The sequence below is a fragment of the Lagopus leucura genome, unplaced genomic scaffold (genome assembly GCF_019238085.1).
Source record: "Lagopus leucura isolate 7727_CA_CO unplaced genomic scaffold, USGS_WTPT01 Super-Scaffold_100045, whole genome shotgun sequence".
Classification (NCBI taxonomy): domain Eukaryota; kingdom Metazoa; phylum Chordata; class Aves; order Galliformes; family Phasianidae; genus Lagopus; species Lagopus leucura.
This window is the reverse complement of record NW_024962292.1, coordinates 600,357-663,736: the sequence shown is the minus strand read 5'-3', so window position 1 is coordinate 663,736 and position 63,380 is coordinate 600,357. Positions and strand designations below refer to the sequence as shown.

General features: G+C 48.1%; 2 protein-coding genes and 1 long non-coding RNA gene across 3 annotated transcripts in view; 1 reads left to right on the top strand and 2 right to left on the bottom strand.

The window, feature by feature from the left end:
• The first annotated feature begins 27,013 nt into the window (after window positions 1-27,013).
• On the top strand, window positions 27,014-28,012 carry NPBWR2 (neuropeptides B and W receptor 2). The gene has a single exon (XM_042884801.1). It carries the CDS (start codon window positions 27,014-27,016, stop codon window positions 28,010-28,012), a length of 999 nt encoding a protein of 332 aa, XP_042740735.1.
• Window positions 28,013-36,585: 8,573 nt separating this feature from the next.
• OPRL1 (opioid related nociceptin receptor 1) lies at window positions 36,586-49,015 on the bottom strand. Its single transcript, XM_042884731.1, has 4 exons — window positions 48,774-49,015; window positions 48,036-48,289; window positions 39,720-40,075; window positions 36,586-39,445 (listed from the first exon to the last, which is right to left on the bottom strand). The coding sequence occupies exons 2-4, from the start codon at window positions 48,260-48,262 to the stop codon at window positions 38,922-38,924; spliced, it is 1,107 nt and encodes a 368-aa protein (XP_042740665.1). The 5' UTR covers window positions 48,263-48,289; window positions 48,774-49,015; the 3' UTR covers window positions 36,586-38,921.
• Window positions 49,016-59,013: 9,998 nt separating this feature from the next.
• The window catches only part of LOC122187342, a 25,058-nt gene continuing 20,691 nt past the window's right edge, over window positions 59,014-63,380 (bottom strand). The window contains exons 5-6 of the long non-coding RNA XR_006181282.1: window positions 63,093-63,290; window positions 59,014-59,037 (exon numbers count right to left, since the gene is read on the bottom strand). This is a non-coding gene — a long non-coding RNA (uncharacterized LOC122187342). The remainder of the gene's footprint in view (window positions 59,038-63,092; window positions 63,291-63,380) is intronic.

Here is a 63,380-nt window from a genome sequence, read left to right as displayed (position 1 = left end):
TGACTTTAACCCCCAACTTCACGTTGTCATGCATACAGGGAGACTTTGATGCTCAATTTTCTTCTCAGCTTTAAGGAAACATATCAGCCCTGCAAGTCCCAGGAGGCATGTATTCATGGTATGAAAGAATGGACATGCAGGAAATGACAAAGCAAATGCCACGAGGTGATTTTTGGCACCTGTTTCTTCGCAGTAAAAATGTCCCCAGTAGCTATTTCATCACTAGGTACTTGTCATCAAAGTAATGGGCAATAAAGCAAGCAATGCAGTCGTGCTCAAACATGATAGGTGTCATTTTGATGGCTATAAGCAAGAGTTTTGTGGTTTTTGCACTGTTTTAGATCCTTCTTGCATCTCTAACTCTGAGCTCTACAAACAGATCAAACACCAGGCTCTGATTGTACAGACACTGAAGCAGCTCTTGGTTCTAAAATGGCATCATTTTGTCACCCAGCTGCAGACTCAGTGTTCTTTCCTATCAGGAGGAAAATACAGTGAAGAACAAGTGCCTCCTTTGGCAAATTACCTTTCCATCTCACCGGGAGCAAATTTTTTCTGAACTCTCTCGAAGCCATCCATCTCCTGCAAAGCGTCCAGCTTTCCTTCTTCACAGCTGGAAGAAAAAAGCAAGCTAAAAAGCACTGCCACAAGCTCCACTCTCCTGTTGTGGTCATTCTCGACGAGCATTATCTGGAATTCAAGGGCTGACAGCAAAGTCAACTCTGGTTTCATTTACAGCAAAACCAAATGAACTAAGAAGTACCTATGGTTCCTCATGCAGACAACCTCCTGAGCATCTCCTTCTAGGTGGAGGAAGCCCCACACACCGATGCTGGGAGCTCCTATTTGACCCACCAAGGGGTCAGGACTCCAGAGCACAAGGGATTCACTTGCTCTGCAGGATCAATATAGTCACACTGACTGCCATTATCTTCAGTGCTTTGGGTTTAAGTCTATATTAATGTCTACTCAGACAGCACTACTAGGGCATAAAGGACCAGAGTGGACAGACTACACTGCATGAAATTAATTTACATGGTATGAGACATTCAGGGTTCCCACCGCGCTTTCAGGTGTTACCTGTTCAGACAGATGTGTTGCTGGCATTGGGACAAGATGCCATCTGACTTCCTCTTCATTGCCAGGGCAACGTGATCTAAGAGGCAGGGATGGGGAACAAGCTGAACTAGCCTGCTGTTGACAAGGGCAGCACCTGGATCTCTTGTCTCCAGAACAAATTACCTAAACACTCAGCACAGCAACACGTTGTTCCCTTTGCAAAAACAGAACTATCCAGACCTGCTTTCCAGGATCAAACAACCTGGATTTTGTTTTTAGAGTGAGGAGGTATCTGAAGGGCTTCTTCTGTTTCCATTACAAAAGACACAGCAGGCAGAGCAGGAAGAGCCAATGTGCCTCTGGACACTGCTGTTAACCAGCAAGTAGATATTGCACTGAGGTATTTCTGTAACTACTTAATACATGCACTAGTGAATGGACAAGGGGGAACAGCTGGTACATGGTAGAGCAGACACTCTATGCTGCCACACATGCATGCATCTTTTAGACAGCCCTCCTGGGGGAGACCTCCTCGATAGAAAGGACCAGAAAATGGAATCCTATCCTCACAGACCTGGATCAAAGCAGGGATCTCCTGGCAACTGCACAGATTCCTAGCTCAGCCCACCCATCAGGAAACAGCCAGAAGTCAAAGTCCCAATTTACAGCTACAGTTACCTTTGGTAGCGGTGTCAGCTCTGTCCTCCTCACCCTGGGAAGTCCCTGGCACAGCCAGGCTGACGAAAGCAGCTGGGGGGGTGAAGGTGCTGGTAGGATGGGGTGGCCCCAGGGTACATCTTTCCTTGGTGATGGAGGGGCTGCCAGCACTGCAGGGCAGGCTGGGCTCAGCTGCCTGCAGCAGTGGCTTCCCAGAGTAAGTCCTGTCAGCGTGGTATTTCCTGCATGCATTCACCGGGGACCATTTTGGGAAGGTTTTCCTGGACTTTTTTGGCTGGGGTGGCATCACGCTGTGGACAGCTGGTTCATCTTCTGAAAGAAAGGCAGGCACTCAAGGCGTGTAATGGGGTATCAGTGCTGTGCATCTCCCCGCTCCCATCTGCTGCTGTTTACCTTGATATTAAGGTTGTGATGGAACACTCAGCAGCTTCCCACCCAGAAATCCCAATGAAGGCAGAAAGGTGCAATCTTCAATTCTTTTCTTAACAAAACCCCCATCCTACCATATGAAAGGGTCAAAAGCAAAGACATCACTCACTTAACTTCTCCAGGAGTTGTCTATCTTCCAGCAGCTTCTTCTCCAACGCATCTTTATGCTCTGTAGGAAGAGGACATTTCAGCATCAAAATTCTTCTCTTAGGGCTGCTCCCAGGCAGCCCCAAATTGTGAATTCCCAAACTGGAGGGGTGTCACTCACCACTTATGCCTTCCACAATGCCCCAGTAGAGCCCACTGAAGCCGGGGCAGCGTGCCAGCACCTGCTCACCTACAGCATAGAGATGGAAGGGCTTGCGGGGCTCCTTGATGTTCTCCATGCTGATGACACGGCTGCCATCAGGCCAGCTGATGAGCACGTAGAGCTTGGCCGACATCAGGGCTGCCCACCTGGAGCAGGAAAGCTCAGCAAATGGTTTTCTACCTGAGGCAGAAAGCCCTGGAGATACAAAGTTTGTGTCCGTGCATCTTTTCTACCAGTTATTTCTCCTTCCCTATTCATTGAATTGCAGACTGGCTTAGGTTGGAAAAGACCTGAACGATTATCTGCAGAATGAACCATCATAGCTCAATTGAGTTCAACTGGGCTATAGCAATTTGCTGCAGAAGAGGATCGTATCTATGTAATATCAGGGCAGTGCAGAGAAAATACTCTAGAAGACCCCAGTGTATTCCAGGAAATGATCGTTCCTTTGCCTGTACAGCTATTTCCTTCAGTAAATGTCAGAATGCTTTGATATGGAGGGCATCAAATTACCTCCATTTCACACATGGGGAAACTGAGGCACGGAGCAGAGAGGGAGTCATTTAAGGCAGCCAAGGAACGAAGCTGCAAGGAGCTGGTCCTCTGGATCCTGGCCCTTCGAGACGTGCTTAGAGCTGCAGCTCAACCCACTGAATAGCAGCAGCCAGGCTACTGGAGACTTCCAAAACCTCCTGAGCCACAGCACCAGCTCAGGGATGGTTTCTTTCCAGGTTTTTCAACCCACACATCACGGAGGGGCACTAAGCCAGGCAGAGACCAACTTCTGTAGCTCCTGAGGGCCCCGGCAGAGCCTCACCCCAGCCCATCCTGCTCTCCTCTGCAGCATGGTTTGGCACAACTGCTCTTGTGAGTGAGGCTGAGCCCTAATGCCAGGAATTACATGCAGGATGCTCACAAAGCCAATGGCAGGAAGCTGGAGCAAGGAAGGGAGAGGTGGAACAGGGACAAGCTGGCAGGACAGGCAGCTACAACCCCAGTTACTGCAATCTCTTATTCTGCTTCCATATCCCCATTAAAGCTGTGCCTGGCTGAGATTCCCTCACCTGGGAGGTTCAGTTCCCCCTGGAGAACTTTCTCCTTGCCCCCTCCAGCATTAATCAGCTGCAGCAAAGCTGCACGCAGGAGCTGTAGCACTCCCCAGTCTGCCCTGCTGGCACAGGTGCACACCTGGCTCACTCCGGTCCTGACCCAGACACACTGTGGGATTTATTTTTACAAGGAGGGAAGCACCATGCACCAGCGAATCCTATGGCAACTCGATCCCCACATCCCTCTCCCACAGGGCTGGATGCTCTGCAGCGGGCTGCTGCAGACTCAGGAAAGGCAAGGAGAGCCCAAGTAAACTGAGGTACATGCATAGCTGAGACCTTTTCCTCACAGCTGTCTCCGAACAGCAAACAACCCCAGCCCCCAAAAAAGCTCTCTAAAGCGCTTTTCCTTTCTTTAACATTTAAAGAAAAAAACCAACACCGATCCTCACAGCTGCTGCTGCTCCTTCCTGCCCCACTTAGCAGTTCCTTACTCGCCTTACCAAATGCAACAGAACTACACAAATGCACAAACAGAGAAAGGGAGAGAAGCAGAGAGAGAGAGAGATCAACATCTTCATACAACAGAGCCCCGTCCTTGCCTGATTAGCACTGCTCCAGGTGTTGAGTCTTGCAAAATGTCTCCTGTCTATGCAGATCTCGGCTGCCTGCTCCAGGGGAGGAGATGACCGGACATTCCTTTGCCTTGGGCTGGTCCCTTCACCACAGTTTCTTGTCAGGTCTCCTTTGTCTGGTTTAGAAAGCTCCCACCTGCTGTCCCCACTGCATTGGAAAAAAAATAAAAATAAAAATAAAAATCCCTTTCTTTTTTCCTGGTTGTTTTGTTTCAGCATTATTATTCCTTTTATTTTTCCCATACACATACATATATATATATATATATATATTCCTTAGCTTGTTTCAGGTCTGTTTCTTACGAGGAGAGAATGCAGAAGAAAAGAGAAAAAGCCTTGGGTTTTTTGGAGCATGAATAAACCTTGCATTTCCATGAGTTATTCATGAATAATTCATGAAAATGCATGATTAATTCAGGTTCATGAATTATTCAGGAATAATTCTCGAACATTCCTGGTTAATTCATGCTCACACAGCGAGTGAGTCAGGCTCTAGGGCTTGGCGAATTCCTTTCTCCCCGAGACAGGAGAAGAGAGGCTCAGAGACAGCTGCATTGTGCACTTCCCATTTGCTGAGCCTTAGAAGAAAACATTCTGAGGCCTTTTTTCTTTCTTTCTTTCTTTCTTATTTATTTATTTAATGAAATAAGGACTTGAAGAAAGGATCTGAAAATGCCTGCAGCCTCCTGGCCACAGAGGAATAGCATGGCACCAAAAAAGAAAGAGAGAAAAAGGAAGCGTGGAATTGCTCTCCAAAGGGAACCTGGCAGCAAGTTTTTCTCACTTTCAAAGCATCTTTCAGACTGGTTGAGCCCTTCCTTTCCTTCTCCCCTGCCTCCACAGCTCTCCCTGCTTAAGATGCACATTGGCTGCCTTGGCATCACGTTGCTGCAATACCAGTGAGCAAAGCAATGCCATAGGGACACTGTGCTCTGCAGGACAGCCAGCCCTGAGCTTCAGGGTGACACACGGGGGCTTCCTCACCTCCCCCAGACCCATTGTGACAGCAACTAAAGACCTCATACATCTGAAGACATCACCAAGTCCTTCCATCTCGGTGCCGAGCTTTGTAGGTCACACCTGTTTCTGTTAACATCCCCATGTCCTTAGAAGAAGGTGGCTGTGGCACAACTCTGTCCCTGGGAGGGATTTTCTGGTTGATCTGGCAGTAAAAAGGCCATAATCGGTGTTGGAAATCATCCTCAGTGCTTTGGGTCTGAGCAAGGCTCAGCGACACACCATCACCACGCTTCAAACAGGAGATGATCCTCAGCTTGTGGTGGTTCTTGGTCCTGTGGCCAGTCCTGCACATGAGAAGTTGGCTGTTAACAATCCAGTATTCTCAATCAACAAAACAGAACCACGGCAGCAACTCCAAATCCCGCTGATCAGCTCATCTAGTGGTTGAAACACACAGGTTTTCAATATTTCAGTCTTCCAGTTCTCAGAAATCAAAGTGCAAATTTGGTTAGATGACACCTCCAGCTAAAATACAAGGATTTCGCTTTGTCAGAGCCCACAAAGAAGAAAAGTTCCCACAGGCTGGGATGGCCACCTGCAAGCTGAGGTGCAGTGGGTTGGAGCCATTTCAGCTCAGTCCATGGAAGCTGCCTCCCCACCAGGACGTCCAACCCCAGGCCCTACGTGATGTGGGAATACAGCAGAGGACTGAATCTAAGCAGAGCTGTCTGTCTTGTCTGAAACCCAAACAGCTCTGGGGATCGTGGGGAGAAAGGGAGATTTCAGATGTTTAGTGAGATATCATCAAAGGACCTCATGGGGCAAGAAAATGTAAGGAAAGTCCATGAATTGCAGTATTTACAGCTCAAAGAATACAGCTGTCAGCCCAGGGAAACCAGACGTTAAAAAGAGATCCAAGGATATTGAAACGTATTGCAGCAGATGTAAGTATTAAAAAAAGAGATATCTGAATTCTGTGAAGTTTTGTACGATGTTGCTGAGAAAGAATTACATACAAAGTATTGGAAAAGCAATGATGAGTGGAGAAATAATAGAGACACATAACAATGACTGTGAGATTGGATTCTGCTTTTGTACAGGACCTGGTCCAAATGAAATCTGCTTGCAAATTGGCCTTGCTTTATTTGCTTTCCTTTGAAAAAACAGCAATGTACAAAGTAGAGTGAATGAATGGGGGCAGGGGCTTGGCTACAAACTGCAGGAGAAGAAAGGCTGCAGTGACCAGCAGAGGAAGACAAGTCGTGGTCCCAACAGACAGACAAACCAAGGATGTGCTGCTGATCAATGCAGTCTTACCATTGAATTATTCCAGCAAAATGCAAGTTTGAAGTAAATTCCAAGCATACAACTTCACCACTTCATCACCCCGCCATAACTGGATAACTGAGGGATGAGAGCCGTGCTGCTCACTACGTTTTATTGCCACGCTGCAATGACTGTGAGACACCACGCAGTGGGTCAAAGAGAGCAGGTCTGTACGTAGCCAGGGCACGAGCTGCAAGCTGGATATGGGGACCCAGGCATTTAGCAATGCCCTTTTGTCCACAATCCCATTTGGGATGGCAGGTAGGGCCAGAGTGGTCATCAGAACATGATTTTGTGGCCATCTGTGGTATAAGTCACTGCCTGTACCAGACAGCAGCCACCTGGAGGCATTTTGCAGCTTCAGTGACAATAAGTACAAGTCACATCTCTGCTTGCAGTATGAGAACACTGTAACACGATCCAGGCTAACGAGGCTAATAATTAAACACACTTTAATTAAGGTTTCGCCTCTTTCCTAGTAGGCTAGAAATAAGTTAGATGGCTCAGAAATGGGGAACAAAGCAGCTATCAGAGGTCAGCAGTCAGCAGGTCTGGTACAGGTAAGCCCTATCTACTGTGGTTTGTTAATTGCTTTTCTGGACTCAAACATTTCCATGTTATTCATCAAGTGGCAGAGCCCAACAAACAGGGAAAAAAGCAGAGACCACACGTGCAAGGCATGGCTGCAGAGGCTGCATGTGCTCTTGCAAGTGCACAGACCTGGCAGGACTTTGCATTTACCAAAAAGTCATATAGTCTTTCTTCTCTCTATAGCCTTGAATTCATCAGATTAATATTTTTTTCTCTATGTAGAAAAGAGTTTCCCCTTTGCCTCCCATTTCAGCTATTGAGCTTTTGCACTATATTGCAAAGCCTATTTCCTGAGCCATGTGTTTTTATTTGATCTTTGTGCTCTACATCTGTTCCCTTATCTGTTTGGCTGGTTGCTTGGCTGGCTGGTTCCTTGGGCTCCTTTTGTGAGCTCGTCGGGGAGATAGCATCCAGCTAGCAGAAAAAAAAAAGTAAAACAGAAAAAAGGTGGAAAAAATAGCAAAAAAAAAAAGGGGGGAGGGAAGAAACTTAAATAGATGAAGAGCAGAGCCATCAACATGAGAATTCATTCTAAATATCCCCAAACCTTTTTATGCCTTTTTTTCCAGCGTTCACCAGGGAATGATGGGGGCCAGAAGGAATAAGCCAAACTAAGGATGGAACAGAAAGCAAAGAACAGATGAATCTCATGAAACTCAAAAAAAAAAAAAAGTTATTTGATGTCATTAAGGCTTAGGAAACAAACATTAATGAAAATTATAGAGATGACCCTGATGCACAGGTCAGGATTCTCAACCTGCTGCTAATGAATAGAATGTACCAGGGAGCTGGTGGCTGCAGGAGGGACCAGCTGAGTGGCACGTGGGGACATGAGCACCCATGGGTGTAAGCAGAGCGCTGTCTCCAGCCACATCCATGGGATTCACGCACTCTTGGCCACAGCACTGCTCCTTCCATCTATTTTTTCCTCTTTCTGGACATGGTACCACACTGAATGCCATGGGGACCTCACAACCCAACATCCCCATGTTGAACACCAAAAACTCGTGAAATATTTTGCTCTCACTTTGCATAACCACGGCTGTCAGTTATTTCTCACAGGGTCTGTGATATTGCTGGATAATTCATTGTATTCCCCCCTCACATGTCACAGCTTCCAAAGAAGCAACACTGAGCCCTTCCAAACACAGTGGGTTGGCATTACATGAGTCCCAGCAGCGTCACTGTGTGGGGCTACAGGTGGTCCCACTGAGCCAGAGGGAAAGGACAACATCAAACTACTTTGCAGCAACACAGTATAAAAATCAGGAAAACAGGTAAATCATCCTCAGCCAAGCAATTCTCTAGGACCTGATTGTGCAGCTGGCAAATGGGCACTTGTGTGAATAGATCTGCCGGAACTGATGGCCCTACTTAGTGGTGAGAACAGTCCCCACCCAAGCCTTGTCCACTCAGTGACATTATTTTGGTACCTGTCTACTTGCCTTGGTGCACACTTTATGTAGAAGATGCAAACATGTTCTCTCTAATTTGCTAAATTGATGAATTTACTTATCTCAGGAGGCAACCTCGTCTCCACCCTTTTCAGCCTTGCACACTCAGTTCATAACACGAAAAGGTTTTTCCTTAATTTCTTCTCCAGGAAAGAAGGAATTGAGCTCTTATTTTTAAGGTGACAGCCATGGTTTAAATTGACACATTGACTGCAGAAATCCACAGCTCATCGCATCAAAAGCTGATGCAGTAGTGCCTGTTACTCCAGTAATTATGGTCTTAGGGACGAATGGATTAGTACAAATGGATGTGTGAGTGGGAGAGATGAGTGACAAGAATGAAACAGACAAGGTCTTCTTAATAGGGGTGTGCATCAGTACAAGGAGGTGAAGGAAAAGCAGAAGCTGGGAACCACAGAATCACTGAGGCTGGAAAAGACCACCAAGATCACAAAGCTTAATCGTCAACTCGTCCCCATCACGTCCCCAAAATTGTCTTCATCAGCGTCATTTCTCCGTGTTTCCTGATCATCTCCAAGGGCAGTGACCCCACCACCTCCCTTGGCAGTCTATGCCAATGCACAGTCAGTCTTTCAGGAGAAGTTGTTCCTAATAACCAGCACTGGGTTTGGGGAATTTCCACCACTGCTCAGGTCAATGGGACCCATCAGCCTGGAGAAGGGGCTCCTGGTTCCCCTCCAACCAAGAGCACACGAAAAGTCTACCAGGGCCATCCCAGAAAATCCTGTGCTGTGCCTTCTTTTAACATTCTTTCCTTATAATTCTGAATGCAAAAAGCAAGTTAGGAAGATCAGATTGTTCAGAAGCAGGATGTTTTCCACAGTCTTTTGTAAAGACTTTTTTGAAGGTTCAGGATGAAGGAGACATCTTCATGGAATGCACAATTATTCAGAATCCTGTTGATTTGAAGCTTCCATTTTTACCTCCTGCCAACTCTTACCTGCTCAGATCATCTCGTTTTGCTGACAGCTGTCATAGCTGTGTGCAATTTGTCATGCACCAAGCTGCACAAAGTCTCAGGCACTTGCTAAGTGAAAGCTCACTTGTTTTTTTGGGGACCAGGAAAGGTTTTATTTGCTCTACAGGGAAGCGAAACAGTTTGCTTCTCAAATCTACTCCACAAAGCATCATTGATACACTTTTAACTCAAAGAAATCTACTTGTTGTCTTTTCTTAAAAGGAGAGCTGCTCCTGTGGGTGACACCGTGTGTGGAAAATGCAAATAGCTGTTATTCAAACACATTTCTGAAGGGATTGTTCTCTGCTTTCAGATAAGATTAAGAGCTCAATTACGATACAGAAAAGGTCTTTCATTAAAAATGCTTTCATTAAATCACACATACAACATAATAAGGACAAATTATAAAGCTCTTCAGAAACACAACTGTGCCAGACTGCAAGGTATAGAGGCCTGCTGGAGGCAGCATCAGCTGCTCTTCCTAGCCTTCCTTCAAAGAAATGAATCCCACATACCTCATCTAACAACAGTTTTGAGGGAAACATAACACGGAACCTCTGGGCACTCAACTCAACTGTGTTTCTTTCAGAGAATCACTGTGAGCAAACATTCACACATTTTATATGTGCAATAGCATGTTCAACTTAAGAAAAGCCCAGAAACTCAATGATTTCAGTCCTCCGTAGGTAGCAGCAGATCAACTACGGATTTTTAAAGATTTAGGATTTTTTTTAGCATGTAAAGTATGACTCAACAATTTAAAAACCAGTCAACACAAATCACAACCAAGGGCAAGCCTGTTTCATCCTGGCAATCCTCATATGTTCTCCTGCCTGTAAAGCCTTCAACAAAACAACCTTCAGATGAGAAAGAAAGCTAGAAGAAGAACGCAAGCACATCTGGCAGAGGAGCGAGGCCAAAGGCTCACAGCCAGAGAGCTCTGTGTCCTAGCAGCCAGGCAAGCTAAATCTTCCAAAGAAAAGATACCACACGTGCAGGGTGTGTGCATCACATGGACTGAGCAAGATGAGGAGAGCATACCCAGGGCTCTTCAGACTCACAGCTGAGAGAAGATTAAATCCTGACTTACCCAGTTATTCAGGAAAGAAATCAAGCCATGGGAGAGGGCTCAGCAAGCGGGAGTGTTGACAACAAACCATTAGCAGGTACATGGAGGGAGGAAGAGCAACTTGGGCTGCATACATCCCAACATCCTGCAGCATGCAGTGAGTCACAGCACCTGGCTCAAAACGTGGGTGGCAGAGCTGAAAAGTCCGCTGCTAAAGCAATGGAAGTAATTAAAAGCATATAGAAGTGAGCGTGCTGATTAGAGCTGAAGAAAGAACCTAAAGAGGGTAGACGTCAGAGAGTAATTTGGGTAATGAAGACTGAATAGATGCTGCTGTTCATTACGCACCAAAAGACTGACGGACCATTGAAAGAAAGGAGAAAACAATTTGCTCACCACCAGTGGAAAGCTGTATCAAAAGCAATCCAGAATTCTAATTAAAACAGCAGCTTCCAGAGTGCCTTTGATCTAGAGATTTATCAGTATTCACACAAAGGGCGAGACATCCACATAGGTGCTGTGATCTCTGCTTCGAGCTGGGGAAGGAAAGGATGCAAACCTCCACCACCCAAACTGCAGAAAGCAGCAATTGGATCCGAGAGAGACAGTGGAGAGCACAGCCCACACAGTCTCTGTGCACAACTCTACTGGGTTTGGGACACTCACAGAGTCACCAGCCCTCAGCCCCTTTGTGCTGAACCCCAGATGAGAAAATCAGCAGTGGTCCAGAGTGCCCCTGTGTGCTGCCTGCAGGCCCTGCGTGCCTTAATTACCCCTGCACAGGTGGCTAATGGCTTCCTCCTCTCCTTGCTGATGAGCCAGAGAAGAATGGAACAAGTTGGCTCGTTAGCAGCGTGACCCTTCAGGCCTCTCTGTACAAAGAAAAAGAAGCTGTGAGAGCTCCAACAACATAATAAAAAAGATGGATGCTTTCCAAAAAACACCACTTTAGGGAGCAGCCATGGGAAGCAGCAGGCTGTGGGCTCTGCATCCACCTCCTGCTCACTGGTGTGTCACCCAGCCCTCCACTGTTTGCAATACCAACATGCTGTGTTTGGGGCAGGTTTCTGCCTCGATCAGAGTTGAACATTACAAAGTTAAATTTAAAAATCACACCCATCTTTCTATGCCTTGTTAGCAGACATCTCCCAGCTTGTATCCTGCAGAAACATTGACCTTGTGATGTGACCACTACGTGGGAGCATCTGTGTACACACATGCAAAACTTTTCCAACAAATATATGCGTTGTTGCTCCCCCAGAATAACACAGTTTTACCTGTGCATCAACCAGCACTTCAAGAAAACACTCAGTGTAGGATGGCCAGAAAAAAATTAAGTGCCTCTATGGAGCAGTGGGCTGGTTTTAGTTCTTCTCCTTAGGTCATTAACTGCTGGTTTCATTAGGCTGCCTGCAGACAAAACATAATTGCTTTGTGGCTACTGCCTGGTGAACGGCCATTTGGGTTTATTAACATCCTCACAGCTGTAAACCTGTCAGGGAAATTCTTTTAAATATGTCTTGCAAAGTTTGTTCCTTCTCAAAGAACTTGTCAGGTTGATGGACTGGAGCTTGGAAGGAAACACCCCATAAATGGTGTTTTAATGCGGTTTAGTGGCACCTTTCCCCTGAGCTTCTGTCTCCAAAATCCACAGGGACCTTTCTCAGGTAGGGGCTTTTAGATCTCTGTGAAGTTATAACTTCAGTGTTCATTTTACAGGAGTTTTACAGCCCAAGAACCAAGGCCATAAAACTCTGCATGGGTGATGAGCTGACAGTTGGACTTGATGATCCTTTCCAACCTTAACAATTCTATGAAGCTCTGTTTAGAGCCAGCTCTGCAAAGTCCTCTTTAGCAGAGCCCTGTTTTAAAGCCTGGCTCCCAACAAAGACAGACTCTGCTTAATTTAGTTGAATGTTCTCCTCAGAGTATCAGACATTATAATTGCTCTGACAGAACGCATTACATCCACTCTCAATTTACTCTTCTTACTTAGAGGAGAGCTAGTTGTATCAGCCCTACGCACATCCTTTCTCCTACAACACTCTGACGGCTCCTATTTAACTTATTACCATGCAGACATGTTGGATTAAAGTTTACCTGAATGAGAGCTTTATCCAGCTCCTGCAGGAGCTAATGGAGAAGGTATTTCAATATACACAATGTGGCTATTATCTCAGGGGAAAAAAAGAAGTCCTGCTTAAATTAGAATAAGAATTCTGCCAGAATCAGTCTGCTTTTGTTTCACCCAACTATTCACTAAAAGCCTGCACTCACTTAACAGCATTTTGTATCACTTCTAGCATTCACGACATAACCAATTATTTTCAGAGTCACGAACCAGTAATACAGTTAATTATGGTCTCTGGCACTTCTTCATTTTTATTTTTATTTTTTAATCTCCATATTTTTCTCAACAATAGTTAGTTGCCCTCATCCCTTTTATCTCCCATTTAATCCATTTGCCATCGCTTTTCCCAGCACAGCACACAACATTTCTATAGCATCCTCTGTGCACCAGATGCACTGGTCACTGTGCCACAATCCCCACACCATCCCCTGCATTCCCACCCCTCCAGCTCGCCCTGCATGGAGTAAAGCCAAGGTCAGCCAGATGCAAATGAGATATTTGAAGCTGAAGCATGACTGGGTGATGATTGCTTGATGAGTATAAGAGGAGAGAAAGGTCTTGGCCGTGCCTCGTTTATTTAATCACCCTCTGTTGTGTGGGGACAATTAAGGACAGAGCAGCTACCATCCTCTGACCGGCTTCCCAATGTCACTGTTACTGGCATTAAGACAAAGAGGGACAGGTTACACACATCCTCTTAGCCTGATGCCTGCTGCAATGAAAGCATTGCTAATAATAAATCAAAGATTTTCATTGCCTAGGTTGCAGCTTTCTGGTCCTCTTACAAAGGGGGAACATTTTGCTGGCAGAGGGTATGAGAAGGAGCCTCCAATTTGTCCTGGAAAAGCTGGATAATGGTATTCCTGTCCTTGCTTGGAGAGTTGCTGCTGTACACCTATAATGTGTGCACTAAGGCTTTGTCCCTCTGGAGTTGACCAAGAACATGGGCAGCATCACAGAAGGCGTTTAAATGAGATGAGCTCAACCCAAGAAAACCACAGAGGCCTTTGCTACGGGCAAAGGCAAGCAGCAGAAAATTAATTGGTACTCATGTAACCAACATGTAACAGCCACAAGGCAAGTGAGAAGTTGAGCCCAGAGAATGAGAGGAATACCAGAAAAAGCGCTAAGCAACATACAAGATGAGGAAAATACCTCACTCCAACAAGGCAGAAAATGGAGGTAAACAATTCAAAGAAGAGCAAATGTAGGCGGGGAAAAAGAAACAAACAGAGCCAAAAAAGCCCACAAACAGCAAAAACAGCAGCTAACTAATAGCAAGTATGATACTCAGAGCAGAAACAAGCCCAGAAATGATGGAAGAGCTAAACATGTACTCCAAATAACATAAGAAGTGAGAAGAGAAGCCCAAGGAACACCTCTGTGCCTCCTCCACATACCTAATCCATTCCATGCCCACTGGGTGGCTTTCTAATCCGTGTTTCCTTGCATCATGAAACAGAAATCTAAGAGCAAGAGAGCAAAGTTCAGCAGAAGTGTGGCTTATTAAGGATAATCCTGCACAGCACACAAAATAAAGCCTCCTGCATCAGCAGGGCCACACTTGGGAGGTACAGCAACTCAGAGGAGGAGACAGGAGAAGAAGAAAACAAGTGTCAGAAAACAGGTAAAGGCAAAACCTGGAGATGTGAGAGCTGGTGGCTGTCCTGGAGTTGACTTGCAGCCAGTGCTGCCCACAGCAGCAGGTCAGGGACACAGACATGCTGTGCTGTGGAGCTCCAGAGCCTTGCTTGCAAGTTGCAACCATGCAAATGATCCCAAGCAGAGCCTACATCATTAATTGCTCCTTGCCCTCTTCCCTGGAAAGCCCAATTACCACACAGGTCAGCTTTTCTCCCCATCCTTGCCAAGAGCAAGTGTTGCTGACATTCCTTAATGCTCATCACACCTGTGCTCAGAGGACAGGACCAACTTCATTTGTCGGTAATTATACTGATTAACTTCCCCAACTACAGAGCTCAAGAGTCCCGGAGTGCCTCAGGTCACAGAGCTTTGCAGAAGGAAAGAGCTGTGCTGAGTGATGCTGTGGATGCTGCAGACCCCCCGCTCTCCTTCCGTGCCCTGGGCACTCTGCTGCTCCATCTACGCTACAGAACAAGGTGGGATGTTTGCCATTCCCATGCAAGTGCAGCATCTCAGAAAAACAAAGCATTTGCCCTCCTTCCCAGATCTGAAATCACACCAAGCTTGCCAACAGCATCAAAAACATATTTCTATTACGTATCTCCATCTTTCAAGGAAAGAAATACGCTAAATATTTTTTCCTTTTTTTTTTTTTTTTCTCTCTTAAAAAATCAACCAGAACTCTTCAGAAAGAGCTTCCACCCCATTTTCTCGTTTTTCCCCATTTGACAGAATATTTTCTCTCTGTTGTTGTTTACACCACTGCATTTCTGTATCTGGCTGCTTAAAATAGCGTGATGAGATACCGGGGATGGAAATCTCTGCTCTTGTGCATCCAGCGTGTCTGTTGTTGGAAGCCTTAAATCCAGCTCTCCAGTGGGATGAAATAGATGCCACTAATCCAATTTCTAAAATATCAGGCATCAAACTGACACCGTTTTAAGACTGAAAAAGCCAATTTAATCAAACCTCTGCTGTTTTCTCTTTCTTCTCTTCCACGATTTATGATGGCAGAAAGAGAGAGAGAGACAGATTGCTTGGGGAACGATGTTTTCAAACCTCTGCAGATAACATAACACTGCTCTACCGCACTCTGGGCTGTTACAGCACCAAAATGCACTCCATCTCCTCCTGTTTGCCCAAAGCACTGCAGAATGAGGTTTGTCCTTCAGTGTTTGTTTGAGCATGGCACTCCATATAGCTGCAGGGACAGAAGGTAACTGGAAGCTGGATACAGGTGGGTACAAAGCAGGAAATTAATTGTGAGTAATGAATATTTACTAGGTTGTTATTTGCTGCTATCATTATTTCCACTGAGTTCATCACTGACCATGAGAAAATGCGTTGAGGCTCCTGGTGCAATAGCCAGGGATCTTTTCTCTTTTTGGATACAACATGGGTACCTCTGAAACTTGCAAGGAAGCAGTTCGCAGTCTGAAGGAGCTGAGACTTGCCACAATAAATGGAAGAGAATCCAATTAATTCTGACACATTGGCTAGGTGCAAATCCCTTGGGCAGCATTTCAGCCTGGGCTTTGTCTCTGAGATGGCAGAAGGGATTTTGGCAGGTTTACATCAGCTGCTTTGGTTGTCACCTCTCAGCACACCACCAGCAACAGCATGCAGAATAAAATACTTTGCATGGGTTGTCTGAGTTGTAGTTGGAGCCAAGCAGTTTGTAATGCACCAGGCTGCTCAACCCATCTCCACAAAGGAAGAGAAGCTTCAGGAGAGCTTTAGGCTTCTTCATCCACGATAAACATGCATTGCAAAGCTTTGCACTTGGATTATGCCTGACTTTTATCAGTAGGTCCAGAACTTTCATACTGTTCTTGGGTAAGTTGCAGAGATTATATTTCAGAGCAAGTTGAGATCAGCACAGCTCCTGTAACATGCAGCAAGAATCATCAGATCTGGTTGTTTTGGCCATGCAAACTGATGCATCTTCACCCCTTGTGCAAAGGTGATTATTAGTATGTCACTCACATGCCCCGTGCTCCCCAGAGAGCTGTCCCTTCTGCCTGGCCCTGGCAGGGCCTCAGTCCTTGCTTCTCAGCAGTTACTGACAGTGCCATGCAGTACTTCATCCCTGCTTTCCTCTGCCTTTTTCTCCCCAGCTGCCATCAGACAGAGTGTGTGGGCACTGCCTGACAAGCCGACAGCAGCAGCATTAAAGTGTCATCTTGTTGACGCCGAGATGCATGTCACAATGTCACATTGAGTCCCACACAGCCCCACGAGGCTGTGACAAAACCCAGAGGCAGGGACACAAGGGACGAGGTCGGACCTGGCCCCAGCATGGGGCAGCAGCTGTGCTCTGGGGGTCCCTGCCCCACAGCCACCTCCCATGCCACCATGTCCCCAGGAGATGCACGTGGACAGTGACTTGTGCTTCCAAGAAAGACCATTTTCCAGCAGCAGAACAAAAAGTGGTTTGGAGAACTACAGGAAGAGTTGAAGCCAATGAATAGACGAAGATAGGAACTATTCATGCTGCAAAGTTTTCTGTCAAAACCCCTCTAATGGTTCCAAGGCAACATTCTGTCCCACAGAACTGGCAGCAGCCCTGTGCTGTAATTCAGTTATTGACAGCAAAAGAAGATCACCTGGAGCTTGTTTGGTACACCACATTTAGTATATATTCTTTTGAAATCCTGAAAATGCAATTGCATCTATTCTTTGGGAAAAAAGAGAAAAAAACAACTGCTACCTACTGCTCTGAGTGGTTTGAAGCAAAGAGTTTCTTCCTATACCCACTTCAGTCTCCAAGATAAATATTTTCTCAGAAGACCTCTTCAAAAATCTGAAGTTATTTTTAACATAAATAACTTCATTATTTTGTTCCAAATGATAAGAGAAGTCAGCTTGACTCAGTCAGCTTTACAGAAAGTTTTTCTTCCTGCTACTTCAGAGAGGAGCAGTATGCTTTCTAGTAGGAAAATGGAGAGGGGATGAGGTTCCCTTCCCCCTGAACTGCATGACACCAAGAGGCAGCAAAGATCTTCCATTGTGCAAAGGGAAAACCTCTGAAGACACCATAGGCGAAGACGCAGTGGGAGAATCAGGAGTTCTGCAGGCAGGCTGGGGAAACAACACCCAAATCCAACGAAAGCAACGAACTCCAGACTAACTCCCCTCACAAAGAGAAACACATCAATGTGACCCAAGTAGATCCATGACAGCAGACAGTCCAAGTCTGGGGCACTCCTCCATTGAGCTGCTGGATGGATGGCACATCTCCATCCACCTCCTCTCCATGTCTGCACTTGCTGATGGGCACAAGTTTCCTCCTCATTTCCAGCCTAATTGCCCAGCTATTGCCATTCACTCTTCTGCAAACATTGGTTTTTGTATTTAATCTCTTTTCCTCTCCCTGGTATGCAAAGAGCCTTGTGTGGCTGTAAATTACGCCATTTCTCCATAATATTACCCTCCAAGATTATTGCACGGATTTGGTTCTGGCTCAGCAATTGCAGCCTTGACACCATGAATTCAATAGCAGTTTTTTGTATCAATTTCCAGAGGCTGAGCCCGTAGAGAAGAAATTACATCAACGATTCCAAACAGAGGCCCTAGGAAAGCTGATAAAATGCTTCATGCCTGTGTTTGCTGCAGGGAAGGATCAGCTTCCCTGTTTAGCACTGCTTATTAAGTCATTACAAACAATTAAAGCAGCAGAGGGGAGGAAGACGGAGTTGCTGTCTCCTGCTTCCAGCCTGCCTCTGCCCCAGGCATGAATTTCATGAGACACAAATCTCCCAGCGGGAACCTCTCAGCTATTGATTCCCTGCTCGTGAAATCCAGCAGGAAGATGCCCTGGCTTTCCTACCAAGAAAGGGAGATGAAAGGGGAAATGTGCCTCGCACAGCTGCAATGAGAAATCTGCCCAGCCATAGGCCATGAACAACTCATGGGACCCCATGGGACAGGTGCTCATCCAAGCACTGTCTTTGTGTTGTACTTCCCCAGCACAGGTTATTTCTGTGCAAGGGTTGGTTCAAGGTTGAATATTAGGAAACATTTCTTCTCTGAAAGAGAAGTGTTGTAGTGACACAGCTGCCCAGGGAGATGGGGAGGGTCACCACGCCTGGAGGGCTTCAAAAAACATGGAGATGTGGCGTTGAGGGATATGGGATGGAGGGAAAAAGAAAGAAAAGAAAAAAAGAAAAGAAAGAAGAAAAACAAACAAACAAAAGAAACAAATGTCAGTGGCCTCCAATTGCGCTGAGCCCAGCTGTTGACAAATGCCAGGTGCCTGCACTGCAGAGCCCATAGATCTGCTGGGTAGTGGGCACTGCCAGCATCTGATTGCAGAGCAAGTAGCTCATCGTATCCTCCTGGTAAATTAGGATGTGCTAAAGGACAGACGTGTAATTGATTGCTAAGTAACCTGCAGAGACACAAAACTGCTCGGCAGTTATCTAGTACTCACTAAGCAACACAAAAAGGTTATTGATGCACTTGGGGAGCGTTTCTGTACAGCATGTGCTCCTGTAACTCCTGACATTGGAGGCAGAGAAACACATCACTTAGCATTTACGAGAAGAAAGCAATTCTTATAACAAGAAATCAGCTTCCTGGCAAGGAGCCTCAGTGAGTGTTTGCAGCAGCCGGTGGAAATGGGCCGTCTACAAGGGAGTCATTTTCGGCCGCCTTCAAGTGAAATTGAGAAGCAAGAGGAGGCAGATCTCAGAGCCCACGTGTGCTCTCTGTCAATAAAATGACACTGGCATCACTGAGGATCTCTGGGATTACATGGAACGGCCAATCCTGTCCTAATGCAGCCCTCCAGGCTGAAATACCTCCTGCTCGGGTAGCTCTGGTCTGACATGGCAGACCTGGCAGGAGGCAGGGCCCAAGGAGCTCTGTGCTCTGGGATTTTTCTCTATGAAAAAGAGAGGTTTTGTTTTATAACCTTTGTATCTGTTCGTGCGCTGGTTTGTTTTCTGCTTAGAATCATAAAGGTTGGAAAAGACCTCCAAGATCTCCAAGTTCAACCCCAACCCAACCAACCATGTCCTCTGCCCACATCCTTCCATAGCTCCACAGCTCTGGAACACCTCCAGGGATGGTGACCCCACCACCTCCCTGGGCAGCTATGCCATTCCATCACTGCTCCTTCAGAGAAGAAATTGTTCCTAATATCCCACCTGAGCCTCCCCTGGCACAGCTTAAAGCTGTTACCTCCCAATTGCTTCTCTTTCACAAGAATTAGAAACACTTTTCCTATGGTGACTGTTCACATAAAATCACATCAGTAGGATGTGGAGGTGCTGTTTCCATGCATGAAGCTTTATTGCCCCAGGGAATTTCATTCTGGAGGATCTGCTGTGGGGCTGGCTGGGGTTTGGGATCCACAGATTTCAAGGGAGAGGAGTCATGTCCTCCTGACTGACATTCACTGCTCTTTTTTTGTTTCTACCACGCTAAATCCATCCTCACCCTTCCTTGGAGCCAAATACCCCTGTTCCATCCATGCCAACAGGGTGCAGATGAGATGGCTTTGCTAACTGGAAACCTTCATTTGCAGCAATGCCTCACCACTTTTCTTTTGCTCTGCATTTCACAACACGCCATTTCCTACTGAAGTTCACCCTCTGTTACACAACTTCCATTTGCTCCAACATGTTGAAACTTTCAACAAGGAGCACGCTCTCACAAGCTGAGTTTTCATTAGCAGTATTTAACTACATGGGTTACAATGACTTATTTAAATAGGCCAGCCTAGCATGAACTTCAAAAATGAGCTGTGATAAGTGATTGTAGTCCATAGAATCAAGTTGGGCTACACTCAAACCCAGCTTCTTGTTTTTCCCATTTCTCTTTTCCCCCTGTAGAACAACTGAAAATATCTCAAACCTCATAATCCATTTTCTTGGTTGGTCTGAAGAGCATTTGCAGAAAGATGCAGCTCTGTGCAACCATCCTGGAATACATCATGCTCGAAGACAGATCTCATGCCATTTTCTTTTTTTATTTAATCTAAACAATGAACACTGTACAAAGTATTAAAACATTTTTTTCTAAAACATGATATTAACATGGAGATGAGTCATTTCACTGTCACAACACAGGCAGGGAGGGGGAACTGGAGCGAACAAAGCAGCAAATTCATTCGGCAGCAATTTGCACTCCATAAGCCTCCGATGATTGGGCTTTTAGGCCAGATGAGCTCTGCTACTTAAGCAGACAAAGTGACACATTTAGCTGTTGCTTAGAGATATTGGAATGTATTGCACACAGCCAAACATCGCCGAAGGGCTCTGTGCTGCTCTTCTGTGGATGCATTAACACTGCTGCAATGCTGTGTGCAGTCACAAGGAGTTTTCAAAGGGAATGCAGCGTTAGAAACAAACTTTTCAGAAAGCGATGCTTCTGTTACAAAAAACTCAAGAAGTAAATTCGTATCACCTGAAAGCAGCAAGGGGCACCAAGGGCTGTTAGGAGTCAATTGCCAGCTTAACAGCAACCGACAAAGTAGAACTTCTGCACAGCACGTGTGTCCTGCACACCCCATTCTGGGTAGGGCTTAGCAGAGCAGCAGATCTCTGCCTGCTGACTTACACCCACTGCTTTTCCACCTATCAGAGCAGATAACTTAATTATCCTTTACACTAATCCTTTTGGAGTATTCTCCCTTATAACTCTGCTGGAGAGTCTCCCATTAGCTCTGCCATATATGTGCCTTAGTAACCAGCAGGAAAACATACCCCAGCTCACCTCAGTGCTTGTGGACAAGTTCGACTGTGAACAGCATCCCAAAATGACTACAAATGCAAGGAACTAACTGCATCCTGCGGTACTGCAACACAGCATGTCTGCTTTTGTTGTTGTTGTTTTTCTCTCATGGGCATGGGACCTGAAGTTGGATTAAATGAAACCATGATTCAGCTTGCAGATCAAAGAAACCTGAGACAGGGAACAGCAAAATCTCAAAGCCCAGAAAACAGCTCACTCACAGGTGACGCTCCCTGCTCTTTCCGAGGGCTGCAGCCACCAGCAGTGCACTCAGTGACATCAGAGTCCCAGTGCTGCACTGAAGCCAGTAGGGCTCTGGCATCCCGAGTCAAGCACTGCCTTCTCTCAACTCCCAAAAGGCTTAGAGAAAAACAGGAGATATACTTTCCCCACTGGGAAGCCCTTACCACACGTTCATGGCAACAGCATCATGACAAGGGGAGCCCTGGCTGCTCCCCAACACCCCTGAACCCCCAGACCCCACAGAGATGAGTTGCATGGAGAAGAGTGGGTGCAGTGCCCTCCCTCCCCCCCTCTTCTCAAAGCCTTCCTACCCACAGCGGGCTCTGTTCTGGGCAGACTCGGGTCAGAAACTCCAAGCACAACTTCCAGCCCCAGAGAAAAGCAGGACAAAACGTTGGAGAATAGAAGCATCCTTGACGATGAACGATCCAAGAAGAAGAATCATTTTGATTTTATCATTTTGATCTCTCTGGCTAAAACCAGAGGAAGAGCTGACAATTGAGCGGTTTCAAGCAGCTCTCTCGCATTCTATGCTTTAAATCCTCGTATAAATTGCAGCAAGACCAGCCGCAGGTCCTCGTTGGCGAGGCTCGGGCGCCGGAGCTCCGTTAATTGACCGCACGGCGCCGCAGCTCCGCAGCGCCCCGGCAGGGAGCGGAGCTGTCCGCGGTGCTGCCCGCGCCCGCCGCCTTTATTCCCATCAGAGCCGCTCTGAGGAATAAATCGCACAGCATTTATCTTAATCGCTCCCCTGCAGAGACAGCAATGGGGCAGTTATTGATACATCCCTCACCTGACAAGAGCAGGCCACTTAGAGGACTCATTACTGTTATTATTATTATTATTTTTTTTTCTTTAAGCACCTGCTTTTTAACTTCGCTTCCCCTCAGCTTGCAGCAGGCTGGATGAGCGGGAGACTGCTGAATCCATCACAATTGCTATTGCCATTCAGAGACACCTTTTTATGAACAGTTCACCCATTTCCCAACGGAAAGCTCTGATCCATCCCCTACCCAGTAAAACCAGCACCCTTCTCCTGGCTCCCAAAGGTGCTATCCTTCCCCTAAGCCAGCCTGGAAAGGTTGGGAAGCTACTGCAGATACCCTGGCTCATGACAAAGAGCAGAACAGGAGTGACAATAAGCTCAGGTTTCCTTTTTCCAGCTCACCCCAACGCCCACCAGCTCAAGGAGCAGGAGATTACTGGGGGAAATGGCCAAGCCCCATGAGCACCCACCCAGACAGGGATCTATGCAGCTCAAAAGCAGCTCTAAGGCAGGGGCTACAACACAGCTAATGTTGCCCCACAGTAAATAACATGGCACTGCCTTTTCTTGCCAGAAACCACCACTTAGAGATCACTTGACACAACCAATGTTGAATGTTAACCCACAGTGCTGCACCACCTTTTGAAAAGTAAGAACAACTCATTCAAATAAATCACCCTAATAACCAGTGACCTCAAGGCAGTCAGCAGAGAACATTTTGTTTTGGTGAGCAAAGTATTGATTGCACATCCATGTCCTTGAGATGAACTTGACTCTTTGAAAGCAGCAGAAGCCCAATGAAACAGGATCCTCTCCCTGCTAATCCCTTTGAAGAGTGCAGCAGAGCTGTTTTATCAAGCTGGACCCAGCCACAACACTTCTCTAGTGGCCTCAGAGACCCGCAGGGCATGTTGAGCATGCAACAAAAGTTCCACCTCATCTTCCCCCCAGGTTTCCTTGCTGAGGGGCTGCAGGAGGCTTGGACAATATCACTCACACTGCCATCAATGGGGGAACAATCTCACAGATTACTTGCTGTGTTCTCCAAAAGCAAAGAAGGCTTCAGCCCTGCTTGTGCCCAGAGCTGTGGGTGCTGCCGCAGCCAAGCATCACAGCCCCAAAGTGATGGATGGCCTATGCCTGCAGTCAGCAGTACATAGCTTTATGGAAGCAACAAAGCAGCATTAATTTCACAACACAGGGGATTTCCCCCTCCCTAAAATACTGCCTGCCTTTGCACAGTTGACTCAAGCTGTATGGAACAAACATGAGTTTCAAGAGGCAAAGCCCATCTGCACCACGCATATTTGCTGGGGATAGAAACTTCGTCCCTATTGCACCGTGCTGGTGATGGGACTGTCTGCACAAGGATGGGTCCAAATGGCTCAGAAGGAAGATGCCACTTGTGGCCTTAACAGTGAGTTAACCAGTGCCTGATTCTCAGGGTTTCATGCCACTGCATGTTTGCAATCGTTCTCCATAATGAATCAGTGAATTTTACTGCAAATCTGTTTAAGAACAGAGCTCAGAGAAAGCATGGTCAGCGCATTTGTCTTGGGGATATAAAAGAAACAAAAGCCCCCTCCTCATGCTAGACAACAAGATGAGATTCTTAGTCACCCTCTCATCTTCGACAAAGCTTTAATCAAGCACATCCCAACCAAAGCACGCAGGATGCTGTTCTCACTGCGGGTCCTGAGAACAAATGCCATGCATGCAGCCCCTGCACCCTTCCCTTGGCAGTGCACCCCACAGATAGCAGCACCCAGGCACACAGCCAAAGCAACATCCTTTCATCCTTTCATCCTTTCACAGCCAGGGGAACAGTCCGGGGAGTGAAAGAAAGGACATCAGGTGTTCCTTGTGCTGGAGAACAGAAAATCTTCCCATTGAAGCCTTCAGTGCAAACATTTTTACAACTTTTGAGCTGGGGAATAGATCACGATCATAATACTTCCACCTTTCAACAGCAGCAGGCAAGAATACCTCTTGTCCTCACAGCTCTCTGCATCACCCTACAGCACAATTTGAAATAAAGGAGGAAAGTCCTTCAGCCTTTCCCCTCTGGGATCACTGCATGTGAGGGACACCCTCACCACCCACTCTGAAAGCAGCAGCTCTAAAGACAGCAGCCAGGTAACACACACATGAGATGTGTGGTACAGATTTTGCTTTGAAAAGTTGGTTCAGCCTGCCAGCCTCTTTTCTGGGAATTAGTGTGGAAACAAAAAAGTCCCACCCAGAAAGAAGAACCACTGACGCTGCCAGAACTGTGTCAGCTCCTTTGCTTCCCTTTATCTCCCAGCAGTGATGGGGCTCCCTCTCATCTCCATTCAGAGAGAGAACGTTTCACAAAGGGTTGGAAATAAAACCTGCCTTAACACCAGAGAGACCCAGAAGATGCCCTCTGATAGGCACACATTGCATCACAATGGCAAGGCGCAGGAACTGGGACCAGGCTCACGAGAACCTCTGCTCCTCCAGTGGATGCCAAAATCCACCCCAGGATCCTTCCAAGCAGCCTCACAGCCAGCAGGTAACATTTCCATGGTGACAGTCTCACCTGCAGATCAGTTACACCTGCAGTAGTGCTGTGTATCTCACCCAGATCTGCTCACACATGCTGAGTTCAGATCTGGGCAAGTTTCTGACAGCCTCATGTTCCCATCCATGCAATTACACTTTTTCCCCCAGATAATCTCTCACTGTGAACAACAGATCTAGCATTTTATTCTCCCCATTTTTTTGTTTCTTTTTTTCCTCATTTATTGTTCAATGTATTCTTGACAAAGAGAACAATGATTCCTAAACCAGTGCCTTCCCACTGCAGCCCTATCAAATCCAGCTTCCCCTACAACAACTCACAAACGGTTCCAATTTTCCCCCAAAACCAAGAGGGCAGCTCTGGAGGAGTCTATTTTCTGATGAAATAACATTCTTATAATTGCTATGGATATTCCTCGGGCGATCTTCACTTTGTTTCATTTTGCTGAGGTCTAGCAACTGACCAGATTTTGGTAGGGATACAGAAAATACCAACAAGAGTTGTGCTCCAGGCCTGGAAAAAAAGGAGTGTCTGCTGAAAAGCCAGTTCTACCCATGGCCCTCAAGAAGACACTTCAAAGTATTTGATTCCCAGCCCATTACCAATGCACAGGAATCTTGCTAGAAAAGGCCAAACATCCCCAGGAAAGGAGCAAAATCAAACACAGCTCTTAACAGCTTGGCTCATTCCAACACGCTGACCCACTTGGTGCTGCACATTGGCAGCAGAGTGCTGATGGATGGATGCCTCCTCTGCTATTAAATCAAAGGTCAGGCAGCCTCCAGCTGAAAGCTGCATTTAAAAGACGAAAGGAGAATGAGGATGACCTTTGGCTTCCTTCCTACGTTCACAGGAAAATAAAAGTGATCATATGCTGTTGATGACTTCGTTATTCGACCTGGGGTGGGTTTCTTTACAGCACTTCTGTGCCTCCCCAAGCACATCCCAAGATTAAGCTGTGTTTCCAAAAGCTGGACCAGGAGCTCAGCTGGAAGCAGCAGCGCTCTGGCAAGGTATGGCTGTTTATTTTTTCATTACCAGCTCCATAATGTTGTGTGCCCTCCTCCCACTCCCTCCCACCCTCACACATCTGTGCATCTTTCCTTGTTAAAAACAGCCAGTGCTCCCTATTGGGATATTCCAGCTCCCCCCCTCTGCCGCTTCACACATCCCCTGCTCAAACAGCCACAGCCTGACAGCCCTGGGTGCTGCCTGTGCACCTCATTCCTGAAGAGAGCAGCCCTGCTGCACCAGCTGCTCACCAGCATCTGCCTCATTTCCTATTTAAACAGCCCAGCACACGCAGAACTTTTCTTCCCCCCCGATGGGAAGGAGTGCTAATTGCTCAGCCGTGCCATGCACACACGGCCACCATGTTGCTATGATCTCAAAGATGGGTAACGTCAGCATCCCGGGGACCCTCCTCCAGCTGGGATCGGTGAGCCAAGGCTGAGCTACACGGAGCAGCGGTGCCGGAGGAGCAGCAGAGCTGCACACCAGGTAAGGGACACCGCAGCCCCCTTTCCCCATGCTGTTCCTGCTCACCCTATGGCAGAGCGACAAACTGCAAGCAGAGCAAGGCAATTCTCACAGCACAGCCCGGGGACCGGTTGTCAAATCTTTGATCTGCACAGGGGGTCGGGGGTTTTCTGTTCCCTTCCTTGCAGAGGAATTTTTGGGAGCGTGGGTCAGGCGGTAGCAGCCAGAAAGCTGTAAGCAGAAGGGGAGATTCTTTCCTGGACTTTAAACTGGATCTGCTTTCATGGTGCTCCCCCCCTTTTTTTTTTCTGGCTGGCTAATCTTCAACTTGGGATTCGTGGGTTTGTCTGTCGGTGCCAACTTTTGCATGCTGTCACAAGCAGATGCTCTTCGTAGTGAGTGAGATCATAGCCTACCTCAGTTAAGAAATAAAGTTACCTTAAATGTGGGTTAAGCCCCTTTAACTTAGTTTTGGAAATACTCCTTTAACTTTATTGTTCCCCCTTCTTTCTTCTGCTAGGGCACCCTGGGAGAGGAGAATAGCTGCGTCATAAATGTCACTGTATGTGCAACCTCAGCTGCTGAAATGAGCTTGAAGTCCCCAATCTAAAGAAAGGCACTAATTAAACACAGCAATGCTCCTGCTCTGATACGGAAAAGCAAGCACTGTGCAAGTGAAACAGCCATCCCTCACATCCTCCAGGAGAGGAGGAAAGCCGCCCAGGCACAAAGCTTCCTCTGCCACCCTTGCTGCTGCCAGCCCTGAGGACTCTCACTGCAAACAGCTGAACTGCATCCCTCCAGCAGAGAAAAGCAGCGGCTCACCGGGATGCTCTGAGAGCTGTTCCACTCGCGCAGGGGGATACAATTCTCCTTTGCTTCGTTCATGAAGCCTTGGACGCCAGAGGGCAGCCTGTGACCAGCAGGCATGGGGAACAGCTCTCTGTGGGACAGTTTGAACGGCACCTGCAGCAATGCAGCCAACAGCTCCTACCTGGACGGCGATATGATGTTCAACTTCACCTTCCAAGAGCAATCAGCTGATTTCTACGTTGTCCTCCCTGTGATTTACTCTGTCATCTGTGCTGTTGGGCTCACAGGCAACACTGCTGTCATCTACGTGATCCTCAAGGCTCCCAAGATGAAAACTGTGACAAACATGTTCATCCTGAACCTTGCAATAGCCGATGACTTGTTCACACTTGTCTTGCCCATTAATATCGCTGAACACCTCCTCCACTATTGGCCCTTTGGAGAAATCCTCTGCAAGGTCATCTTGTCCATAGACCACTACAACATCTTCTCCAGCATTTATTTCTTAACAGTGATGAGCATAGACAGGTACCTGGTAGTGCTGGCTACGGTCAGGTCCAAAAGGATGCCACACCGTACGTACCGAGCAGCCAGGATCGTCAGCTTGTGCATCTGGATCCTAGTCACCATCATAGTTCTCCCTTTCATCATCTTTGCCAACGTATACATAGATGACCTGAAGATCAAGAGTTGCGGTCTAAATTTCCCCAAGCCTGAAAGGTTTTGGTTCAAGGCCAGCAGGATCTACACCCTCATCCTCGGCTTTGCCATTCCAGTGTCCACTATCTGCATCCTCTACACCATGATGCTCTACAAGCTGAGGAACATGCACTTGAACTCTAATGCCAGAGCTCTGGACAAAGCCAAAAAGAAAGTCACCATCATGGTCTTCATCGTCCTGGCCGTGTGTCTCTTCTGCTGGACCCCGTTCCACCTGGCCACCATCGTGGCTTTGACCACTGACTTGCCCCAGACCTCCATGGTCATTGGTATCTCCTACTTCATCACCAGCCTAAGCTATGCCAATTCATGCTTGAATCCTTTCTTGTATGCTTTCCTGGATGACAGCTTTCGGAAAAGCTTCCGGAAGATGCTGGAATGCAGAACTTCTTGAACAGTGGATGGGAGGCTTGCAGCTCCCTTCCCTCCCATAGCTTTGCAAGGGAAACTTTGCAGACTTCAGAGGGCGGCTAACGAATGCACAAGTCTTCTCTTTAGTTTGTATGTAGTGTATGTTTAGCATCATCATTCACAATTTGTCCAGCATTTTTCATCTCTGTGTCCCCAAACTTCTCAAAGCTGTATTTCTATGTTTTCATTTTTAATCAAACCCCAAAGCAGTAAGGACAGAAAACTTCTTTTGCAAAGGTTTGCTTCTGCTTCAGCAGTCCTTTATTGCCATCTGCTGTACAGCACAGTGAAACTGTAGACCAACTTTCAGGCTGAGGGAGCAGCAGGGCTAGCATTCACTTCGTGACACATCAACCACACAGAGGATGCAAGATGAGTATTTAGAAAGGGAAAATAACCATTTTCATGTGTGCACACGTGTTACAGCTTTGCTTTTGTTTGAGGGATGTCAGCTCCACTCTGACCCCAGTCTCCTTCTTTCTTGAACTGTTAACAGCTGTTACGTTTAAACCAAAAAGAAAAACCTGTGTCTTAAAAGTGCTGTTCAATAACACACCTTAAAAATATTGTGGTAACCGTGGGAATTTGTGCTAGAAATTATTTTTAACTAATGATTCCTGTTCAACGTCAGATATATATTTATTTAAGAGTGATTGACAAAATAAACTTCACGGGGAAAAATAAAGAGAGCCTGGTCCTTCTTTCACTGCAGAAACCTTGTGCTATTTGTCCCACGTCACTGCTAAACATACTGTGCTTTCTCTACTGTAAAGGAGAGCATCATCAGTTGGTAACAACTGAGGCGTTTTGGAAGTCACAAGGCTGTCAGCAGGTAGACATGGGTGCACCTTCAACAGATAAATAATAAAGCAAAGTGCTTCACAGAACCAGGGCTTGTGGTGAAGCATCTGGAGACCAAAAGCTGTACACTAAGAGCCAGGAGAGATACACGAACTTGTTGCATCCCCATCCTCTATACCTCCCTGGGGGCTGTGGGATGGGCACACAACTTCCAGCTTTAACAGCTATGGAGGAACCTCACCTTCCCTGCTCACCTACACAGCAGAGCAGGGCTCAGTGCACAAGCAGTATGAATGCAGTACCCCCAGAAGTCCCACCTTTGTGGGAAGGAAGGGATGAAGGGATCAAAACCAGATGAACATTGTGATCCTTTTCAACCCAAGGCCATTCTATGATTCTATGACTCCGCTTAAGGTCCCTCTCTGCCCTCCCCAAACCCACAAGCACCAAGCTGAGCTTTTATCTGCCCACACCTTGTCAGGAAAACACAGAACAAACCAAACAGAGCCTAAACCAAGCCATAATAAACACACACCAGAGCCTACCCAGGAGGTGATTTACCTGGAGCGCGGGTCTGATGTCCATCCACAAAATGGAGCAGCAACATGAGCTCAAGCACCATCCAAGAGGCAATTGTAGAAGCAGAGCCTTCCTTCAGCAGCATAACAAGCTCCTGGAGAAGCAGGGCAGGGGTTCCAGGTGAGGCCATTTGGGGCAAATCAGGCCCATCCATTCCCTGACAGAATGCCTTCAATACAGCATGAAGGCCCTTTCTTTCTTTCCTATTCTAATTTTTTTTTTTTTTTCTCCCCTTTAGAAAAGTGAGAGATTTCTTATACAAGGTCGTTTGTATTGCCTTCTCTTCCCAGCCTTAGACCTGGTGACTTATTGCCCACAAAGCTCAGGAGCCAAGTTTCATGGCTCAAATCTATTTCTTGTTAGCTGCACCTTGTGCCTCTGCCCCCTCCTTTACCAGAAAACACAAAGGTTTGTCCAAATCAGAAATGACAACGTGTGGTTGGCAGGGGAGGACGGGGGGCAATGGGGGACTGCTTGCTTAGCAAGCCTCAGTGACAAAAGGAGGAACTGGAAGGCAATCAGCTCTGGCTGGAAGGTGCTGCTGCTCCCAGGAAGCACTGCATGACTCGAGGAGGGGTGAGATGTGGCAGGTTGGGGCGTGAGACTAATGGCTGATTTAGGAAGGAAAGCTGGGAGCTGCGGTCCTGACCCACCTTCCCAGGGCAGGAGGGGGGTGCAGACGTATTGCCGGACCCCCGGAGCAGCCCAGAAGAGCTGAGGACGGAGGGTTGGCACCGACACCAACCGCTTCAGCACGGCTGCCATCTGCTGGCGACGGGCACCCGGGTGGGAAAACCTCCCGAACCGACACGCGCTGCGCACAAATCGCCTCGCTGGGTGCAACTCTGACGGTTATTAGCGTTACACCCGCGGCAAAGGCAGCAGAGCCTTGTGGAGTCTAAATCGCTTCAAGGCAAGAGGAGGCTCAGCTCCTCTTCACTCTGTTGAGGGGATGCAGGAGGGGGCTGCCCGCTGCTCTGCCTGCTGCTCTGCCTGCTGCTGCTGCTGCCCGGTGCTGCAGCGCTGAGCGGCACTCGGTTCGCAGGTCCGCATCTCGCAGCGCCGCTCGGCCGCGCAGTTGAGAGATGCTGAACGCTCGGGGTGAGCACGCAGAGCCCGGCTGCTGGCAGCTCGCCCACTCTCGGCACAAATTTCACCCCTAAAGTAAAAACTTGAACGCCTGCTTGAGTGTCTGGTTGGTTTTATTGCAGACTGGACCAGCTGCATCTTCAAGGCTGGAAGCAGGGAAATAATTACCCTTAGCAAGTCACCTAAAGAATCCTCTGCTAGCATTCTTGCTACCCAGGATCCCTTCCAAGGTTTCCCAGGTTTGCATGGGGCTCCGTCCCTCCCTTATCTCTCCTTTCCCACCTTCCCCCCTAAGTGATCATGTATTGAGTGGGGAAAGCAGCCCAACTCTGCAACCAGAGCAGATGAACTTCCTTCTGGGATGCCTTAATAAATGCAAAGATGCTGGGAAACCCCACAGCTCCCTGCCTATGCAGAGCTGGGGGCTTTTGGCTTGCTCCTACCTATCCCCTATCTGGGAGCAAGATCAGGACATCGCCTTCCTTCGTGGCACTGAGTGATGTGGTTTAGTGGGCATGGATGGTGATCTGTTGATGGTTGGACTTGATCTTAGTAGTCTTTTCCAACCTTAATGAGTCTGATTCCCCCAGTTGCTCCCTTCATCATCCTTGGGAGAGGAAGAAGGGGCCATTTCCCACCTTCAAGACAGGAATTAGGGCTCATGCAGGGCGCAAGTTCCCACCATAGGGATTAAATGCAGGCAGCTGAGAGAAAGAGAAGGGATCAGAAATTGCTATTGCTTTTTAAGTCTTTGTGCTGCAGCAAGAAATTGTGTTTGTTTCGGTCAATTGTCCTTGGTTGAGTTGTGCTGCAGCTTGTTCCCACACGGAGCCATAATCCTCTGGTATTGGCACAGCCTCCTGCTGCTGGTCACAACACTGAGTGAGAAATGACATAATGCTCCAGTGAGGAATGGAGGCTCCGCTTTCAGAAGGACATTTAGACGAGGGGAAAAAAATAATCAAAGGAAAGAAATGGGAAACAGATGGGAGAAAACTTGGGAGAGAGAAGATACGAAACAGAAGCGCTTCTAGATGACATTTTTCAAGCCATCTCAGGAAGATAATTAGTCCCTTTTCTGTATGTCCTGACTTATTCTTAGCCCTTGCCTTGTCACCTATAGGTTGTGGGAGCCCCTGCGTGTCATCTGGGATGGTGATGAGTGGGGTTGCTATCCACCAGCCACTGTGCTCCCACTGCGAGTGCAGGATCCCATGAGCTGCCCTGCTCTGCACAAGCCCAGGGTGATGCCTGCAGGGCTCTGAGCACCTCAGAGCTCAGTGCTGGGGTGAAGGGCACTGAGGTCTGTGGTTACTGGGCACGGTGGGGATGGGTTGATGTTTGCACTAACTGATCCTAGTGGTCTTTTCCAGCCTTAATGATCCAGGCTGGGCTCACGTGGTGAGTCTGAAGGGCACCTGAGAACCAGTTTGAGCCACGGGACCACAGCTACAGCTGTGCTGCTCTCATGGAGTGGTGAGAGGCCAGGCGTCCTCTGAAACACAGAGCTTCCCTAAGAAAGCCTCAAAAAGCCACAGGTTGCACTGCTGTTTCCCCAGCTCCCTTGTGCTGGAAGGGAGTTGGTTTAAAGCAAATCACCAAGTGCAGTGACAGTAAATATTTTCATGTGTTTCTCACTGGCATTTGCTTTTCCTAAGTAGAGATGCAGAGAGGAAGATCAAAGCTGTCTGAATAGCTTTTAATTACAAGCCTCAATTGCTCTATTTTCTCTCAGAAAAGTATTACAATTATCTAACAAAGCTCATCAAGTGGAATTAGGCACTAGCCCGAGGCTTCAAGTACTGTTTAGTGGCTATTTTCCCTTTTAAAATAAAATAATATTTGATGTCTAGATGGAAAAACAGGCACTCCTGTAAGTGCCTAAAGGCAAAACCTGGCCTCACTGCATAGAGGCAGGTTGAGAAGCTGTTCACAAGCAGAACTGAGCTGCGCCCAGGGCTGAGCACAGCTCTGGGAATCCACCCCAGTGTGCCCTTAGCACCTCTGGGTGCTGCCATCGCCTCCTGCATGGGGGAAGGGACATCCCAGGGAGGACACTGTGAGCTGCAATCCAGGAGCAAAACCAGGCAGCTTTCCCTGTTGTCCGTTTTCTTGACAGGAGATTTCTTTCTCTCTCTTTCCCCAGGACTTCAGAGCAATTCCACCGCGTTGCCTTGCCCTGCACAGCTCCATCACAGGAGAGCCCAGGAGTTTCTAAAGGCCCCAACATCCACTGGCCACAACTCGATAAGAGAGACGAACGAGGAACGCGGAGAAATAAGGACTCCATTTCATAAACTCAGCCCTCAAATGAGATCAGAGGCTGGTAATTAATAAAGTCAGCTTTCAGCACAATGAAGAACCTCCCATGAGACTCAGCCTGCTGCTGCTGCACATCGATGCGAAGGACGCGGTGTAATTACATTTCTCTGAGCTGTGTGCTGGAGAAATGGGGCTGTGCTGGGCACGCTGCTCCCCAGGAGCTGATGGCCACGTCCCATGGCAGAGATGGTGTGGTTGGGCAGCTCACATCCATCCCTAACACGTAACCAGGAGACAAGAGGCAGTTTTCCAGCCAAGCACTCTCAAGCCAAACCCCAGTGCTGATGCCAAAGCAAATTGTGGGCAGAGAACCCTGCTCGGATTTCCACCCCCAGCTCTCCACAGCCACAGGAATGCAGGCAGCAGGGGCAGAGCCAGGGCCAGAGGTTGGCTTCATGTTCTGCTTTTTTTGCACTCTATCCCTGGAGGCAAGTGATTATCTCCAGGAATTTTCTCTGCAGTTAAGCAAAGCAAGAGCTTGCAATGCTGAAATGAGGGGAAGTCCGAACTATGTGAGCAAATGACCTGTGCACACAGAGAGGCTGCTATTAGCACCTAAAATTGGATAAATATTGTGTAGCCAAATCACAACACTGGATTTGTTTCACATGGGGGGAGAGGGAAGTAAGCTGAAAAGCCATTAATCTTGATTACCCATTGACTGCATTGCTTGTGTGTTCATTCTTCATCACTGAGTAAATCAGTGCAGCGTGGTATTTTCAGGGCACTCACTGCACATGGCAAACTGAAAACACACAAAAATCCGTGTTTGCAGAGTGGATAGGGCTGGAGCCAACTTTGCCTGGTCCCCTCTCTGTTGCCAGGAGAAAGGTGAATGGATGCAAGAAAAAAAAAATAACAGGAATGTGCTCATTCTACCAATGGTTTACTTGGGGAGGAAAAAAAAATAAATCAAGCTTCCTGTTTGGTTTCTTGCAAATTCATCCTTCACCATGGGGAAAACCTGCTGTTTGCTGTTTGGCAGGGCCAGTGCTGCTCTGGGCTTCTGAGCATCCTGCCTGGCTGCAGCCTGGAAGAGAAAGAGCAAAGGAGATACTGAAGTCCGCACAGGAGCTGCAGTCTCTGTGCTGGATTGTGAGCATCTTTGCTGCAATAGTGGGCCGGGTGCATAGGATTGCTCCCAGAAATAGGTGCTAACGTGGTCTGTGCAGGTAGAAATTCCCACCCAGCACCTATACACTGCAGCAGGGTGCATGGAGTGGGGAGTAAAGCAGGAGCAAGGAGCAAGGATGTGTGTGACGCCGTGCTGCACGGAGCTACAGGTGATCCAACCTGCAGATTGCTCAGAAACAATCCAAGCAGCACCAGCGTGGAGCAGCAGTTTTGCTTCCAGCAGAAGCAAATATCCAGGGAGCTGAACAGATGTTCTCCAGCAGGGAAGATGAACCCAGCCAGCTTTGGAGTATCTTTGTGCACTTCCTACTCCAGGGAGCATGAAGGGAGCTTCTGGATTGCTGAAGCAGAAACCTCGCATACACGGCAGCAGCAGCTCACAGAGTCAGGCAGGGGAAGCAGGTAACAGGGTGTCCCAGGGTACAGAGTCACATCACTGCTCCGCTGCAGACAGCTGGGATTGCACTGCATTAAGGGAGGGAGAGCAAAGGTAGTTTACGTGGCTGATTAGTATTGTTGTTGCCAAGATACATCACCGTGTTTCTCCATTTACTGGTCAGTTCATTCTGTCATGCAGTTTATCCAAGCTTCAGGGGACTGGAGGGAACAAAAGGAGCTGTGGGGCTCTTTCATCTAAAGCTCCCTCATCCCCGTCCCTTTGCACATCTTCTCAGTGCTCTGAAAAATCCTGGAATTCCTTCTTTCGGAACGAGTTACAGCCTTAACACATCTGTTATGACATGCTTTGAGCAAGCCTACAGGGGCAGGAGGGCAGGAGCAGGCAGCCACCCCAAACGGGTGTGCATCAGCTCAGCAGGAGCATCACCTCCCACCCCCAAAATCCGATGCCAAACACAAACTGTCATCACCATGCTCTGCCTCCTTATATCTCAGTTCTTCACCCAGCACCACGAATTTGGGGTAGTGGTTGGTGCTGGAGCCTCAGGCCCTCCGTTCCCTTCCTCTCCCTTATCCCAACCACAGGGGGTGGAACTCGGGGATGTGATTCACACAATGAACACAACGAGCTCCGCAGCGCCGAGTGCCAGCATGCACCGCCGGTTCTGCAAAGTCACAGCAGCAAAGCTCTGCCCACGTATTCACATGGAAACACGGCCGGGAATGCACGAGCAGGGCTGCGTACCCCTCCAGATCTGTCAAAAGGAGGTTCTCCTTTGCTGGGGGAATTCGGTTCGTACATCAGTACCCACCAAAATAGCTGAAAGGAAGCAGAGGGAAATGAGTGGGAAAGCAAAGTGGAGCTTTTCTGCTTTGCTGCCAGGCTGCTCGTTCAGCAGGCAGTAAGGTCTGCTCCTGCAAATCCCCTTCGCTGGGGAGGACGTAGCCATGCAGAGCACCCAGCCCCTGCAAAGCAGAGCAGGGGCACCAAGGCCCATGCAAAGCTGCTCCTCAGCAGCAGAACCTGAGGGATGCGCAGAAGGAGCAGAGCACAGTTGCAGCTCCTGAAGGAGTTAACAAATCTGCCTTTGGGAAAGGGGAAAAAAAAAAAAAAGCAGACATATTTACAGTCTAGCTCCTCACAAAAAAACACCTTGTAAAAATAGCCCTGGCGACTTGTCAGCATTAGATAACGTCTTCATTGGGGCTGGAGCTGCAGATGGTGGAAGGTGTTGCGGTTCCAAAGGGCAGTGGGCATCAGAAGGGTGATTTCAGCTGGAAACTCACCTGAGCCAGAGGACCTCTGATCTGTGGCACAGGAGAAGATAACTCATCCCCTTTGTGGCATAAAACCTCACCACAGAGGAAAGCTGAGGGCAGAACAGCCCGAGCAGGGGGAGGTGAAGGGGGCACGGCCCCATTGAGCGAAGCATCCCTACGAAACAGAGCATCCTAAAAGCCAGGAGCATGGCAGGGCACAGCTCAGCTCGTCCCTCCTGAGCCCCTCCAGCAGCCAGCCCCAGCCACCAGCAGCAGGGACAGCACTCAGAGCATTAATGAATTCCACAGTACTGAATAAAGCAGCTTATTTTATAGCTTTGCCATAAGAACTCACCCCTGGGTACTTACAATTAACTGGACTAGAGGAGCAATAGAGATTTCTTTTTTTATTTTTCCTCATCAATTTTCTTTCTCTTTTTTTTTTTTTTTTTTTTTTTTTTTTCCTCCTGGAAAATAAAATAAACTAAAATCACCACTGCTAATAAAGAAAGCTCTGCTGATATTCCCCTGTCTGGGTAGGAATATCGATCTCCATGCAGAGAGAAGATGCTTTCCTTATTGCACATCGCACAGGATGATCAATCTTTTCTGGCTATGGGAGATTGCTTAGGCTTTGTTTTCAAAGCAGGCCAATAACTCAGTGCTCTGCAGGACCATGCCCAGCCCTGCAGCCCTGCGGGATGGGACCTAGAAGCTGCAGGAGCTCACACCCCTCTCCATCACCCGTTTTCTCACTTCTTCTGCATGCAGGCCACCTCCAGACGAAGTCAGCACAACAGAAGTCCCAGTGAGCTCAGGAAAACGGGACTGGATGCTTTGGTGGAGCTGCATGCACTCAGCAGGGGTTTCAGGTGGAAACACAAGCCCTCCTGCGAGCGTCCCATCCAACAGCTGCTGACCCACACAGCCATGTCTTTCAGATTGCACATCATTCCAAGCACGGGGGTTTTATTTTCCTTTATTGAAGCACACAAGTAGCCACCAAGGAAACTATCACTTACACTGCAGTAATTGTAAAATCATACCAACACGACCATTTTAGAGGAGAATTAAAGAGCCTGCACTTCAGCTGGGCAGCTGAGCACAAGCCTTTAATTCTGTAGGCACAGTACAATAAAGCTTTTGCTTCCAGCTTTTGTTGCTCTTCTTATAACTCCACCGAGCACGAACAGAATGCCTATACACATCCACTGCAAGGGCCACAGAATTACCCAAAAGCTCAGTAAACACACATTTATTGGTTACTCGATTATGTGAGATTGTTGCAGCATAGTCATTATAACAAAATCCTTATAAAAAGTGCCAAACACTTTCAGAGGACATAAATCTGTTTAAAAACACAACCAGGAGCTATAAAGGGAGCGTGGCTCTGCTCTGGCTCATGGCACTGCAAGGAAAGCCCAGCAGCCACATCCCTACTCATACCCAACACCCCACATCGTGTGGCTCAGAAGACCCCACGCTGCCAGTGGCCAACACCATCGTTGCATCCATGAGCACAACGGCTCATCAAGCTTGCTTTGTTTCTGTCCCCATGGCGTGCCTAGGGCTGTATGAGATTTCCTGGTGAGTGCCTGGGGATAAACATCCATCACAAAGTGCTTACAGTGCCCAGACCTCCTCCTCTCCTGCAGCTACTCAGGGGAAGTGCTACTTGTAAAGTTCTCCCTTATATCCCCCTCCAGATTCCCAGTATAAACTACGAGAATGGTCCCAGCTTGCAGAGTTTACAAGGGACCTGGGTCCTACACAGGGGACGCTGAGACTGTGTCTATATTTTAAGCCCAACTGTAAGGGAAATACTCTACATAGAAATATAACATCAGATATTTTTTTCTTTTCTTTTTTAAACAGCATATATAAAGAACGTGATAGCATTAAAATAGTGGTAAAGTGATACATTAAAAATACAGCATCTCATAGACCAGAGCACAAGAACTACATTCACGTGAAGTCTGTACAGTTTGGCTGCCACCGCAGCCGGCCATCTCCAAGCAAGGGCTACTGCTTTCCTTCCCAAATTTTCCTGTGGCCACAGTGCTTCAGGAAGAACACAGGCCCACTGTCCCTGCAGAGGGCACTCAGTGGCCAAACTCTCCGGGAACACTTGCATGAGCAAATGAAATAGCTGAGCATTTCATTTTACACGAAGGTCCGGAAGAGGGGAAAAATAAAGAAAATCAGTCAGGTTGGTAGAAGATGGGGCACCTCAGCAGCATTTCCCAAAGCTCTCAGCATCAGTGATGTCACTCTGCCAAGATAAATAGGTAAGTCATCTTTTGCACTCACGGAGCAGATGGGGCGGCTCTAGGCTGCTCTTCCTACCAGAAACATCTGCGCCTTCTGGAGGAGCTGCAGGGCTCTCCGAAATGGCTTCCCCCTGTACACAGGTACATGTGTTCATAGGCCACTCCATCCGCTTCATTCCTTCCTCCTCTCACTGAGGAAGATCACCAAGGCATGCTTGGCAAGACAAACATCTTACACTATAGCTGTATCATAGCAATATAGAGACGCATATGTGTATATACAGACATTCTGTCCATTATTACAATGGGAAGATAATGCTAAAAAAAAAAAACAACCCACAAACAATAGCAGCATGTAAACAAGGATTTGTGTCCATTTCATCCATCTTTTCCTCCTCCTCTCCCCTCTCAGGTAGAGGATTTTCTGCAGAGCTCGCCAGCTCCCGGCAGCTTGAATTTCCCTTTCTGCCAGCTCTTCTCCCTCCTCTCCCTCCCCGCATCCTTCCCCTCATGATGACTCATCCTGGAGATGATCTTGGGTTTTGTCTGACGGCTGTTGCCCACTTTGTCTTCAGCAAAGTCTAATTTCAGAGTGGTGCCGCAGGAATAAACCCGTGCACGAGTGCCCAGAGAGGTACAAGAGCCGAGGATCTGAAACGACTCGGGGAGGAAAAAGAAATGGAATAGTCTGCATTTTGTCTGTCTCCCAGCAGCAGAAGCGTAAGATGCAGGAGCAATGCCTGTTTCAAACCCTTAATTCCCAAATTCTCGATAGCCTTGCAAGCCACCAGGGTTTCACAGGAATCAAAAGGCCGATTTCAAATGTGCTCCATAGTGCAGGGCACGTCGGAACTAAAAATGCATTGAATCAGCTCTTTTGCATGCTCTTGCAGCGTCCAGTTTTCCCAACTCCCAAAATTGCTTCCTTGGTTTCTCAGTTTTGAGGTCCTGCTAAAGGGCCGTTATCTGAGTTAGCTCTGACGTGGGAGTGGTTGGACTCTGCTGGGCGACAGCCACCATGGGGATTTCCATGCCTAGTCAGGCCGGATTGTTAGTCCCCTCTGAGTTCTTGCAGGCATAAGCCACATCCTTGGCAATGCTGCACATCCTGTTGGACATCTGGAGCTCCGTTCTGAAGGCGGTAGGGAAGCAGAACTTCTTGAAGCAAGCCTTGAAGTTCTCATCTAGGAAGGCATATAGCACAGGGTTCAGGCTGCTGTTGGCATAGCCCAGCGCTGTGCAGAAGCAGGAGATGGCCAGCTCGAGCTCGCTTTCAGCCTTGGCACCCAAGCACTGGACCAGCACGAAGATCTGGATGGGAGTCCAGCAGATGATGAAGACGGCCACCACCACCAGCACCATGCGGGTGATGCGCCTCAGGTTCCGGTCCTTCTCCTTGGAGCCCGAGAGGACACGGACGTTCTTGAGGCGTCTGATCATGAGACTGTAGCAAATGGTGATGATCAGCACAGGGATCATAAAGGAGAAGAGAAAAACGCAGATGCCAAACACCGGATCCCAGTAATCCACGGGCGAAGGGAGTTTAATTAGACAATCGATTTCTGCAAGGAAAAAGTAAGGAGCAGAAGATCAGTAAGCCCATATCAGGAACAGAAGGACCTTCACATTCCATTTCATTAAAGCATGTTTAATACTGAAAAACAATAGCAGTGATGCAGAGAAGCAACGACAAAGAGGAATGACTTTAAACGGCTTTATAGCAGGGAAATTAGCCACTGTCGAAACCAGCTCCCCCTCAGATGGCTCCCCAAGACAGTAGAGCTCTCCTGGCCATTGGCATAAGAACCCCCCACCCCTCAGTGTGTTTTGACTGACCGTTGTTCTCATTCTCTGCAGATCCCATCACCATCGCTGGGATGCCAAAGACAGAAGCGAGCGCCCAGATGCAGACATTCACCACTTTGGCCTTGTGAGGAGTGCGGATGTCCAGAGCTTTGATAGGATGGCAGATAGCGATGTAACGGTCCACACTCATCATCGTCAGGGTGAAGGTGCTTGTGAACATGTTGTAGTAGTCTATAGAAATAGCAATCTTGCAGAGGACATTGCCAAAAGGCCAGAAGCCCAGGAACGTGTCTGTACCTTGGAAGGGTAAGGTCATCAGACACAAGGTATCAGCCAGAGCGAGGTTAAAGATGTAAATGTTGGTTGCTGTCTTCATCTTGGTGAATCTGAAATGTAAAAAGGAGCAATGGTTAGAGCTCCACCTGACCCCAGTGGGTAAGGCATTGAAGTATGCCAAAGTAGGCATTCATGTTGTGGAGATGTTGCATTCTTCTTACCAGAGAGCTATATATTGAACATCGCCACCTTTTTTGGCCTCCCACGTGCTTCTACCCAGCTTCCACACTGATGGAAATGGTGCTTTCACAATCAGTTTCACAGGCAGAAAGAATTCGCCCTCATAGACCACAAGCAAGGACAACGAACACTTGAAGCTGTCAGGCCAGCTCGTGCTTTATGAAAAATGACTTCAGTAAGGCTAATCTAGGATTTCATCACATACGCCTTCATTATTACAAACACTGGTGAAAGCTTTACCCAGTAAGCTGATTTGAAAGGCATCATATGGTCCAGGAGTAAGATGATTAGCCATTCTGTATGGGCTCATAGCCAAAGGCTACAATTAATGTGAGCTGTCAAAGCAGAACGGGTGAGATGGCCAACGCTGGTTAGCAATGGGCTACAAGACACCAAAAAAAAATCTGAAAGGGAAATGACACCTTGGGGATAAAGTCATGAGCCAATTCCAAACGATTTGTGTAATTTCTGTCACTGGAACAGGCTGCCCCAAAAGATTCACCTTGCTCCAGTGTTAGTCGTCTCCTCTTTGCGCATGGGAAGTGATGCAAAGAAAGTTGTGATCACCAGCCAAGAATATCCAGAGTGTGCAGGAATGGAAACACAGCCGTGACTCCAAGTGCACCTTCCCTTTCAGCTCCAGGAGGCTCCTCTCTCAGACATAAGAGCTAACACGTTGATATCATTTTAAAACTTCATTTCATCAATCATTTAGCATACTAATGGCCTTCACAGAAGCGTTGCCAGAAATGGCAGACAACAATATGTATTAACTGAGGACAAGTTCATTTTGAGGGCAACGCCAAAATCCATAAACCACCGTACAATTTGCACTTTGATATACGTGCTGCAATATGATGAGGCCTGATTTGACCTAACATGCTCTTTCAGTCCAGTCGAGTCTGAAGAGCAAACTCAGAGCCGTGCACCTTCATAGTTCTACCCCTCCTGGGTGATGGGGACCTTGACTCCTGATAGGTGATTTGGGTGCTCAGAGGAATACTGTCACTGCCAGACTCTGAACTCTGCCAGGACACAAGGTGACATAGCAAATTTGCAGTAACCTCACCCAGAGAATCCACAGTTGGGAATATGAAGTCCAATTTATCCTTCCAGAGCTTGTGTTAGAAGCCAGGTGTTTGGAAAGGCCTTCTGCCAGACTGTGGCTTCAGAAAGCAAGAACAAAGGAGCCTATGTTTGCCCTTGAAAGCCAAGGGGAGCTTTTGGAGCAGGTGAATGTTGACGGAAGCATTTGCTGTTCCCACGTAAGCTTCAGTCAGGTGGCTCCTGGCCCAGAAAGCACAGCAGCCGAGCAAGGCAGCGGGTTCTTAGAAAGATCAGAACTTATATAACAAAAAGCACTGAAGGAAAAATACCAGCATCCTTCCTCTTGCAAAGGGGCGAGGAAGCAAGGCACCTCACAAATCCAGCACAACCTGGAAGCTGCCAGGCTTTAGTGCTTGAGGGCTTCCCATGCAATTCTTCCTTAAGAAAGAAAGAAGATTCCCGTGCTGCATAGCATCGTTGTTCTGTACCAGCACACAAAAACACATACAGATAAGTATTGTCAGCTCACGCTTCAGGAAATTAAGTCAGCTAAGACTGTCTTAGAAGATATCTCCTGAGAGCATTACTGCCTCTATCCCTCAGTGCAGGCTTCCCAAAGGCCAAGCTTGTTCCTTCCACCCATGCAGGAGGATTGCACTGTGAGGCAGCTCATCAGCACACCTCCATCTCACTCTTCTTTCTCTAGCACTGTAACTTGAGGGAACAACAGCTGCATTTTTGAACAAAGATGGCCCACTTAACCACATTATATATGTATATAATATCTATATTTCTGAGCAACAGGAGAAGCAAGCAACGATCCACCCATCCACCCGCATCCTCCTGCCGACCTTCATGTGGACTCTGAGGCTGATTTTGTGCTCTTCAAAGGTTGGGAAAATTAATTTGCACCTAATTAATTACTTCTAGCTCCACTTTCTCTGCATGCTGAGAGCCAACAGCCATTATCCCAACAAACCGATGTACCCAAACATTTCCAGAATGTTCAGTACAAACAAAAATCAATTAATCACTTCTCCACAGATTAACCTTTCTTTTCTTTTCCTCCGGGAACTGAGAATGTTCTCTTTCTTAATCTGAACAACAACAACAAAAAGAAGAGAAATTAAACTCTTCGGCTCAAGGATGCTCATAAGTTACCCCCCCTCCGTGGCACAGCTGACTGACAAGGTCTGCACACAGGACATGAGCTCCTGCTGAGCCACTTTCTTGCACTCGGTCACAGAGGTAATTTCCTAATGGAGCATCTCCCACAGCGTGCTCCAGCAGCTCTCAGCTCTCCATCCCACTCCACTTCACCATAAATGTAATCCTGCTCTGTTCTTAAGCTTTCTCAGCTCCTGAAGCCTAAGAAGAATAAAGACCTTTAGAGCAGCTCAGCACTGGGTGCCCCCCTCCTTTCTGCTAAGTGGACCTCCAGCAGTGTTACATGGGGGAAATCCTTCAGGAAAGGGAACCTGCATCTGGGGGAGGGGGACAAGACAGCTTTTCCACATGCTGGCTCTGAGGTGCTGTTTCTCAGGATGGATTCTGCTTGTGGCTGAGCCTCAGGGCAAGCTGCGATGCTACTGTTTTGGCACTGTTCTTCCTGTCCATCCAGCTGCTGTACAGCATGCAGATGCCCCAGGGGTAAGAATCAGCAAAGTCAGATCCTGAAGCTGCAGGCATCAGGGCAGAGGGAACAGAGAGAAGACTTCACGCCCTGGGGAGCTGTGAGCATCACCTCCAGGAGCCCTCTGCCTCTTTGAGCCACTTGGCATCAGCAGCTCCAGCTCATTGGGATGCAGACAGTCCCTTCATCCCCTTCCCGGACACGCACAGATCTGCAGCAGGGAAGCAAAACAGAGCAGAAAGAGCTCAGGAGGGATTTTGCAGAGCTGTTCCAGCCCTGACAGCAGGAATCCGTGGAAATCAGTGACATCCCAGCTCCCAGCCTGCCCTTAGCCCAGAGGTTGAACAAAGATCTGGCACAGACTGTCCTGCATTGTGTCATCTCAGCCATGTACTCACACAGTGCTCTGCACATCCCTCCTGCTCTGATCACTCTCTTGCAGCCAACTCATCTTGGAATTTCTCCCCGTTTTAAGCCTGTTTGCTCCTAATGATTCAACATGCCACAAACAGCATATTTCAGAAACCAGTTTCAGACTATGGAGCCAGACACCACTGAAAAAAACAGCCAGCATCAGCAGCACATAAATCCTATTCATTACCTGGGCAGGATGGTGACCAGCGAACAGGGGTTAAGGAGGCTGCCACAGCACTGGTGCTTTGGGACAGGCAATTCTCTCACCCTTCGAGTCTCCACGGTGTCTGGGTGACAGCTTTGAAAAACAAGCAATGTGTCCCCCCACTGCCAGGGTCTCTGGGGAGCAGCACCAGGAGCCAGCACAGGTGGGGTCAGGGACAGCACATGGCCCTGATCTGCTATGCTGAGGGTTACAGCTGTGCCAACCCCTGCAGCTCACCCTCAGGCTAGCAAGGATGCTGAAGGCTGTCAGGGTGAGGGCTCTAGGATAAGAAGGATGTTTGCTAGCAGCTTTTCTGCAACAGGATGCTCTCATCTCCATGAACACACTGTGGATACCTCTGCTGGACTGATCAAGTCCTAAATGCTGGCCCTGCTCCTGGGAACTGCTCAGACCCAAAAAGCATTGGGAACTGAGTCGCAAATCAAACATCACTCAATTACTGTTGCACATGGGTGACTCCCTTCAACTCACCCCACCAAAGCCAGGGGAAACCAAGAACAGAGGCACTGGAGCTACAGGAGCTGTCAGTAGGAGATGGGCAGGGCTGCCCTGTGCCATGGGCACAGCTTGTCCGTGTCCACAGCTGCACATCTGTCCCCCACCACCCTTGTCTTAGGGATTCCCCTCTCCCACTCTGCACAGCACAGACCCCTCCACATGGTTTTCCTTCTCTGCAATTTACAATTGTCTTTTTTTTGTTTTGTTGTTGTTGTTTATACTCCAGGAAAAACCAGAAGAGGCCAATGTGGGGAGAGCAGATCTCCCGACTGACCTCACTGCATCCCCTGAGTTTGCACTGCATTAACCACTCACTCAATTTCAGCTCCGAGCCACACAGCTGGTCAACGTTCTTCCATTAAAAAGCTTTCTATTAAGAAATCAACATCTCTGAGATGTCCTATTAACTTCATTTTCCCTGGCTCATCACAGCCAGCTGCCCTCAGCCTCCACAGTCAAGGATCGATGGAGGTTTCAAGCAGAAGGACAGACAGCACAGAGCTGCAAGACAGGAGCAGCAAGGCAGAACTCAGGCTGTAAGTAAAGGGGGAAGAGGTCTGGCATCTAAACTGAAGAGCTGCTTGAACTGCTTTGCAGCCATGTACAATTGCAGGGAGAGCTGAGCAGCCCCAGCACTTTGTTGACTGCTCCAGGCTTCCAAGGAGGGAGAGCTGGCACAGAGGGAGGCAGCCACCCCATGGAGCCCCATTGCAAAGAGCCCTAGAGATGAGGCATCGTTCTCAACGAAGCTGATCCCAATGAGCAGATTCAGCACCAAGGAAGAGTTCTCCAGATCATCATTGCCAATCATCACAGCAACACAACTGGAGTGAGAGCGCTCCCCAGGCCAGAAGCTGTGTGCTGTCCATCATCCCCTCCCCCAGCACCTCTGGGGCCATGAAGCTTCAGGGCTTGGTCTCTCTCACACAGCAATGCTTTGGTAGCTCTCATGCATAGGGAGATTCTGGGCAGCTGGGTCTGCAGCACCTCAACCCATAGCCCACATGTCAGTCATGCCCAGTACCATTGTGAAAGCAACACATCTCCCTTTGCCTTCCCTTTTCTTCCTGAAAACAGGTTTTGGGCATCCAGCACTGCAGAGATCAGTGATAGGAAAGAACCCAGCAGTCTGCTCACCCCCACTCACCCCTCAAATCCTCTCTGCACGGCGATGTTCAACTCCTTGTTCTACCCTCATTAAAAGCAGCACAGGAAATGTATGCAGAAGAGAGCAGACAGCAGGAGGAGGGAGGGGAGGCATTCTCTGGGCTGGCGAGGAACTCTGCAATGAGCAGAGATGCAAAGAGAACAAAGCCCCAACCAGGCAGATCTCCACAATGGGCCCTTTACTGTCCAGGAAATAGTGCTCCTGAGAAGAGCCCTTCTCAGTCTTATCCAATTAGTGCTTCCAGCACTGGGAAGGGACTGGCAGTCACATGGTGACCAGCGCTACAAATTAATAGCTCCAGATGTTAAATCACTCCAAATACAATAGAGAGGTAGGTTGGCTTTTACAGCACAGGGGAAAACCCAGAGGAGGCTTTGAATACGTTTTGTCTGAAATACCAAGAGGTTCCAAACTCTTCCCTGTGTGCTATGAAAAAAACTCATTCAAACGGAACAAATAGGCCTTCTTGAAGCCTCCCATTTCCTTCAGCACCCATTTTTTGAGTCTTTGTGTTTCCCCACTCCCTGAAAAACAGAAAGCAGTTACTGCCTGCATCATCAAACTGTTCTTTTGGTGAAAGGAAATACGCCCATTTCTTACAGGTAATCCCGTTATCCCCAGTGAAATACAAGCACAGAAAGGTGAAAAGAGCTTCTGTATGATGCAACACAGTAGATTCACCCATCTTTCCCCATCAGTGGAAGCATTATTGCTGAGAGTCTCAGAATACATTGTTTTGCCAGCAACCGTGCTGGACCCACTAGAAATGGTGCAGCTTAAGGCACGAAGCCCAGCAGCACTGATGCTCAAGAAGTCAGCCAGGCCAACAGCAGCATCCTCACACCCTCACACTAACTTGGAGCTCTGTGTCAATCTGTGTGCTTGGCCCTTGTCAGGTTTGGGATACTGAGTTTGTTTCATCGCTATATCTGCTCCAGAGAGCAAGGGCAAGGAAATATAAGTTCTGGGCCGGAGTACCCAAAAGTTGCTGCTACTCTGTGAGCCCAGAAGGATCACTGCCCATCACAGCTCAGTGTTGCTCTCAGCCACTGCTGAGATTCCAGGAGATACCAGTAGGGAAGCAAAGGACAAGATGTTCTAGGGGAAACTCCAGGGCTAAATGCCACTTTTTCTTATGACCCATCTATATTGCTGGAAAGTATCCAAGCCAAAAAGAGCAGAACAGAAGCCACTATTCTGGAAGTGTGCCCAGGATGCTGGGTTGGGGTATTTGGTGATGCTGCTGACACATCAATCAGCTCTCCTTGCCACATCCTGAGGCTCTCCTTGCTCCTTAGAGGAACTCTGCTCCCCAGAGGCCAACACATGCAGGTTGTCACAGACACCAGCACCTAGCCCACTTCCATGAGGATGAAATGATGGTGGCTGCTCACACCCCATAAGAACTTCTGCAGCCAGCAAGGAAATTCTGAGCTCCTCCTGCCACACACCTAAGGCTCACACACACTCAGGGTCAGGACTCCCTCCCCTGCCTGCACAGCACTTCAGGCACCCTCAGCAGCTGTGGCACAGGAACTTTTCATTGGCAGATTCACTGCTCACTGCATACACACATACCCACAGACACTGCGCTGTGCTGAACAGAAACACAAGCAATCCCAGTGTGGCACTGCTATGCTGCAAACCTCCCTCCATTTCCAGCTTCCCCAGCAGGGCTGTGACCCCTTCTCCTCTCCATAAAGCCATCCTCAGGAAGAGCTCTGCTGGGCAACTCAATGAACAGGAGAGTAGCTTTGTCCTTGGGGCAGAGATCTAACCTATTTACCAACATTCCATTTAGCAGCATCTCCCCCAGCACAGCTGTGTGCTCACTGAAGAAACGCTTTGGGAGCAGAGGGGCTCCTAGCAAGAGCAGGATTTAATCTCAGTGTCTGAATATCTGCTAATTATTTTAGTCATCTTTGCTGAAAGAGAAAACAAAAGTTTACAGTGTGTTTTCTGCACTGGCAGCACTCACACCAGGAATCTGCTAATATTTGTATAGAATGGAAGCTGATTCTATACTACACACAGCACTGAGATTACAAGAGGGATGCTGGCACTTGACACAGAATCGCAGCCCCAACAGTTGCAGGAGCTTACTTTGTACTTGCAGGGTTTCTGGCTGCAGGAAATAAGGTGGTTCAAACCACAGCAGGAGCAGGCAGAGAGGTCAGACAGCGCTGCAGGAGCAGCCCATGCTCTGCACTGTCCTCCTGCAAAGGTCCCCCAACCCCAAAGCCAGAGGAGTTGCCTTTATCTCTGCAGCATCCTATTCACACCCATATTTTCCAACGAGGTGGAAAAGCTGCATGAATTGCATTTACAGGCAGAAAAATGCAAGTCTGAGCCTCCCAGCAAGCCCTACCCTTCAGAACTTGGTTCAGCTTCCCAAATGAAGCAGCACCTGCACCCACAGTGGGCTGCTAGGCACAGTACAGGAGGGAGATGTCCCACGGAGCAGTGGGCACAGCCTGGATGTTCCCAACACTCTGCCCTCCCCAGGACGCCCCACTCCCTGCACAGCAGCTTGCAAACAGCCCCATTTTTTCAAACAGATCTGCTCGCTCTGTTCCATTCTCTGGGTTAAACTTTAGGAGGCACCAGAGGGCAGCTGAAAGCTGGTGGGAACCTTCACCATACCTAGGAAGGGAGAGAAAAGAAAAAAAAGAAAAAAACACAACAAATAAAACCCAAACCATTAAACAGACGCCACACCATTACCTCTAAAGCACACTGCAATTACCGGAGAATCACCAACCTGCTCCTCCTGCGGCACTGATTTATTCTCAGCAGGAGCTCTCCCTGCTCCCAGCCCTCCCCTGCACGCTGTCTGGTGCCTACCTGACGATCACATACATGACGGAGCAGTTGCCCACCAGCCCCACAATGCACACAATGGAGTAGACGACCACAATGGTGATCTTGATGCTCAGCGGCAGGAAGCTGTCTCCCGTGCCGTTGTTGAACCAGTTGCTGGGGAGAAAGCTCAGGTTCAGCATGGAGGAGTCGTTCAGCAGCTTTCTCAGGTCGGGGTCTTCCAAAATATGGGCAGGGAAGAGGGGGTCCATCGTGAACCACCAGCCTGTGCCAAGGACCTGGGGGCACCAAAAAGAGAGTTTTAAGATCCGCTGGCGAAATGGGGCAGCTCACAGCACAAGGAATGCTAGGGATGATGTATTGCCGGGAAGTGTGCAGCCTCCCTCCAAGCTCCCCAGCAGCACGGAAATGGGATGCAGACTCCAGAGCTCAGTGCACCCTGAGCTCACATATCTCCACACCGACAGCACAGCGGGAATGCAGGCTGCACAACTCCATCCCTCCCGGGCGCCGGGAGCCCCCCACCCACAACCCACAGCCCGGATGAGGCTGGAAGCCCCGTCTGCAGCTTTGTGCACCCCAAACCTCCCCTACAGCAGCCCTCCAGCCAGGGCTAAATGCTCACCCCCGCCCTTCCCCCTTCTGCCCAAAGCCAGCCTGCTGCAGCCCTGCAGCATCCCCTGCAAAGCGCTAGGAAAAGCCCAAAGTTAATATATACATATAAAAGATACAGAGATACGTAAAACCCTGCTGGCTGCTTACCTGCGTACGGGTTTCCCTTCTACTGCGGCCGCATCCAGGCAGCCCCGCAGGGAACAAAGCCGGGTTGGGCACGGCCGGAGGCTCCGCTGGAGGAACTGCACCCCCGGAACGCAGGTTTTAAGGAGCAGGGAAGGATGGGGGGGAGAGAAGGAGAGAGAGGGAGGGAGGGAGGAAAGGAGGGAGGACGGCGGCTGGGCAGAGCCAGCCCCGGCTGCCTGGCTGCTGTCACTGCGTAAAAGCAAAGCGAGACTGGGGGGGGGAAAGAGAGGAGGAGGGAGGGGATGAATTAAAAAAAGAAAAGAAAAAGCCAAACCCAGCAAAGCAGAGCGAGCCCACACCTGCGGGCTCCGTCCTCACCGCTCACAGCTGCCGCCCTCCCCCCGTCACCCCGCAGCCGGGGGTCGGCCCCAGCACCGGCCCCCGCCCCCCCCCCCCCCCCGCAATGTCCCGCACCCACCTGGGGCCGCTCCACAGCTGGGAGGGCTGAGCGCTCCCGGAGCAGAAGCAGGATTTGGGAAATTTAACCTAGAAAGCGGCCGAATGGCAGGGAGGGCTGAGAACAGGGGCTGTAAGAGTGGCCAAAGCAGGGTGGGGGGGGGAAGGGGGGAGAGAATGTAACCGAGAGCATCCCCTGCTTTGTCTCAGTTCGAGGAGCACATGGAGCTTCGGAGCTGCAGACCAGCCATGGGATGTGACCACAGCTGTTTGCTATCCCCAAACACGGGGCAGAGGGGACCGTGAGCTCTGCCCCGTTCTGATCCCACACCAAGGGCACCCTGCCTGCAGGACCCCACGCTCTGCTGCCCTGCTCACCTGTCACAGATGGCAGAAGCTGTTTTTTCCAGCAGTTTTGGGGTGCAGCCCAACAGTTCAGCACACATTGGTATGGCCCAGGAAACAGAAAGAAGGACTACAGTCTCCTTGGGCAGCAAACACTGCTTCTCTTCCAGAGCCCACACGCAGCTCAGGAGGGCAGCTTGGGCCCAGCAGATAGCCCTTGATGCTCTAGTTCCACAGCAAAGCTTGTATGGAGGTATCTGGCACAGAAGCTGCACCTTCCTCACCAGTAATAGCATGGGAACACACAGCAGTGTTCCTAAACGCTTCCCTGAAAGCAGGTCTCAGCTCTGACAGAAAACAAAGAGAAAAAGCACATACCAGAGATCCAGCCCTCTGTGTTATGCAGGAGTCCTGGTGTTTGAAGGCGTTTTGGTCAGTCCATTAACGGGCATGCAAAATAAATACTGGGCGAGACATTACTTTAATTGTTAATGGATTTATTTTCAGAAGCTGAAGGAAGAACAGCAGTAAATTAGAGCAGAGAGCTCACCTGGACAGCCTTCATGCTGCTCAGTGTGCTCTCACATAGCCAAACCCAACATATTCCTGCTGCACCTTCAATCCCAATCCCCCTGTTCTGTTCAATGTGACCCCAACCTGAATCCAATCACAGAATCATTTGAGGTGGAAGGGACCCCTAAAGGCCATCGGGCCAACACTCCCTGCAGTGAACAGGGACACCTACATCTCCATCACGTGCCCAGAGCCCCTCCAGCATGACCCTGAGTGCCTCCAAGCCCTCAGTTCAATCATGGAAGACCATATTAACAAAAGAGATCACTATTTCTTCTGTTCTGCCCAGGATCCCCTCCCAGTTCAGTGGGCAGGCTGCCATCCCATGACAACTTCCTGCCTCATCAGAGATCTTCCCTGCACCCTTTGGGGTCTCCACACCAGAACGAAGGCCAGCAAGATTTCATCTGTGAAGTCCAAAAGGATTCCTCCCAGCCTATTTCTTGGAAAAAGAAAGTGATCAGCTCTCCTGCTGGAGGGCTTCTGAGCAGACAGCAAAGTATAAGAGCCAAAAAAGAATGAGCCAAGAACAAAACCCTCCTTCCAGGTGATGGCTGCCCAGAAGGCACACAGATGACGCTATGAAGAGATGCTGGATTTGCAGAATGCACCCAGAGCATCAACACCAATCAAGGACACACTCAGTGCAAATGCCATCGCCTCCCTCCCTGCTCAACCCCACTTTGAATATCTGCAAAATCAAATTCAAGTCAAAATTGTACGCAAATGCAGTAAATAATCAGAATATCCGTAACAGATCAGTGCCAATAATTGTGTTTGATGCTGTTTCAAATTGGTTAATTTCACAAACACTGTTCCACGACATGCAGAACTTTTGCTGCTTTTGCAGAGAACAGCCTACAGTCCCCTGCACTCCATAACAGCAGAAGCCCACAGCTTTATGCCTTTCCTTTCAGGAGGTGAAGCTCCTCTGCCTGAGCTGTTCTGCCACCTTCAGCACACTTTGCTGTGCTACTTAATGAAGGCCACTGCGAGCAGAGAATTAATTTTGCAAGATGGGAAATTATTTCTAACAGAGAGAAGGAGGTAGGTTGGGGGATGCAGAGTGTGCTGCTAGGAGAGCAGAGGGTCAGAAACCCATCTCTCACTGCTGGGCTGATGGGCACCAAGCAAATGTAAAAATTCTAGCAACATTTGCACTCTCACCATTGATGGCAGGTGGAATGTGTTCTTTGGATATTAATCATTACTCCAAAATCCAGTAATCAACAGTGTGCACAAAAGGAAACTCCTCATTTCTCCCATCACTGCCCATGCTATAAGCACTGAGAGCGCCTCTGGTTGACATGCACACCCTTCTCCCGTCAGAACTGATGGCACTGGGACACATCACCATTGGAAGCACATTGCCATTGATGGAGTCACTTGTTTTCCTACTGTAGAGCTAGGTTAAGCTATTTAGTAGGGTGAGAAACAGATGCAACAGGCAGGTAGCTCTGTTCTCTGCCGTTAAACACATCTGTAAGCACAAAAGGTCCTGCTTTGTGGATCAGAAGTTTATGCTTTTCAAGGGTCAGCTCTAAGCATCTCTGCTTCCTTCACATCAGTGCTGAGCAGCACCACCAAGCACTGCATCTTTCAGCACCCAGGAAACAAGCAGAGCAGGTACCAGCATTTTATATAGAGGAAATGCGTGGCAGATAGAGATATTAGAGCAAGAATTTTTCAGAGATTGAAAACATGCAGAATAAGCATGGAAAGTGAGACCTGGGGCAGCCAAGCTGTGAAAGAGCGCAGAGCAGTCCCTGCTCACCTTGCAATGGCTCAGCAAGACAGGAGAGATGCTGGGTTCTGTTTATGAGCGCTGACTGCTTTACATAATGCCACAGATCTATGGCAAACAGCATCAGAGGAGCTGGCAGGAAGTAATGAATGAAAAGTCAGGGCAGAATGGAAAAAACAACAACCATCTCTCAGACTCAAAACCTCTCCAGAGTCCCTCCTGCAATGGGATTCAGCACGACTTCACAGAGATGGTGCTGACAAATTCTCTTCCTCCAGCTATGTTATAAATCATGCAAGAACACGAGGGAGGAAGGATTCCAGAAGTGGATTATCTGCCTTCCATCACCGATGAACTGCTTTGAAGAATGAGAAATAACATCTATTAAGAAGAGGGCACGCTGACTTCAATATTTGCAATATGAATTCATTGTAAGCTTCCGTATTTGCTCCATCAGTCTCCTTTTGGAGATGGCAGAAGTCTCCATAGACCCTTTTCAGGGATGCTAAGCATCAGAACTGTTAAGTTTAAAATAAATAGAAGTTCAGAAGGAACAAGCAGGGGCCTGGGAACAACCAACATCAGGAAAAAGGCTGCTCCAGGTTCCAACCTGCACTGGGACACTCCCCAAAGCCCACCAAAGGGAATGGGGCCAATGGGACACCACATCTCTTCCTCTTTTCCTTCCATGAGGAGGGAGATTCTCAGGGAGAGCTCACAACGGGGATCCAACCTGTGCACAACACACCATGAATATACACCCAGACACGTGCATGAAGACAGCAGATACAGCAGAGCTCTCCCATCCCAGCTCCCAGCTTCTGCTCCCAACACATGTGCCAGAACCACGGTGATGCGTGCCTGCTCTCCGCACCTCAAAATCCCAGCCCACAGCTGAGGCTGCAAGCAAGGACTGATCCACTATGGGCACAGCATACAATGAAAATCTCACCCCTGATCCCTGGGTGCACCTCAGCAGTAAAACTGGAATCAACTTATTCCTCTTGTAAAGCAGTAGGACAGAAAAATAAATGTAACTCCTACCCACCTCAAGCATAATTACAACAGAGATCTCTCCACTTTTCCTCTCGTCTTTCTCCTTCTGTTTACTCTCCAGCACCCAAATCCATGTAGTTACTATGCCAGGGAATTCATCTGCTCCCACTCCATCCCTTGGGAGCACGCAGTGCGAGAAGAGAGAGCCATCCCACCCCCAAAACCTGAGCACAAGAAGAGCTGCTTCAGTTCTGCCCAATTCCTCCCATGTTCCTTGCATGTCTTGGTCATCAAGCCACATCCTGAGGGACAACAGCTGCCCACAGTGGGAGTCCCACAGCCCTCAGGCATCACTACAGGGCCCTCAGTGAGGGGTGTAACTTAACATCAGCAGCCACCTGCATTTTGCAGGACAGCCTGCATGGTGGTGAGCTGATCCTCACTGCTTACAGGTAATTCAAACTGATCATGCTCATATCATGAATTCATGTAAAGCAAAATCCCTCAAGTTCTAAGAGGAGAAGGCGAGTGCCTGACGTCACTGATATTTTACTGTTTGCCACCATTATTCACAATTTCCCAGGGAGTGATCATTTCAGGTGGTTCTGAATGAGCCCATTAGCCATCTTCTCTGTAACATTATATCCCTCTTTACAGCCTCATTCCTTTTTCCATCTCAAACCCATCAACTCTGAAGTGAGCAAATCTCTCCAGTCTCACGAGACAAACCCTCCTTCCTCCGGCCGTTCCCTCCCCAGGACATGGATGTTGGCCCCCCACTCTGTGTACAGGCACCCAGTGACCACTGATCAATACTGTGGGCCCCCACAGCCCAGGTGCCAGGAGAGGAAAGGGCTCTGATTTAGGAGAAGATGACAGCTGTGCTATTTACACAGCCACCAGAAAGACAGAAGAAACGATGCATGCAGATCCTCTAAGCCCCACCCCAGCACCTCATCCTCTCACCCCTTAGGGAAGAGCACAACTCTGTGCTCAGATGGCAAAAGCCCTTCAGAGCAAAGACCTGCACTGCACCATAGGACAGCAAATTTACTGCAAAACAGTGCAGCACTGAGATATTCAGCGGCCATTTGCTGCTTGCTTCCCTCAGAGTTTTCTTTTCTCAAGGCAGCATCACTCAAGAGCTTGTTGTCATTTGGATCAATAGCAACAGATGCTCACTAATTTGCCGTTGGACAGCTTGTTTCCACTGCCCTGTCCCACCTGAGTGCAGCTCCTGAAGCATTCTCCTGTTCCACTTTCTGGAAAGAAGAAGTTATAGATGCTTACTGGAGATTTCAAGGGCTTGTGGTGGAATTATATTCCTATCCATTTTTTAGAGGCTTGAGTATCTGCCTTTAGAAGATTCCAGTCCCTGGCAAAACCATCGCTAGGAAGAAAAAATAAATAAAAAAAAAAAAAGAGATAAAGGGAAGACAAATGCCATGGAGCCATCAGCTAGGTGCAGAATATGTATGTAAATAATATGCAACAAGCAGCAGATCCATAAGGCCCTCTTGCATATGCTATTTATGCGACTGTCAAACTCATTCTGAAGATGTCATGCAAAGAGCCATGCCAGCAGTGCTGTACATATGCTCCAAATTTCATAATGTTATGTGGGATTGAGAGTCAACTGCTCTGCTGGAACCAACTCATCCCAGCAGATGCTTTGCAGGAGCCAAAAACCAGGGCCTGAAGGTTTGACAGAAAGGGGTAACGCCTCTAAACAGTGCCCCAGGGACAGCACCCAGCCGTACAAAGCCACAGCTCCTTCTGAAAAATAATCAGTGCCCCTCAAGAGAGCAGCCTCCCTTTGTTCTGTAGCACGCTGCACTGCTCAGATACTCCTCCCCTAAGCAATTCTTTATCTCCAGTGAGATCCTATCCCACCTTCCTCCAAGCCAAAGCCTTACCCAGAAGCAGTGCCATCACCACCAAGCTGCTCCCACACTTCCCACTCCACCACGTTCCCTCCCCACTGCCCTTTTATTCCCTCTTCCCAACGTGCCCCACCTGCACCCAGCACAGCACTGGGACTCATTGATGCCACCTGGGCTGCAATGTTCCTGCTCTGATTGCTGTGGGATCTGGTTGGGCAGAAGAACCGATGCTGGTATCGAGTGCGTGTGTGCCGAAGCCAGGCATTTGAATGTGAAAAAATGTGTGAAAAGTTTCTGAAAGACAGATATCCTACTACAATTTCCAGCTCTAAATGTGAAAAACTGTGCAAAAAGGCTGCAGGGAGTAGATAGCCTAACACACTCATCACTGCTGGGCTCTCAAACACAAACCAGAATAATAACAGCCCATAGAGAACAGGGCTGGTATTGGAGGAGGCATAAAGCTCCTTACAGCACTCTTAGGACAGGGCAGCTCTCTGTGCATAGGATCACAGGGTTACTGAAGTTGGAAAAGACCTCCAAGAGCACCAATTCCAACCCCAACCCACCCCACCATGCCTTCTGACCTCGGTGCCAAACCTCCATCTCCTGACATGTGATGGAAGTTTTCCATTCCTAATGCAATAAAAGATCTGCACAGGCCAGTTTCCACACAGCTGGGGTTTGGTGTAGATTTATTAGGTCCCTCTTGTGCACTGAGGGTCAGCCATGCAAGAGGATGGGCTCAAGGGCAAAAAAAATCCCCAACTTTTCTTTAAATTAAAAAATATATATAAAAAAAAATTCAGAGAGAGCTCTGTTCAGATCTTTTCCTTGCATGAAATGATCCACAAGCATTAAGAAGCATCATCTCAAGCTATCAACTGGTTTTATGTAAATCTGAATGAGGGCTGAGGAAAGGGGAAGGGAAAGAGAGGGGAAATGGCACTTCTAAAATTGGTCCCTTACCTCAGGGGTATTATAATTTTATATAATTATAATTCTAGAGGTTTGGATTTGTGCTTTCCTGCAGCCTTTATGCTCCCACAGAAGACAGATGAGGTTATACAATAGCCCTGGTGTAGCTTCCACTATCATCTAGTAGTGCAGCAGCTCAGTCCTGCACTCACAGTGGGTGGGGGTTAAGATTTGTACAGGAATGCCTTCCAATGCCTCCTCATCACTGTGAATCTGGGAGTATGACAGTAAAATTTAAATGATTTAACAGTTCTGTCTTATTCCTGTCCTCCCTGACCTGGTTTTCTTCATTCATGTCTTCAGGTGATGAGCCATTGTGCAGCAGCACCTACACATCCCATTAAAAACCCCACAGCCTGCAAAATGGGGTACTGTGCACCTCCTGCACGGCCCCTCACAAGCCCTTCCATCACTTTGCAGATCCCATTGGAACCAGCAGGTGATGCTGAAGCAGAAAACATGGAGTTCTTCTGCTCTCTATTAGGCTTTTATTTTCCTTCCATAAATCTCATAAGTGAGAAAAATACTGTGATCTTGTTGGGGGATTTGGAAAGTGTAGGATATAAATGATGACATGCAGCATATGGCTTTGTTCTCACTATCTAGTCAACTCCTCAATCCCTGCAAATACACGTGGGATTTTTCACACCTAGCAAACAGCGAGGAGGGCACCTGATAGAAGAAGGGACATTCCTCTAGCAGAAGGTTGGTCGGGTGCAAGCTTTCCTTGCTCTGCCTTTCACACAGCACTTGCACATCCCCAACCTCACCGTGACATTCCTGGTGTAAGTTAGACACTGCATTTCCCTTTGCAACTCTGCAGGTGTTGCAGGGAGCCTCGCGTAGAGCAGCTGTGCTGGGAGAGGAGACTCGTGGTCAGCACCTTGCTGAGTCCTGGTGCACCTCTTCACAATCAGAAGGCTGCACAGCAATTGCAGCAAATGACCCCATCCAAAGCAAGAAGAGATGGCTTTTTGTTTTGCAAGGCATGCATCATCATCAGTTTGGGGAGTCATACTGATCTGCAAGAGTCAGTGGAAAATCATCTTGATGGTCTTTGCTTGAAGCCTGAACACTGCAAGGCTTAGCAGTGCTACAAATGCATCTCTCTGGGACTTTTATTTGCTCTCACTGCTTGAGCTAATTCTTCATCTAAATACTTCTGCTGGAATCTCTGCCTGTGCAAGAGACTGTATTTATTAGATAAAAAGGAGAAACTGGTATGTCATTGCTAAACATCAACAAAAGCTCCTGTTATTGCCAGCATCCACTGCTGATACAGAAGATCCATCACCCTTTCCCAACCCTACATCACAGCTCGTGCTCACGTCCCATTTGCAGGCAGCCATGGCACACACAGTTGGCCACTCCTGGCCACCAGATGTGCAGCTGCTGCATTCCCAACTGATGGAGAGCCACCAGCAGTGCTACCCTCACCCTGCAGACTTCTATCCCCTAATTGAGGCAGTGCCCAATCCAAGGTCCTGACGGTCATCCCTCTGATGTGCAAAGTGTGAACACGTGGACTAAATGGCTTTTGCCTAATGCTGGCCATCCTATGTAGCAGCAGGAGGGATAACTTGTTCCATTCCTCTGGCCGTGCCTCAGATTTTCCCTCAGCTGTCAGCTCAGGCGTGTGACACGTGCTTATTTCGCTCAGACAAAACCAAAAAAATCAAATCAGTACATTTACCAGAAACATTAAATTGTGGGGAAGAGGCACTTGATAGGCAGCCTCCACTCCAGGGGATGGGAAATGCAAAAGCACTATCTGACAGGCGGTGACACTTGCAAGTACTGCCAAACTTCAGCAGCAGAAGGGGAAAAAAGTAATCTTTGGTATGTCAAGGGACCTTCAGTCATGTCCTATCCACTACCAGGACCGAGATCCACATTACAGAGTCACAGAATACCCCACGTGTTGGAACGGATCCATAAGGCTCAACAAGTCCAACTCCTGCCTCCATATCGGACCATCCAAAAATAAGACCAAATGTTCAAGAGAGCCTGGAAACGGGCACCAGAAAACAGCCCCTCAATACCCCAACTGCTGTACATTGTATTTGCCCCATTGCTTATCAGTTGGAAAATGGGGGTGCAATGCACTGGTCCAACCATGCAAAGAGTGTGCACATGGACAAGCATGCAACGATTACACAAGTTTTTCTCTACTTGTGCTGGATTTGCACAAGGGACGTTTTTCTCCTCGCACCCCCCATGGCTTTGCCTGCCCAAATCCCATACATTCTCTTTTATGGAAGTCCATCACTGTACCCAAGTGCATTCCACATAAAATAACAGTAAAATCTGTTAGGATGCCTTTAGTTCCAGTGTTGAAATGTACTGGGCTTAATGGTTTTGCTTGATGAATACATTCAGTATAGATTTGAGTCCGTTTTCCATCTCCTGAGATTTTAGCTCAGTTGAAATGCACCTATTTCTACAAAAACACATAAACCACGAGAATCCAAAGAGAACAAAGAAAGTTCACAAACTCAATGAGAATTTTCACACCCCCTTTTCATCTCCAGGTCAATCCTTGATGAATTCCAGCCAAACATTTTCATAGTTCCAGTTGAATTTACACACCATTTTTCCTAGAAAGATGTGATGCCACTAACTCTCCAAGCTCCAAGTAATAAAAGCCAAAACCCCGGGTAAGAGGCACAGTGACCTTGATGGAAAGCTAACAGAATAAATGTGGAACAGAAACACCTGAAGTCCTCTGTAGCGTCCTTTGGTGCTGTTGGCTGTCTCAGCTGCAGAAAATGTCACCTCTGGCAAGCAGAGGGCTTAATCAAAAATTAAGTTCTAGGAAAAAGGAAGGAAGAAAGAAAGAAGAAAAATACTTGCTTTCATTCTAAGAAATACCAGATGCAGCTTCCATCCTCAAGGAGAGCGCTGAGAAATCATTTCCTAGTTGGCTGGGGGGCTGTTGGGCTATTTGCTTGTTAACGATGAGATGCAGCCAAACCTAAGGAGAGGAGCAGAGCTGGAATGGGCACACAGAGCTCTCTGAGACTGGAGGAGAGCCCTGGGGGATGAGGCAGCCATAGCACATCCATGTCCCCACACAGCCAGCAGCAGATTTGGGAGTGCTGAAACCACCTATGGCAGCTGCAGGAGCTGGCAGTAGCCACGTGCTGCTATCAAAATGAGCCCTGCTAGCTCTGCGATAAGCACACACAGCAGTGCCTGCCAGCTCCTTCTCCATGTTATCCTGCACTCATCCACGTGTTCTCAGCTTGTTTGCAGCCCATCCTCTGCTTTGTACAGAAGGCTGCTCCCTCCGTGTGGGTCTGCCAGAGGTCTGTTATAGAATCATAGAATCATGCAGTCAGTATAGTTGGATCCCCAACAGTTGGATCCTCTCAGATCCCCAAGTCCAACCCCCAGCCCACCCCACTGTGCCCACTGCCCACATCCCCCAGTGCCACATCTCCATGTTGCAGAACACCTCCAGGGATGGTGACCCCACCGCCCCCCCCGGGCAGCTTTGCCACTGCATCACCACTCTTTTGGAAGATATCCCACCCCAAAATGACACAAGGATCTTCTTCATCCTCAGCAATCCCCTTCGCCACTGCTGAGCCTCCACCACAAAGACCTGTGCTTCACCCTCAGCCATGTAGTGGACATGGTGGTGGGTTGGTGGTTGGACTAGAGGATCTTTGTGGTCTCTTCCAACCTTAACAATTCTATAATTCTCTGACAGTATATTTTAACAGCCCTGGAGAAACTCCTAATCTTACTTATCTTTTTAATGAAAAATATTATGCCTGGGGACAGCTGCTGTCCCTATGACCAATGCATTCTGAGAGTACAGCTGTGTTTTCTGGACTGTATTCTCTTTTCCTCCTCATGCAATATTTGTTTCCTAAGGGAGAAAAACAACAGATCAATTTTGCTCCATTATGTTCACTGCACATTTTTAGAGATTCCTTACAAAATTCACTGTGCTGTTCCACCCTGTTTATCTGAAAGGTTACAGGAACTTCAAGCATCATTAGATCCTTGACAGAAATTCTTTTTGCTTGCAATTTACCATCCCTGCTTGGAGAAAAGCCTGCAATCTAAGGCAGATGAGCTGCCCTGGAGCTCGTTAGCTGTGTGAGTCTCTGCCCTCTGTGCAGATCAAAGCAGCAGCTCACCCAGGGCTTCCTGAAGTCTCCCCACCCATGCCCTGCTACAGCACAGCCTCACTTTGCTACCCATGATCTGCTCCACACTGTGCTTCCAGCTTTTGCCAACACCAAAGCCCCAGTGGGGAAACCTTTGCTTCTCCTCTTCATACGTTCAAGATGCATGTTTTCCATGAAAGCATCCTGAACCCAAATGGATGTCATAAAACTGTAGGGGTTGGCAGGGTCCTCTAGAGATCATGCTCTGCTGTAGCTGCAGGGAATAAGCCCAATGCCTCTGCTGAAATTAACAGGTCCTATTTTGCCATTGATTCCTCACACTGCCTCAGTCCTTCTGCTTTAATGGCACTCCCTCAGGCATGTCCTGCTCTTCAGCTTGTGTTCGTGCAGCATTTTCCACGGGCAGCCTGTGAGTGGCCTTCTGGACACTGTCACACTGCAACAAGTGCTGGGGGCTGCATCCCGCTGCTGTGGCTTCAAGCACCACTTCACCCTTCAAACAAAGGTGAACAGCTTGAAAACACTGCGGTTTATCATTTCTTCTGCTTGGCCAGAGAATGTCACTGAAATAAGTTTCCCATTTCTTTGTAATATGTTCTTAACAGAGAGCACTCAGGCATTAAGATCACTGGCTACCATGGACTAAAATACCTCCTGTTTTTCATGTGGGGAGAAGTGACCTTAAAAAACTTGTGCATCCATTCAATCCTTCACTGCGACACAGCCAAAACAGCATTTAACCCGAAGGAAGCATTTAACCTGACACCAGAAGGCAGACCAACAAAAAAACTTTCAAAAAGTTATACCATAACTATATTTAACTTGAGAAATGAACTAAAAACCTTGGAAGCCCACAGAAATGTCATGAGACCCAAAGGGATCAGTGCCTGCATCAAGTCCTGACTCCACCTGGAATGGGTCAGGCTCCCCACATCTTGTTTTTCCTATTTCCATCATCAGGATGTGGAATGTTCCTCTGCCCTCTAAGGGATGATCTGAAAAAAATCCAGGCGAGGTCTTTGATTGCCAAATGAAGAGTGCTGGCCAACGAGCACAGCTTCTTGCAGTCATCCTGCTCATGTGACAAGAGCATCCCTTCAGCACAAGGCCAGGTGACCAGGTTGCTCCAACCCCATCCACGTGGCAGAGATTTGCTCTGGGGCTGAGCACCTCTGAAGTGTAAGGATCACCCCTGGAATCTGCTGCTCAACCAGCACTGACTCAAGCTGCAAGCCCCAGGCAGCAGCACTTTTGTCCAACGGATGCCAATGAGATGTATTACTCATCCCAGGAGCAGGCGGGATTGGGATTTGTGCCCTGAGGGCAGCAGTCACCTAGCAACTCTGAGAGGCTCTGCCGTGCTCCTGACACATCTTTGACAGCAGCACTGAATCCTTTCAAGTCACTGTTAGAAACCGAGAAGAAACACAAGAGAAATTGATAGGTTGAGTCTTGTTACAGGGTGAACTTGCATTGCTCCTCAGGCTTCATGGATTCCTCCTGAGCTCTTGCTCCCAGCCAAGGTGATGGAGGAGGGAAAAGTGAGGCACTGGCAGCATCACTCCCTCATCCTACAGCCCACGGCTGGGACCAGCCCTTGGAGAAGGCAGAACTGGAAAGGCATGAATGGCTCCAACCAGCCCCCTGAGGCCCTCAGCATCCTTGGGAAGGCAGAAAGGTGAAGGCGCTGCCTCTCGGCTTTGGAAGGCACTCAGCAATGCTGCTCTGCACAGATGGGCACAGATCCTGTGCTGTCCATGTTTTGGTGGCTGGGTTGAGTCAGCTGTGCTGAGGACTTATCCAAATGCCTTCTTGGATGGAACCCAGCCACATAAATAGACTACGCCACCCTTTTTGGAATCGTTTATTTTTTAATTTTCCTTTTCAAAATGTTCCTTGCAGTTGGCTCCCACCCTCATCTATAATTCTTACAGCAACACTCTGGGGCAAACAAACAAACAAACAACAAAGCTCAATTTTATGACAGCCCAGCGAAAGACCTTACCTTGCTCTGTACCTAGAAAGGATGATGCAACCACAGCCAGCCCCAGCAGAGCTCCCACCAGCAGGGGCAATGCCCCCTGCTGCCTTGTGAAACAGTGTGGAACACTTTGCAAAACACAGGTTGTCCTCGACCTGCCTAATAACCATGACTAAGCTGATGAATTCAAGCTTCTAAAGACCTATGTTTCATAAACCCATTTGTTTCATCCCTAGCGCTGAATTCCTCATCAATTGAATTCTCTTTCACCTGTTACATCATTTTGTTCACAATTACTAGCTTGCATTTATCCCAGATATAATAACAGCCTTTTTAAAATACAAACTAGCCTTTTCCCAGCTTTTCTGGTGCTGATTAAAAATGAACATCTGCAGACCTCAGCCTTCTGCACCAGCTCTTCTGAGACTCTCCAGCACGCGTTACATAGACACTGATTTCTAAGTGTACCCCCTGACAACACAGACATAATTTACTACTCCACTGATTAAAGACGGGTTGGGAAAGATTGCACTGCCCATTAGAGACACAAAGCACATCATTCTGTCTTTCCAAATGCCACAAAGAAACACTGACCGAAGATGATTGCATGGATTGAACCACTCCACGCACTGACAAACCCACCAGCTGGAACCATTTTTTTCCTTCTGTTCAAAGATATTTAAAGATCTTTTTTGTGCTTCCTCTTGACAACCACAGTTTCCACACTCTTATAAAAATTGTCCTCATGACTTATGAACTTCATAATTCCTGATACGCATCATTTGGTATCAAGCTCCTTTTGCAAACTACTGCTTTTCTCATATCATTTATACCTACACTGGCTAGGCTCCTAAGACTGGGAGGCAAAGACTTCCTCACGATGAATTCCAAGGGCTTGTCCATCATCCATGATGAACTCTCCTCAAAATCCCCTACATGCACGCCCTTTTTCTGCCCTTATCTCCCATCCACTTCCAAGTGCAGCCACCCCAGCATTCCTTTGGCCTTTTGAAAGCTGCCATAGGACTGTATGGCTGTGACAGGGATGGAAACACAGATGAAGCTGCCCTTTTCAGCCCCTATTGGATGCAATCAGGCTGTGATCAGCAGTTCCTAGGCAACCACAAAATTCCTGTCCAGCAAGGTCCAGAATAGGCTTGGGGATTGTTTTGGCCAAAATGCCTTTTGTGATAGAAAACTATTAGATATCGTTATGAGAAATCCTTATGACATTTTACTTACCAGATTTTAGATAGCAGCTTCCAGAAGTCATTCTCAGCACATCTGCAATGACAGCAATTTGCTTTTTGCACATCATCAGGCAGCTGTGGGCCACAGGACCCCTTCCTGCCACATGGGGGTTCGTTATGTAAGCACAGGTCCACACTCCTCCTTTGCTCTGCCAGCACAGAGAAAATCTCACTTATCTCTCTTATAATTCTGCAGACAGAAATAAATATTAATGTGAAAATTTTCTGGCAAAAAAGGGAAGGGAAGGGAAGGGAAGGGAAGGGAAGGGAAGGGAAGGGA

Excerpts from the sequence above, each read along its gene's own strand:
- OPRL1 (XM_042884731.1), bottom strand. The coding sequence starts at position 48,262 with ATGGACCCCCTCTTCCCTGCCCATATTTTGGAAGACCCCGACCTGAGA. Across the intron at positions 40,076-48,035 it reads GTCATGTATGTGATCGTCAG|ATTCACCAAGATGAAGACAG; the intron begins GTAGGCACCAGA and ends TTTACATTTCAG. Across the intron at positions 39,446-39,719 it reads TGCAGAGAATGAGAACAACG|AAATCGATTGTCTAATTAAA; the intron begins GTCAGTCAAAAC and ends TTTTCCTTGCAG.
- NPBWR2 (XM_042884801.1), top strand. The coding sequence starts at position 27,014 with ATGGGGAACAGCTCTCTGTGGGACAGTTTGAACGGCACCTGCAGCAAT.